Source organism: Centroberyx affinis, unplaced genomic scaffold (genome assembly GCF_046629955.1).
Source record: "Centroberyx affinis isolate AG114_WGS23_722 - 3 ecotype Tasmania unplaced genomic scaffold, CSIRO-AGI_Caff_v1 ptg005159l_1, whole genome shotgun sequence".
In the NCBI taxonomy this organism is placed as follows: Eukaryota; Metazoa; Chordata; class Actinopteri; order Beryciformes; family Berycidae; genus Centroberyx; species Centroberyx affinis.
The window spans coordinates 1-60,700 of record NW_027282560.1 but is presented as its reverse complement, the minus strand read 5'-3'; the positions used below and the strand labels follow the sequence as shown (position 1 = coordinate 60,700).

Here is a 60,700-nt window from a genome sequence, read left to right as displayed (position 1 = left end):
CAAAACTATGATCTAACCAAGTGTGTGTGTGTGAGTGAAAGAGAATGTACTTGTGTTTGCATTTATATACCCACTCTGGTTAAACTATAAACTATAGACACACACACACACACACACACACACACACACACAGGGCTCTTGGCTGCCTCTCAGTACTAAACATGGATGAAGGTGTGACATAGGAAGGATGAGTATTATTATACAAGATGTAAGCCATTCTTTCTATTCTCCCTTCTCCCCCGCAGGCCCTTCCTTTATTCCCCCGCCACCTTTCCTTTCTCTCGCCCCCCCCCCAACCCCTTTTTTCACAACAACCCCCCACCGGCATGCTGCACCCCCCTGCCATCTCCCCCTCCTCCATCACCTCCCCCCTTCTTCCCCATCCTCCTCCCCTCCTCCTTGTTCCTTCCTCCCTCCCTCTTTCCTTCCTCCAATCATACCCCCAAGGTGACCCTGTAGATGCGCGCTATCTGCTAGCATGCTGGCGCTGCAACACAGAGGCTAGCCCAACCTCTATGACAATGGGAGGTTGCTAATTCAATCTTAAGGGTCCTATAGAGAGGCATCACTAAGTATATGCAAAGGTACACCGTCTATTTTCATCATCTGGTAGGAGAAAGGGTGCTCTTGAGTACTTACTGTGAAGCAAATAAGATGCTCCGGGTCAATGTTTAGCGAAGCCTGCAAAGGTTAGACACAGCTTCATTGTTTTTCATTACCCTCGGCGTAAATGCTGTGGCTTAAAAAACACTCTCCCATGTATTCTCCAAATATTGTTTTACTCCCTTACTTTATTTTCAGCATGTAGATGCTAATTCTTTTTGGCGAATAGCTTCCATGCCTTTTGAAATGTTCAACCATTTGGGCTGAATATAGTTTTGACATTTCTCCGCCTCTACATCGACGCTCGTCACCTCAGGGGTCAAGATACAGGAGATAGGGCGCTCACTCGTGTCTGTCACACTCTGTCTTTTAGAGGAGAGAAGAAAAGGGTAGGAGGAGCAGAAAGGAAAGGCGAGGGAGAGGAGTGGAGGCAGAGGCAGAAAGGAGATGATGGGAAATGTAGGAGAGAGAAAGAGTGTATGGAGCAAAGGAGGAGAGAGAGAGAGAGAGAGAGAGAGAGAGAGAGAGAGAGAGAGAGGCAGAAGGAAGATGTACTGTTGAAAAACTAAAGATTTATATAAGTAATAAAAGAGGAGGAGGTAGCGCAGTCTTCCTCAGTTGTTTGAGCATGGCTGCATATTAAGAGACACTGAGCTACATGCTTAGAAGATCAGAAAACTGCTCTTCACGCTGCAGTGGGCCAAGCTGATTGGAAAACATTCATCTTCATTTAACTGGCAAAGAGTCCACCCCCCCAAGCCCCCCCCCCACACACACACACACATACACACACACACACACACACACACACACACACACACACACACACACACACACACGCACATGCACACACACGCACCACCACACATGAACAGGTGCAAACACACCTGACCAGACTAACAAACACGCATGCATGCACACACATAAACACACCCACGCATCTTGTTTCTCTGTGAGCGAGCGTGAATGGAGACATAAAACATTTAGATGTGTACGTATTGCTTTCTGGGATAAACCATAAACCAACAGTCTTCAGCATGACAAGCAAAACAGAGGAGAGAGGGAAATAACAGAAGCTGAGGCAGAAACTGTACTCATGAAATTTTAAATTGATAAAGTGCCCTGCTGATAATCAAGCAAAGACTTGTCTCTCTCTGAGTTATTCCTACTCTCTATTTCACTGTTTCTGGCTCACACCTTCTCCTGTATCTCATGCACACATTTATTCTCCACCCAAAACACCTCCCTCTCTCCCTCTCCCTCTCTCTTGCTCTTTCTCATTGTCCCTTTAAGTCACTCTTTCTCGCTCCCTTCCTCCTACTCATCCTTAGTCTCTCTTGTCATAGAGGCGGAGGAACACTGTGGGTTGGTGGTTCATCCTCAATAATTAATCCGAATTAAACATATAAGGCCTATTCTGCTCTCAATTATTCATAGCAAGCTGGGAGATACCAGGACACTTATCTTGCACCCTCCTCACTGGAGAGAGATAGATGGAGAGGGAGAGAGAGAGAGAGAGAGAGAGAGAAAGAGAAAGAGAAAGAGAAAGAGAGAGAGATGCGCTTGTCTTTTAATCGGACCGAGATTTGGATTCCCACACTTTTGCCCAAAAGAGAGCTACGTGACAAGGGCCCATGATAATATTTAAAGACACTATTACTTCTGAAAACTATAGTCTTTTCAGGGTGCTTGGTTGAAATTCACATGAGATTGCACAGCCCTTGCGTAGGAGGGATAAAACTAGACAAGCTATGTGATGTGCATAAATGGGAAAGATAATTACCCTTATCATCCATACAAATTGATACAAATGTGGCCTATGGATTCTTTTAGTATTCCTTTTTATAGCACATATACTGTAGCACACCATCTGCACATTTTTACATATGTTCGCTCACACTGTACAACTGAAGAGCCTGCACATTATCTGCCTATGATTAGCTTTGCAATTATTTTGCCTCCCTGCTCCCCTCTGATTCATAACCAACCAGTCTATCATCCACCAGAAGGGATTTTTCACCGGGAACTGAGCCAGAGCACTCCCAAATTAGACCAAATGAAAACATAAAGCAGATAATTGGGCTACTGTTTGTAACGGCAACTGGCACTTTTTATTTTTAGAATTTGCTCCCTAACTAACTTCACAGCAATATATGAGTGATAAAATCCACCATGTAGCGTCTTTAAACGGGGACGTTGAAGCAGCAGTAGCTATGAGGCTTGAGTACAGCTGACTGGTAAAGCAAAGACACAAACAGAACATGACAAGGACAGGAAAAGAGCAGGGCTGCTATATGCCAGGTGGGATTTATGCATGCAGGAATTATGCAGCACACAGACAGGTATGCTTACATACATGCACACACACACACACACAAACATTTATATTTACATAGCATGTACACACCGAGAGACCCAGAGAGACTGAGAGACAGAAACGAAGGACACGCACACATGTACACACACACATACAGTATATATGTATACATTTCAGTGTGTGCATTAAGCATTGCAAATTTATCGCTCCTTGATATAAAGCATAAACAGCCCACAGTCTGATAAACAAAACAGAGGCAACAGGGAAATAACTGAAGCGCAAAAAGTCTACATGAATAAACCAGCATGCTGAAAATAAGGTAAAAGCAAGACGAGGCCTTTCCTTACTCTTCCTCCTCCTCTCACTTGCTCTCTTAAACAGAAACACGCGCTCTCTCTCTCTCTCTCTCACACATTATGCTGGGCAGCCACCTTTAGTCTCTCTCTTCTCCTCCTACTCTTATTTTTTTTGGCTTTCTTGTTGCAGAGCCAGCGAAATGAAAGCAGGAATGCCCATACACAGACACGCTGGCATACACACAGACAGACACACACCCTCTCTCTTTTCTCTCTCGTTCACCCTCACATTTCCCTTGCTCTTTTGCAGTCCCCCCCCACCCAGTCACACACACACACACACACACACACACACACACACACACACACACACTCCAATCCCTGGGTTTCCGAGCGCGATCGAGAAGGAACCCCTGTGATGTCTGTCAGCTTGATGAATAGGAGGCTGCTTGTTGGCTGGTGAAACTGCCTCTGTGAGAGAGATAGAAAGGTCTCAGGCAGCAGAGAGTGGGATTATACAGGGAAACTCTCTCTCTCTCCCTCTCTATCTATGTCTCTCTCTCTCTCCCTCTCTATCTGTGTCTCTCATAATCAACTTTGGCTTCCCGAGACTCTCTGCATGGTGCATGGGCACTAATGACTGCAATGCGTGTACGTTGAGAAAAGCCTTTCCTTATATGGAAGCCGTATAGGGAAGAGGATTGCTTCCAATGAATACATTATCAACAGAGTGTCGCAGCGTGTACGCTAAATGTTTTATTACATCGTTAGACTATAAGCCATTAGATTGACTATGTTTTTCTACAGTATAAAGTACAGTGTGTACAGATATGAACAGCCTACCCCATTGTTAGCCTAATCTGTGCCTTAACTCTACTAACTGTGATCATACAGATGTAGCCAACATACATCTGTATGATTTCTACACACTAGCTACACTGCAGCTGCTACTACACTACTGCTACATGCAGGGTGGTGTAGTGATTAGGGAGGCCACGCTTGAACCGGAAGGCCCAGGTTAAATTCCCTGTTACAGCCAGCATTTGCCCTGAGTGTCTCTAAGGAAGACACTCAATACCTTCCCACTCCAGAGGGACTGTTCTGTGACCGACCCTGCACTTTGACCTCCGCTGTGGATGGACAGGCAAGCTAAAATGCAATCAATGGAGTATTATAAAACAAATTAATGGTTTGGAAAATCCTGCAGTGCAAAAGCAAGAGAGAAGCAGGGTTGGGGGGCTCCTATAATGGTGGCCAGCGTACACACCCTCGCTTTGTTGCCACTCAGGTTTAATATCGCAGTTTTGTAAGTTCAGAGAGAGGCTGCATCTCCTGTGCATCAGATTATCTGGGCTCTACAGCTGTTCCTGCTGAATGACTCACACCCCATTGTTCTGGTCTGGTGTGTTGTGCTCAGAAGAGGCATCAATGTGAGCATCAGTCAACCACCACTGGAACCCCACTGAGAACGCAATCAATCCACTTACACACTCCACAACCATGACCAACGCTGTGCTGGCTGCAAAACACTCCACTAAACCATGGTCTGTGTATGCATGTGTCTGTGTGTGTGTGGTTTGCGTGTGCACATGCTCTTGTTTTTTTTATGTGTGTGAGTCAGTGTATTACATAATTATGATAATGACTCAAACACATAATAAAATGCTTGATCTATTTTTACTACAAAGGAAGACTATCACATGATAAAATACCAGCTCAGGTCATCTTTAACATCTCATCCATTAGGTTCTGAAATGCAAACTAGATTCTAGCTCAGTACTTCTACTCTAAAAAGACAAGATAAAAAAAGGCCCGTGTGCATGTATGCTGCTACAAATTTATTAGCAAAATGCCACTGGCGGTACAATTGCCAACAGTCAGTGATCTGGTGAATATTCCCCTACCTTATAAAATATATTACATGTTATGTTCAAACGGAGTTGAGGCGAGAGCAACCAAGTGGTAAATAAGTTAATATTGCCGCAGAGCTAAGAGCTACAAGCTGTTTGTTTGGTGCATGCTGCCTAATAGAGGATATGTTATTCATCACATTAGAAACAGACGGTGGCTGGAGCTGCACTTAGAGGTACCTCAAAGTTGGTGGTGTTTGTGTGTGTATGCATGTGTTATGTGTACTGCTGTGTTTTAAACCTTCAATCACAATATGTCTGCCATACCATAATAACTGTCAAATGTACCATGACATGAAATGTAACACATGCACACATACACGCGCGTGGGCAGGTATGAATGAACACACACACACACACACACACACACACACACACACACACACACACACACACACACACACACACACACACACACACACACACACACACACAGCATGTAACAGCATTCATGAGAGGTCTGTTTCACATGACTGACAGCGCTCTGAAGGGACCCGGACTCCACCCCAGGGGAGAGGCATGTGTGTGACAGCCACTGCTGTGTCTTGCATTAAACACCGCCAATGGGGTATAGAGTCTCAAGGTGGAGGCCATTTGGTCCCGAATGTCATCTGAATACATTTACATCCACTTAATATAACATGTCATACATAAAACATGGAGTACTAATTGCATCGATAAAAGTTTCATAATGGGCAAGCTGAATTTGACAAATCCATTCTTGTCCCTCCTTTATAAGCTCTTGCATGGTATATATATATATTTTTTATTTCGACTGCTATATACAGTACAGGCATCAAGCCTTGAGTGAATGGTGAAGGTGGTGGTATTAGAAACGTATTAGAGGTGTGTTAGCGGTGTGATTGTGTGTGTGTCTGTGTGTGTCTCTCTATGTGAGTGTGTTTCGTGACCTGAGTACATGTTTGCTTCCCTGCATGTGCGAGCGTACTGGCGTGCATGTGTGCCAAGTGTGTGTGTGTGTGTGTGCACATGTGCTTGCATGCGAACATGTGTATTTGTATGTGCGTGTGTGTGCGTGCAAGCATGTGTGTGTGTGTGTGTGACAGTGACAGTGACACTCACCAGCTCCTTCTTCTTCATGCACTCCATGAGAATGATAAAGAGGTGCTGGGCCTGTGTGCGGCTGTAGGTGAAAGTCTTCTGGATGGTCACCAGCAACTGGTCTCTTAGAGACTCGTTAATTATCCTGCAGAGACAGAGTGGTGTGGACAGAGAGGAAGGGAGACGATAGAGGGAAGAAACAGTGAGCCAGAGAGGGACAGGAGGGAACAGGAGAGGGATTGCAGCCAAATTAGATTTGTATGTCAGTAAGTGAAACCAAGGTTGACTGGCGCTCTCAGCACAACTATCAATCACTCTGAGTCCTTGGTAAGATGATATTCTGCAAGTTTACCTTCATCTGTGCCTCACTATTAAGCTGTAAAAACAGTTTTGAATGATTCACATCTGTATCATGAGGAAAATAACAACATTTACCTGTGTAATTGAAGTAGTGGAGCACTATAATCAAAACATTTTAGAAAATTGATGTTTTTTTGCCAGGTTCGGTGTTGCTTTAAGTGGGGGAATACATTTTTCTAATAACATCTCCTTCTTCTCAAAAACGCATAACTGCCGAATTACGTGCCGCAAAATGAGTATACTGTATATTGAAATAAATTATGAAAACTCTTGCTCATTTAACTTTTACACAAAACCCATTTTACATCAGGAAAAGTTTGATCAAAAGGCACTTTTATGTTTCAGTAATTAATAATTCTAACTAATTTATTCACCAGTATTATGGAACAAAGCCTTAATTTCTGAATGCAAATGCCAATGAATCTATGGAAAACAGCAAAACAAAATACAACAATCTCTCACAGTGTGCCTGGTTTTCTATGTTGGATCACATACTGTATGTATTCATAAATGTTCGGCGAGTTTACAGCATAACACCGAGAGTGCGTACCCTCCCTCCTCTGAGTACTTGTGTCCGAAGGCCAAGATGTCTGAGGCTCTGCCGCTGCCGTCACACACCACCACAGGGACCGGAGGCGTGTCCCTGAGGTACTCCAGCACTATGGAGATCACATTAGGACCCCCCTCTACGATCAGAGCCACCACCGGCACACCCTGACCAATACCTGCAGACAGTGAGAGAGCGGGAGAGAGACACAGGAGGAGGAGGAGGACATGGGGAAGTCAAGAATAGGGAAAGAAAAAGTGACAAGTAAATCAAAAGCCCTCATTACATCAGCAATACTTGATCCAGACAAAGATAAACCCAATCCTGATTTTCTGGCAAAGAGGTGTGAATGACAGTGTGACACCTGAAATGTCGCCTGACTCTTCTGTCAAGACACCGTACATTTCCTAATTATGCTGGAGCAGTTTTAAAAAAAGCACATGTACCAAAAATAACCAGCCCACTTTGTGCTTTGTGCTTTGTTCCTGTGGCATGAGCCTGTCTGTGTGTGTGTATGTGTGTGTGTGTGTGTGTGTGTGTGTGTGTGTGTGTGTGTGTGTGTGTGTGAGAGAGAGCGTGTGTTTCAGCCACAGAGTGATAAATCCCCCGCTGTTCCATACAAAAATGGCTCCTTGCCTGCTAATCACAGGCTATTTGGAGTAATTACGCATAATTAGCAGGTGGGTTTTTCTGCACTCAGTTAGACTTCATACAAGGGGAGGCAGATCAGCACTTTACTGCCAAACTCTCACAGGAGTTTCTTCACCACTCCTTTATTTCGACTCTGCCCTTTGCTGTCCTTCTCTCTCTTGCTTCTGGTTTTCCCTCCATAGTCTATTTCTCATTATACCACTCAATATTCACTTTAAGACACTGTAAACCCTGTAAACCCCCGTCCCACTCTCTCTAACACCGTGGACATCATGTTCTTTCCCTCTTGCTCTCAATTGTCCTTCCTCCATTCCCCAAATCCTCAACTCTTAATCCTGCCCATTCATTCTCTCTCTCTCTCTCTCTCTCTCTCTCTCTCTCTCTTTCCATTTCTCCCCCCTCTTTCTTTGTCTTCCTTCCCGCAGTCTCTCCTCTCATCCTCTCCCTCTCATTCTCTTTCATGCAGTTGTGTTTTCTGCCGGGTGTTTTGACTCTTCTAATTCAAAAGCTGTGTAACTGCCGGATCCTCCCCGCCCCGCACCCTCATCTCGGTCTGCATAATTCACCGAGGGGAAAACGTGGATTCTCTCGCATACACGCAGGCAGGCGAGCACATCCAAACGCATGCTTACACACACGCACGCACACAACTACACGCACACACGCACTTAGAAACCCACCACCATTACGCTTTGCCTCACACAGCCTCGCAACAGGGACAGTTACATAAGGAGAATATTTTAGGGGCCTCGCCTACTTCAAAGAGGTAAAACGTCACCGTGCCACAACGCATCACATGACCATATATCAGCAGAGCAGAATACGAGAGAGAGGGAGACTAATGACTTGCGTTTTGTATCTGATTCTTCCTTATTTTCTGATTGGCTGTCTGTTTGTTCCAAATGTAAAAAAAACTGGTTTTACCTCAGTGTTTTTGCTGGTACCTGTGTGTGTGTGTGTGTGTGTGTGTGTGTGTGCATGCTTGTGGTTGTGTCGTATCAGGCATTGATATTGATGACTACTGAGCTTTGGAGGCAACACCACGGTATCTAAAGCAGATTACTGTTCAATTGAAACCCACCGAGGAGCAGATGAGGAGGGGAATGCACAGCTGTGGCATGGCTAATTGGTAGGAGAAAATTCTGCCAGCACACACACACACACACACACACACACACACACACACACACACACACACACACACACACACACACACACACACACACACACACACACACCGATAAACAAACCACAAACGAAGCAATGTTCTCTTTCGCCTGCCTATCCGAGAACAGTAAGTTTGTTTTATGGTGACATTTGACCTTACACTCAAGTTTGTTATTCTAATTAGCCTTAGCCTAAACTAAAAACTGTTCCAGTGGGAATTGAAGCCTTAACCTTAACATTGTTAGCGCTCCACCAACTGCTGCTTCTACTGACGTTTTACACTTTATTACAAGGGGATTTTGTGATCGCTAGAAAGCCCAGAGTTGTTTAAATTATTTCATCCTTGGAAGCAGGTTTTGTGGTCTGAACTCTCTCTTTTTATCTAATAAAACATGTATCACTTATATGTGTTAAAACACTAAGTACCATCTGAGTATATGTTGAGTAGTTAGGAGTCGGCACTTTGAAAAGACAATCTATTGCTCTAGTTGGAACATGCAAACCCATAGCTGGAGAGCTAATCTGTTGAGTATTTAGTGGAGATGGAATCCGTCCTGTTGGAGTTCACAGTGTGTTTACTCTGCCAAGTACAACACTGTTGTGCTTGTCCAGACAAGCTATTCATTTTGTCAGCGGGTACAAAATGAACAGTGGGCTTTCCATATACATCTGTCTTTCCCTCTCCCCGCTTCTCACTATACTTTATCTTCCATCTGTGTTCCTTTCTGTTCGCTGTGTTTTTTGCTCTCTCAGTATCAGTTGGTCTGTTTGTGCTTTTCTTTGCTGCGGCGCACTCACTGCAGGACTGTGGTCTTCAAAAGCAAAGTTCAGCCATGGTAACTGGACGTAAGACACTTCACAGCTCTGGGCGCTATGAAAACTTCATCATGGTGTGGTAAAAGTCATTTTGTACAAATCAACTCTGTACTTTCTTGAGGAGTATACAATTAATCAAGCAAAGAAAAACGTTGCATTAGGTTAAGTTGTATTAACTGTAACTTTAAATCTTCACATCTTAGCTTCGATGTAAATCTCCCATAATCCTCTTCGTAGGCAAATTAGTTACAACAATGTCACATGACGGGAGAACATGGAGATGGGGTTTTGTTGCTTAATTTGCATGGACTGCTGTGGTATAGTGATGAATAGATATATACATTCATATACTATATACTATATATACTATAATAATAACTATCATTATTATTACTATTAATTATTATTATTATTATCATTATTATTATATACAACAAGTGTGCTAGCGCTTTATAGGTAGTCAGTGGAGGAGTGGGCAGGTATGCATGACTTAATACAAAAGTGCTGTGGGCTCTTAGTGTTGTAACTAAGAGAATCGCTGAACAAAATATTTAATTCATACATCGACTTAGCTAGTTAGAAAATCACCTGGTGTGCAAGCGCACGCTGTATATCCCTTATGCAGGGTTCATGGGGTTCTGCACGGCCTAAACAGTGCATGCTGTAATTCCCCTAAGCAATGTGAATGGCAAAAAGTATTCACAAATGCACAAATGAACACAGAGCCTGGCTCTTAGAGAAGTGCTCCTTCTGCACCTAATAAAGCATGTGCTGTATTAGCAGTGCTTCTAAGTGTGTATGTAATATGGTATAAATGATGTTTCCTAACAGTTCAGTTGGTAACATCAAATGGCAAGCCAAGAGATGAAGGCAGCTGATCAACTAGGGAGCCAGAGAGCCAAGGGCCAACAGTCAGATAAACTGATAATGAACTAGGTCTGTGTGTTATCTCCACAAATACAATGTGGGCCTGTGCACAATCTGTACTTGTCTGTTTCTCCTTTCTTTCTTTTCTTCAAAAGCACATGAGTGATCCACTGACAGAGTCACAACACATCTCATGCTTCCTTTCCTTCATTATCTACCTCCTTCACTATTTCCTTCACCATCTATGATAGCAATCCCCTAGCAGCATAGCCATGTTGGAAGAGAAACAGGCATTTGACTGGCCTGCAGTCAAAATAATCACGTCTCTGAAGTCTCATTACGTGCCGGTACCAAACCTCCTCAACACAATAAGTTTGACAAGAAACCATAATATACAGATGGATTTTATCATTAGTGAACTGTTTGTGTGTGTGTGTGTATATGTGTGTGCGTGAGAGAGAGAGAAAGAGCGAGAGAGAGAGAGAGAGAGAGAGAGAGTAGCTATGGGAGACCTTATGGGGCCCATCAATCTCTCTCTCATCCTGTCTCACCCCATTTTGTTTACCCACACCCCTGTTCCTGCACTGACTGTATCCATGTACCACGCACAGCACACACTCCAACAAGTTCCCCACACCACACCTCTTGGGAGGGAAACTACTACTTCCTGCCTGGGAGGGCAGGAAGTAAAGAGGGACGGAGGGAGTTTGGGAGGGAGAGAGGAGCGTGCGAGCGGGACGCACGTAACATGCTTAAATGTTCCTCATGAGAGATCCACCGATGACTCACCCTCTGCGTGTGTGATTGCATTTGTATGTGCGTGTGTCTGTGTGTGTGTGTGGGTGTGCGCAAGTGTCGGCGAGTCTGTCCTTGTATGTGTCAAATTAGCATCAGCATGACCAGAGGAGGTGTGTTACAGTATGCGGGTCGTCTTCGCGCCCCCACTCCCCAACCCCCCACCCCCACCCCCACCCCCACCCCCTTGCACCATCATGCTAGACAGGCAGAGAACAAAAGGTCGGGGGGGGGGGGGGGGGTGGGTACATCAAACGGGCGATGTCGTGGCTACTCTCGAACTTTGCTTTTTCTGCCGTGTTTTGACATCATGATATCCTGCTCTTTTCTGACCCACTCGGAGGAATTCAGTTCGGATCGGATGCTCTGTGTCACGTATTTAATTTGAGCTGAGTTGTAGCGTTATCAAGGCCGGGTGAGCCTGAGAGAATCAATCATGAATGGTGTCGTTGACCAGGAAAAGACATTTTCTACTGGGAAATTGGGGTTAAAGGAATACCTCATTGATTTGTGTCTGTGTGTGTGTGAGAGAGAGACTGTGTGTGTATGTGTGCGTATGTTTCTGCGAGAGCATCTTCTTCTTCGGTGCATGGATGCTTCCCTCTGTATGTGCCGAAGAAAATGTAATTATGAGGTACTGTATGTGTTTGCGTGAATACCTGTGTGTCTGCATCTACTGTAGGCCAATTATTATCCTTTTTAGTCACATAAAACAACTAAATGGGTTAGAATGGTGTCCAGCACTCTAGATTGGTAGTTCATATTTATTTATCTGTCTCTTTCATGTTTGGATAAAAAAGAAGTTTGACTAGCTCCCGCCAAACATTTCTGGATCCAGCTCTGGTCTGTGGGTCACTGTGATGTAAAGTGTGTTGTCAGGCATAAGCGTGCCTCAGCAAGCAATGACACACATCATATACTTAAAATACTGCAGGGGTCGACTCTAGTTTCTCTCCCATTTCACCTGTCTCTCTCCTCTGCAGACTAGCAGAATACCATACAATAACACCACAATATACATGGCAACAGTCAACATGTCGTCACCAATGAATGACGCAGTTCCCCTCTGGGTAGTAACAAATATGTCGCCTTGTTTTGACCTGTAATTGTAGCGTCCCCCCCCTGAGCCAATCAGTATCAGAAAATGCTGGAAGGCCATGATGAGTCAAGTCAAGTCAAGTATATTTGTATCGCCCTTAATCACAGTTACAGTCTCAAAGGGCTTCACAACGCCCACATTATGAAACAATACATGCAAACGATAAATGAAAATGACTCCTCCCAACTTTAGACCTTCAATAAGACCAAGGGGGGGAAAAAAATGGAAGAAACCTCAGAAAGAGGGATCACCCTTCCTGGACGGTGCAGATGGGTGCACAGAGTGGACAAACAAAGATTACATATTGACAAAACGGGAAAATAAATAAAAAGTGAACGTGCCAGAGATCAGTCCATAGTCTCCCCATGATGAGATTAAAAAACAAAAAATGATCAAATGTCACCTTACTTTGACCTGTAATTGTAGCCCCCTCCTTGAGTCAACTGATGTAATTTGGAAAATGCTGGAATGCAGTGGTGAGATGCATCATTCACCCGGGGTTCTTCTACGATTCATCTCACACACCATATATACGTGTATGGTGTATATAAAACCTTGATGCATCATTCACCCAGGTTTTGTCAAAATCTGATTAGTGAATATATTGTATGGTGTGTGAGATGAATCGTAGAAGAAACAAACAAACAAACAAACAAACAGACAGAGACCAATCTATTGTCTCCCCATGATGAAAAGCCCCCCAAAAATGATGAAATAAAAAAAATTGCTGAAATGAAAAAAGTTGCTGTTTGTCTATATTAGTACAAGGACATCCCTGACCTCCTTACCACTTTCTTTTACCACTCCAACAGTAAAATCCTAAACAACAGAGTTACCACCGTTCACACTGCTGACCATACGCTCAGCTTCATTCCACACCACATAACATTTTCTCATCCATGCACATCCACAACCTGGAACCATACCTAGAGCTATTCTCCTATCCAACCATACCCACTAGTGACCGTTTTATCTCTCCGCCACAGGGTTGAATACTGTAGCAGTTCACATATTCATCATTTCCACATATATTCTCTGTGTCCATTCACACATGAACACACTTTACCCCTAATGACTCTTATTGTCTCCACACTATCTATGTATGCATATCCTCAAGTGCCCTGATACAGTATTATCTGCTGATCCACACCTACAGTATTAGTTCAGTCCATTCATTTAGCCAGCCATCCATGCAGCACCATCCCAGAAACCAAAACCCATGGGTCAAAGAATTTAATACAATGAATCGCAGATGAAATTTTAATACCCTTGACCACAGTGCTAATGCAAAAATAAGAATTTATGTGCCCACTGTACTGATTGTATTGTAGGAAGACCTGAATTAATTAAATGTATTTCAATAGTTTTCACATATTTGAACTGCTTGCAGAACGACATAATTCACACACTTTATTCTACATTATTTTCCAAGTATTGCTGCTTTATTAGATACAGTAGCATACAGTGGAGACTGACGTATGGGAGCCAGATACTTAGGAATCACTCTGGACAACAACTTCAGCTTCAACCACCATTGACATTCATAAACGCTGCCAGCAAAGACTTATCCATAGATTAAAAAACCCATTTGTTCAACCCATCTCAATCTGCACAACCTTACCTCCTCAGGCCTAACATGGAAAGCACGGACAATAATAAATAACTGTGAGCGCCCACTCCTCTGCTCCTTCACCCTCCTTCCCTCAGGTCACACATACAGGACACTCAGGTGCAGAAAGACTCACTTCGGCAAAAGCTTTGTCCCCTCTGCCATAGATGCATTAAATAACTCCCCCCCTGTTGTCTTATATTGTCTTATCTGTATGTATTCGCTGCACCTGACTGAGGAAAGAATTCCCTCTCAAGGACAATAAACTACCTATCCTAAGAGCCACTGCAAAACGCAATTGGTCACACAATTGGAAATCTAATGCGACATTATTAGCCAGATAAGGAAAATCAAGAGCCGGTCTGCTTTAGACAAGTTTGTATAGTGTGTAGTGTGTAGTGCTTGAAGGAACAACATTACGACCTCCTTGACTTTCTATGTACAGTAGCTTAACTATAATCTCCTGTGTATGGGCTGTTCCACAGTGGAGGTCAGAGTGCCGGAGCTAATCTGCGATGCAAGGCCTTATGGCTTCCGAATTCAATTACCTTCAGCTACTGTATATTTCACCCTTTACGTATTCTGTGATTAATGAAACCACTGCTATAGGAGGGTCAGTGAAGGTGACAGACACACAGACTCACACACACACACACGCACACACACACACATCCGCACCTATGTACACATTCAATATACAAAGTACTCATGCTCACAGTTAAATAGTGCTAGCGATCAGGGTCAAATGGAAGACTTGAGGGAACATTGGGAGACTCAATAGCCCCCTTTCCACTGAAGGCCAAAAGCCCAAGAACTTTGGCCCAGGAACTCTAGCCTGGAACTTAAGCACTGGGCTAAACTTGTTAAAGTGTTTCCACTGAGCAACCTGGTCCCTGCGTAACTATGACAACTAACTTACACAACTGCTTGTCATCAAACATGGAAGACAATGCTGCTGTCAAATGTACCATATAATCGTTAACATTTTTTTAATTACTTTGTGGGAAGTTTTAAAAAAGAAGAAGGTTGCAGGATGAGGCTAACATCATTCACATAAAAAAACAAAGAGTCATCGCTGGGCAGTGATTCAAACGCCTACTGAAGGCGTTAAAGTAAAGAAAAACTGCCTTGCCTGCGTAAGCAAAGGCAGGTTTTTTCCTTTAACATTAGTCCTTTGCTACTATGTGTGTCAAAATTGGAAAGTGAATGATAGTAAGCTAAATAAGGCCAATGTTGGTTTCAATATACGGTATCAGGCTAAAAAGTTGTTTCCAACTCGTAACAGTCTTATTTTTCTATGTGTAGCAAGATGTTTTGTTTTTTTTCTAAGATAGCAGCTGAAAGTAATACAGATTTAAGAATTAACATACCTAGTTTCTAACAGGCTCATTAATGTAGGAATGGCTGCACTCAGTTACAGACGTTACTAAGCAACACCCCCTATTTGAAAAATATAGAATGTGATGATGTATAAGCATCAGGGCTAACAGCTTTGGCCCTGAGGATTTGGTAGTGGGGCTTGAGTTCCTGGACTAGCCCTGTTTTGGCCTAAGCTAACCCAGTGGAAAGGGGTCAGGAACTCTGGAGCTAAGTTCAAGCACCAGGTTTGGCCCTCAGTGGAAAGGGGGCTAATGTCTTCTTTCTCTCGCTCGCTTTTCTCTTGTTTTCCTCATTCTGCTTATTCAATGGAGACACCTCAAGGTAATATCTTGCCTCACTCCCTGCCTCCTTCTCTCCGCAGCTACTTTATGCATCCTTCCCTCGTTATTTAATTCCCCCCCTTTCCGCTCACCCTCTTCTCTTTATTGTCTCTTCTCTCTCTCTTTCCTTCACTCTCCCTCTCTGCGAGGCAGGTATGTGATTAAAAAGCGTTGCAGCCATCGCTGGAGACTTGTTGAAAGGGCTGTGCAGTCGTTTAGTGAGCTATGCTGCTTGGTGCCTCTCTTTCATTGGCTTTCTACAACAAGTCTGACAATTTGTGCTAGCCGCAGGAGACACTGAAGAGTAGTGAGAGAAGAAAAAAAATCTGTTTTCTCCCTGTGTTTGAGTAGCAAAATCGCTGCACTTTGTTGCATAGCAACGATAAATCAACAGTCACATCTGTATATAATTATATAATATACGTTCATGGTCACTGCTTACAAGCTCTGTCCCTCTTTGTTTGCATGTGAAGCTCACATCTCATCCTGTGCTGCCTGAACTGAAACCGTCTCAGAGAAGTCCAGGTTCATTTGCATCTGCCTCTTTGTCCACGCTCTGCCAGGCTGGACCACGCCTGGTTAAGCTGGGTTGGACAAGTCACGAGAGAGTCGTGCATCTATGGCACGGCAAAGAGCTGTGCATCTACTCCAGCGTGTGAATATGCTGGCCGCAGCCACCATATTTACAGCCTTCCAACCCCAATTTCCTGTCTACAGGCATTTATTCTGTTTGCACCCAGCCAGAGCTGTCCTTTAGATATTCCAGTCCCCTTTCCACTAATGAGGTTACAACGCCACAGGAGGCGACACCTTCCACAACATCAAATATACAGTAGGGACTGGAGGAAGTATACAGAGGAAGTACACACGTCTAACTTGTCGCTAAGGGGGCGTTAAAAGGCTGAGGGATTGCATAACTGTGTTCCAGTGATGAGCTTTGACAGGTGCCAATGGTGCTGCCATGACTTGTAATGGATGGCAATGATTGCCTGCAATACGACCACAAACCAAAATATAGAAACAGTTCAGAAAATTCACAATGACCTGACAGGTACATTGAGATATTCTTTGCAATATTACAGACAATACGGACATAAAGTCCAATGTCTATTTTCTGGAATGTGGCCAGCAAAAAATACACATGAATTAATTACATAAAATCCATCCCCATATATAATAACTGTGCTAGCCAATTTGATTTCTACAGCATTTCCGGCAGTAACATAGTGATAGCCATTGCAAGGAAAATCACGCACAGGCACAGTAGGATTAGCTGCAGGATTGCCCAGACATCACAAAAAGACCACAGGGGAAGATTACGCCTATCTATCCACCACATTTCTTTCATCTTGTGGTTGTGTGTAGTTTGTGTAGTTTGTGTTAAGAGAGAGAGAAAAAAAAGGGGGGTGGTTACGTGTGGTCCACAAACCACATGTTAAACCATTCAAACTCAACTGCTCTCTCCCTCTTTATCTTTCTTTATTCTTCTCTCTCCCTGCAGGACCACAGACTACAGCTGGATCCCATGGGAGGCCTGCTGTGAAGAAAATTGATGCACTCCTGTATTGACCGTGGACAGGTAATCAAATCAAGCAATAGTCCTTGTCTGGCAACCCTAGAGGTGAATGAGAAAGTAAAGGATACACACACACGTCATACAGACACACAAACCTACAGACACACACACACACACACACACACGCACACACTCTCTCTTGCATAAACTTGCACACTAGGGCTGCAGAATTACCAGAACAAAAATATAGAATTTGCAATATTAACTCCAGCAACATTCAAATTGCAAGAGGTTGCAGTTTTCTTTGAAATTATTTAACATTTTTTAAGTGCTGAAAAAGACATTATGCAGAAAAAGCAGTGTCCCCATGTACTACATTTCACAGCATAATTACAATATTCTGCCCTAACGTACGCACACACACACACACACACACACACACACGCACAGGTCTGCAGTGGCAGGCGCTGCCTTGGCCCTTGTGCCTGCAAACTCTCCCAAGACTGACAAGAACAGAGGAAAATAAGAATTTAAATTAAAGTGATCAAAATACAGGGGACGGGAGAGCGATGTTGAAAAAGTCTACAGAGACAAATGAGAAAGTGACAGGCTCTCCTTCTCCACGAGGATTATGTCTGCTGTAAAATAAGATATAGTGGCTTTATGCAGGAAGGGTTGACACTGGAGACCAAATTAAATATTAAAAGAGCTTTTCTACAGAAATGACATTTCTCTACTGGATATAAAATAATTACTTTTGTTGATGGTGCTACTGTGGTTTGTTTAAGTGCTTGTTATTTGTTAGTCTACCAATCGCAAATTTCTTAAATTCTTAAACAGGACAACCAGAATGGCTTCATGCATCATATGTCCTCAATCTAATCCACCCAGCGAAAAGTTAACTTGCTTTCATGGTAGAAATATAACTCAAGAGTGTGTTTGAATGATGCTGATCAGGGCTGCGGACAGCCGTCAGCTGGCTCATACAGGACTTGTAGCCTCGAGACTGGGAGGAAATTCACCTCAAGAGGAAGCTTATGCCAACCTGAACGACATCTGTAACACTGATATATCAAACCAGATCACACAGCTGAGGCCAGTTATCACACATGGAGACAATAATGTCAAGGGTTAGGTTCAGGAGCAATGTCTGGGGTTAAGGTTAATGTGACAGAGGCTGTGGTTTGATGGCTCTGGTCAGTCATACAGATTGTCCCTTATTTAAATAGTGGATCCCAGGCAGTAGTAGCGCTCACTTTGTCTGAGGATCCAAATACAGGTTAAAGAGTAGCTAATCAGCTGATCAGATGATGGATTTGTGTGAGGGTTAGGGATGGTCCTTTACCATCATATGGATGGTCAGATGCTCGTGTGACGACTGGGCGTCCCTTTGCCTCCCCAGCCCCTTTTGTATGAGCCCAGGCATAGGATGACAAAGGGAAGTCCATAGGTCACATGACTGGATGACGGACAGGAGGGAAGTACGTTCCTGTCTCCTGTCAACCTCAGGGTTGTTGCTGTTAGGTGGTAGCCATTTTTTAAAACCCTGAAGCCGGGGGGGGGTCAAGGAGTTGGGAGAAAGGTGGTAGTGATATATGGAACTCCAGTGAATCTGGATCAATAGGGCTTTTGGTCTTACAATGTACGCTGTGTCAGATGTCGGGGGGGCACAGTTCCAGTCTGGGCGTTAACATTTAACAACATTGAACATTGCCCATCAATGACCATACATTTGTTGACAAAGGTAAGGTCAGAATGAAGTGCAGTAAAGTCTTTGGAAGGGGTGCGGCAGGGTATGTAAAAATCAGCAAGTCGTGAAAGGTAAGAATGAGGCAATAAAGGAGCTGTGATGTCTGACTCATGATGTTGCTCACGACAGTGCACTGATGTACCCATTTTGGTGACACCCATTTGGTGTCACTCTCAGCTTTTAAATGAGAGACGCTGCTGGTTCATGTTTAAATCTGTGCATTCATGTCAACAGAACCCTTGGGAAATTATTACAGAGTGGCTTTTTGTTGACAACAAAACAACAGGTAGCTACAATAAATCACGGCTGAAACAGCAAACAACATTTCTCTGATTCAGGGTCGTTCCCCGCTCTGGCACATTACAAATAATGCTAGTGAGAGGGTATGAGAAATGTATTTAAAGGGTGTCAGGGAGGTTCGTGTGTGCTTGTGTCTGTGCGTGTGAGAGAGAGAGAGAGAGAGAGAGAGAGAGAGAGAGAGAGAGAGAGAGGAATGTATTTTGTATTCATGCAAATCCATTTCATTCCTAGCTAAGTTATAAGCTGGAAATTGAAGTAGGAGAAATGCAATGTGACAAGAGCTAGACGGCAGACAAACTCTCCACACGCAGGCACGCACACACACACACACACACACACACATACATGCACACACAATGCATACAAATACACTCTTGCTGTCTTTTTATGAGCATAATGTACCTTAGTTGTACCTTTTTCAAATGAAGACATGGAGAGCTATTCTTGTGTCTGTCAATATAAAAAAAAAACATCTGACCCACTTATTGTTCCGTGTGTGTGTGTGTGTGCATGTCTCTGCCTGTGTGTTTCTATTTGTGTGTGTGTGTGTGTGTGTGTGTGTGTGTGTGTGTGTGTGTGTGTGTGTGTGTGTCTGTGTGTGTGTGTGAGTGCTTGTTTGTCTGTGTGTGTTTGTTAGCTGGTTTGGTACATAGCTTCCTCCGGGCCTCAGCTCCACAGCACAGGAAGACAAGGATTAGCTGGCAGAGTTCATTTGAGGAAAAGAGTGATCTGAGCTGTCAGGTGATTTCTGAAGACTTTGAAAAAAAAAAAAAAAAACCCTCCTGGAGAGAAGGCTAGTTTCAAAGGCTGAAAGACTTGTATCACAGCTGGCTAAAAATACATTATCTGACAGCACGTGCTCGGTATGAGCTGATAATGATAATGTTGGTCTCGTTGGGGCCGTAAAATAGAGTTTGAACCCAATTAACCCGCAGTAGAGTTGGTGACAAAACAAGGATTACGCTATCACTCAATGTGTCTTTGTCATTTAAAAACACATCCTCTAATTCTTGAGCAACGCTACTGATTTCAGGACGAGCATTTAGGGTAAATAAGGTCAGTCATGAATTTTGATTGACAGGCATATTCTCCACTCACGTGTGTTGATCTTCTGCAGGGAGATGTGTTTCTCCAGCTGCCGTCGCAGCTTGACCTCGGCGCCGTACTTTCCTGTGGTGCCGTTGTCTGCCAGAATGAAGTGGGAGTGGAGACTGTTGAGGACGGTCAACTTGCTGAGAGGGTTGGACATGGTCTGGTATGGACGCACCACCTAGCCAGTGGAAAACAACATTCAAGTTACAATCAGGGAGACATAAGAAAAGCACAGCCAGACTAGTGGGAGGAGTAGCTGACAACTTGACAAAGGAAAAATGTACGGTCAAAGGATTACACGGTTTAATTTTTGTGTTTTCCTATCACCATTAATACCCATGATAAGTCTAAGCTCACCAGAAGCTACTACTGTCTGTTGTACTGCAGGTTTGCCTTCTGGAAGTCATAGGCTCCTGTTGCTATAATATATTAAAAACAGCTCACAGAGACATAATGCTGCCCTGACTAATGTAATCCATCATTTTAGACAACATGTGCATCGTATTTTTTACTAAAATTACACTAAAATTACACCGGTGTGATCCTTTAATGTTCAGCATAGCATTCAGATTATAATTGGGTGGATATTTATGAGACATTAATGTCACTTTTCTGCACATGTCAATCTGAGGTGAATTCATCTGGCCATTAGGCAGGCATGAAACACTTGTCAGCTGGGCCAATATTATTTAGCTCAGACCATGAAGCATAAAGGGAGAATTTCACCACCTAATCATCTCATTTCAGCCACCAACATTAATCGGCTTTGCATGACTTGTTCACTATGACAGGGTGTTGCACATTGTGATGAATTTCTAACTATAAATTAACATTGATTCCCCAGATTTAGATGAGTCAGCATGTGCTCCAGTTTCGTGTGGTTCCGCCAGCTGTCCGACTCATTTTGAAGGAGTGTTTATCTCATATCGGAATCGCTGACTCAGCATCTTAGCTAATAAGCTGTCAACAGCAATCTACCGGGTCTGGTCAACTGTGGACAGCATGTGGCATTTTTAACATACACACACGCAAGCAAGCAATACACACTCCCACTCAATGACTGTTTCACTTTGTTCTGTTGGTTTTTTTCTCACAGAGACTTACATCTTTGCCCACTAGATCCTCCTGGTTTTCTACAATGCCCCATGGGGCAATGCCAATGGTGCAGATCTTCCCCCTTGACTTGGAGGCATGGTCTTTCAGCGCATCACCCACATGGCGGATCACCCCTGTGTGTGTGTTTGTGTGCGCATGTGTGTGTGTGTGTGTGTGTGTGTGAGGGTTTGAGAGAGGGATAGAGAGACAGATAACAAATCAGTTTTGTCATGATCAATACATAGCCTAAACTTTAGATAAGTGATACACTCTGCTCTGAAAGATACACAGATTCTATCAGGCACGGACGACAGGAGTGGGCCAGCCCATATGTACACACACACACACACGTACGTACGCACACACACACACACACACACACACACACACACACACACACACTCACACAAACACATACACACACACACACACACACACTCTCTCACACAAACACATACACACACACACACACACACACACACACACTCACACAAACACATACATACGCACACATACATACTGTAGGTTACAGAGCATAATGACAGCAGCTGATCCTTGGACACAGGCACGCACACACACCTACACACCTACACACACACCTACACACACACACACAGCGCTTCAACCACAGACAGGTCCTAGCCCCAGGCCGCTGTATGTTGTCCTCGGGGGAGCAGCCGTCAGGCCTGGAGGCCATCTCATCCCATCTCTCCTGCTGACACTCATTCTCTCCGCACCTCCACCCCCTACTGTCCCACCAATCCATCACTCCATCCATTATTCAGGCCTCTCTCTTCTTCCTTCTTCCCTTTGCACCCATTCTGTCACTAAATCTTACTTTCTACTCCTCTCTGTATTCAGTGTGTGCGCTCTGAAGCATCCCGCGTTGTATCATTCTTTCCATCTGTTGTAATTTTTCCTAATGTCTTAAACTGTGTATCCCATTTTTTTCTTAGCTCAAGCCATGCTCAGTTTCATCACTGGACTAAAAAACGCTCCCCTTTTCTCCAACTGAGAAACCTAGAACAAACACTAAGCTGCCATATTGAATGTAAATTGAATGAAATACTGGTTGATAATGCTTACTATCAAGAATTTTAACAAGACCTTAAACGTTACACTGTTTTGCCTAAATCAAATAAGCCTATCACAGAAAAAAATATATTAGAGTGTGAGACTCTCTCACTGATTCCCAGCCAAAAAAAGGCAGCAGTCTAGTCTGCCTAGTGGTGTTTTCAGTGAAGACGGAAGTAGTCAGAGGAGAGGACTATCACTTCGCCTGAACACTGTCTGGTCTGACAATGAGCACTGATCTGTAAGTATTGCATAACTGCTAATAATATACTTAACAAGACCTTTTGTCAGTAACATAGTGATTCAACATCCTCATCGCCTGAGAGGCTTAATGAACATGAGTTATTTCAAAGCTGATATAATGTATGAAGAAACCCTGAGCATAAACTGATAATAAAACATTCCCACTAAACATTCAGAACAGAAAGAAAATGTAACACTGGGAGGGAGTATTTCACTGACAATAAATACTCAATTGAAATATTAGTCATAATAAGCTCTCTGCTTCAACGTCACCTGTGTTGACCCCTCCGGTGAAGATCCAGGCTCCGGTGGTCATGGCAGCCTTGATGAGCCCCTTGCCAAAGACCTGTTTGAGTTTGGGCTGCAGCTCAAAGTTCTGCAGCCCACCGTGGACTGAGATGAGCAGCTTGGGCAGATCCAGCTGCCACTCCTTGGTCATCAGGTGGAGCAGCAGATCAGGCTTGGTGTCATAAGACACACGCACATACTGCAAACAGGAGGGGATGTGTGAGCGAAAGAGCATATGCAGCACCCATATACACACACATACATACACTCAAATACACAGGGACACACATACACACACATACACATATAAAAACATTATGTTGCATTTGATCTGCCTGAAACAAACTTGTGAAGGGAACACCTCTCCATACAACAAAACATCTTGCGCTAATTGTACCCTGAAATTATCCAGAAAAATGTTACGACAGCGTTGCAGACATTCACCTCAAGTGTACGGCTTTTATTCCTCAAGTTAACCTCTCCCTGAAGGTATTGAACAGATGTTTGCTATGATTTGAGAACCACATGCATTATAGAGCATCTGTTTATCTGTCTAATGCAGCCCCCGAGATCCAACCTGGAATGCTTCTGGATGAATAATTTAACAGTGGGAATAAATCACACATAATTCACCCTCAGTCATCTGAATTCACTGTTACCATGGCAATGGCAGTGATGTGATATTGTCACTATGGTTGTCAGAGACCGTGATAACCAATGGTGGGTACAGTGGGGTGTGAATGATGATGGACATGTGTATCGGGGTGCCTTTGAGATGGATTGATTCATCAATCAAAATCCCATTCCTATCTCAGACAGTAAACAGCCCCATATTTCTTTTAAATCTATTATCATATTGTAATAATAACACTCATTTGATTGATTTTGTTATTGTTTTCCTGAGAGACATTCTGATATGATGAATCTTAAGTCATTTGTATTGCATGTGTGCAATGCCTTTCATCAGATTTTGAGAGAAAGTCTGGTTCAGTTTGTTACAGTTTGCTCTTTGTCCACCAAACCCTGTGCTGCACTATAACAATCCCAGTGTAATATGAAGAGAAGCTGGAGTAAACGACTTTAACCTTTGCACTTGAAAAGCTCAGGAATTTATAGTCAGATAGAAGAGTCCTCATTACATGCCATGCAAAAACCTGTATCTCCATTTAGCCTTTTGATTTTTCCTGTGATACCTGTGTGCAGAGAATGTTTCACAAGTGTGGCACCAAGCCAAACCACTGACTATGCATGAAATGTCTTAAATGTCAAAAAGCATGGCAATCAATGGGATACTCAACCGTTTTTTCCCCACAGCGCTGTCACAACTGTATCAAGAGGCAAATTCAGATCAGTCAGCCAGGCGTTCCCACACTTCACTCCTCTATACTTGTGCGCTGTCAAACTACATCATGGTTTACAGCACTTGAGGAAATCATTTTCTTCAAATCATGTCTGCTGTTTATTTAGCAGTATCTAATTAATAAAAGGAAGAGTAAAAGTTCTGTTTCTATGGACGTTTAACCTTTACTAACATTCACGCCTTCACAAAACTCCCACGATCCTCTTCTCATGTGCAGAAAGAATGACTCCATCCATTCTATCTTTGACGACTCATGTCAACATATCAACATCTGGGGAAAAAATCTCAATTGTTTTTTGTCCCCCTCTTGATTACAACGGATTGGTCTCCATTCATTTGTTTGTACATCTGTCACACACAATATCTCCGACACCACTAATCAGATTTTGATGAAACTTGGGGGAAAGATGCATCTGACCGCTGTGTTCTGTCATTTTCAAAATTACACTTATTGGCCCAAGGGGGGCACTTCAATTACAGTTCTAAACAAAGGTGCCATATTTGTTCAATTCACAATTCCATTTACATTTCACAATCCTGTCTGATATGGATTACGGGTAATATAAATTGTTTTTAAGTTTTGTGACTGTACACAATCTGTACATGTTTTTCTTGAGATGTTGACTTTCTGGAGATGCAAGGATTCTGCAGGACCCTGATGATATGCAACACTGTAGATTCACTAAAGGAGTCACCATGGCTTTGTTGGAGTGTCCTCCTCCCTGGAACTCAATGGTGCCAAAGGCATCGGTGGGGCTGAGCTGTGTGTGCTTGCTGATTGACCACTTCTCCGACAGGCTATCATTCTTGGCCAAGCGCTCTGCCTTATCATTCTGACTGGATGAGATGCCCGGGGGCAGACCCACATGCTGACCTATCAGACGGCCACAACAGCACCTGGATGGGAGGAGAGAGTCAAAGTAAAAGTAGGATCAGCATTTTACACAGTCCTTTACACATAGTAATTGAAATCCTGAGAAGTCAGAGCCCCGGGAGAAAGGAGCGCACAGAGGGTGAGAGGAGAAGGAGAGAGAGAGCGTGTGTGTGTGTGTATGAGTGAGAGAGAGAGAGAGAGAGAGAGAGAGAAGGGAGAGAGATGCCACAGTCGTGTTTGCCTGGCAGTAGGAGGTGGGCAAGGCAGAAGTGACAGCTTGACATCTGACTTTCATCCCCTGATTGGGAGGAGAGGAGGAGAGGGATCCAAAGGCCCCCGCAGTTTTGTCTTTTACTCTCTCTGTCTCTGTCTCTTTTTGTTTTCCGCTCTTCAAAAATATCTGCCTGTCTCTCTGTCTCCCCGTCTTTTTTCTCTCTACCTTTCCCCCTCACCAGAGTGACAGTTCTATGGATTGTAGTGTTCCTACACAACTACACGCTCATTCACATGAGTTGAATACAACTTTCATAATATTGCGCTGTGTGTTTTAACCTTACAGGATGAAGTGGGAGCCTTCGGGGGAAAAGGGAGTCCGGAGGCTTTGATTATCAATTGAAGCTTCCATCATCTCATCAGCAAAGGTGTGCCTCCCTCTCCCTTGCAAGTCAACACACGTTTATTTGAATAAATAGAGAAAAGATGATTTGATCCTGAGGAGCCCCTCTTTCCCCTCCTGCTCGCAGCTTCCACCCGCTTCCCTCCAGTTATGCTAATTCTGTTTATCCAAACAAACAGTGGCATTTCCTGTGTGTGTGTTTGTGTGTGTGTGTGTGTATGTGTGTCCATGTGTTTACACATGGGTGCATGCCTGACTGTGTGTACACATTGGCAAGTGCATGAATGTGCCTAGTTGCATTTGTATGTGTGTGTGTGTGTGTGTGTGTGTGTGTGTGTGTGCCAGGGCCGGTACTGCAGGAATTAGACTTGCTCCTCTGAATCTGTCACCCCAAGCAACAACATCAGCAGTAGTAAAGATTTCCATAACATCAGTGTGGCAGTGACTTTGCAGAGCCGAAGAAGAGGAACATCAAGAGGGGATGAAATGAGCGGAAAGGTGTCCACCTTTCTCAAAACTCACTGTTTCATTTTCCTTAAGTGTTTTTATCATTACCCATACAGTGTTATAGCGTTGGTGTAATAGAGAGGATGCCACGTTCACAGATGCACTTTGCTAAACTGAAAGTGGATATCCAGCGTGCTCCTGTGGGCAGTTTATCTTGTATATTGCTTAAATGAATAACCTTTTAAAATGATACGCTGTGGAATATTTTTTTGTCTTTATGTGGTGGCCTGTTCTTGAATGCCACAAATGTCACTATAGCAGCTATCAACTGGCTATTTGTGGTCTTTAAATGTATAATGTCAGTCGGTGGTACTTAAAATTTCTGCTCATTAGTGTAGACTACCTACCTGTGATGCAAATAGAGGCCAACGTGATATTACTTTGAGGCAAATTTTAAAAGGTCAACTGTGAAACAGTGCTCTTAGTCTATGTGAGGTACGATATCACATTAGCTGACTCACCCATTAGGTCCAGTAACTTTTAGAACGAATAAACAAGCAGCTGAACCCTAAATGTAAGGACTTCCAACATTATATTTTTCATTAATTTTATTTCTAGGGACATATCTTGATGGTGAAAGCCCATATAGGCAAGGCAAGGCAAGGTAAACTTTATTTATATAGCACATTTCATACACAAGGCAAATACGATGTGCAAATATAGTAAAAAATCTGTGTACAAATATTCTTCATTTTGCTAACCAACATGTTTTATACTGTATTTACTGATATAGAATTGCTATTCACCCTCACACATGCTTTCAAATAGATATTTTATTTATTAATTTATTCTGTAATATATATATCCTATGTTCTTCACGCTGCACTTGAGCTGATGATGATTCTCTTGATTTAGTAGAGCTGTCCCAAATTTTCTCCAAATTCTCATACTTGCAACCTCTTCAACTGACAAACTTAGGGCTTAGTTCAAGAGTCCAGATACCAATTAATGAGATTTAGTGAATTGGTGCATTCCCTCCCTCCCAGCATTAGACATCATTAGCCCACACACTTACAATACCTACCAATACCAGTACCTTCTTACTCACCTATGGGGGTCTTTGGCGCTCACTATGATATGAACACATTCTCTCTTGCTGAACGCTCTTTCTATCCACGATTTCTGTGCCTGCAGGAATAAAAACAGGAGAAATCAGTCAGTCTTTGTCAGACATCGGGGCTCTGACCTGTGCGAGGCCACAGTGACGGCAAACAGCAGAAATAGGTTTCATATCAAGAACAGGTTGACACATCAGGCTATCTGAGCTCTTCAAGCAGTTCACATGTAAAAAGAAAACAGAGAGGTGACAATATTTTCTCGCCCTTCAAGAAATAAGAAGGGTTTTCTCATATCAAGGTTCATGGCTCTTTTTAATGGCAACAGATTTCTGTTGAAACGTGGATGGAATAGAATCATGTGCCTGCACCATACTGTAGATAAGAGAGTGCAACATCTATTGCTCTGACTTTGGTGCTGACATTCAAAATTTAAGGTTTATCAGCTCAGTGCAAACACAGGCTGTTTTTTGATTGAAATCAGATGGGATCAGTGGTCTTAGCTTTGTTATACAGGGATTTGTCTGCCTCAGTCTATTTCTCAAGGAACACTCTGGTTTCTGGGGATTTCTAACAGAGTAGAGATGTTGGACCTTACGTCTCCATAGGCATTTTTGGAAAAAAATAAAATAAAATAAAAATAAAAACACCCCGCAATTCCAATTTAAGAATGAAAAGCATAGCACTTTGGGTGCCGTCTGCAAACGCACATATACACACACCACACATACACAAAAGTACACTTTCCCTCACAAACTAATTCATACGCTGAAGACTTTCTGACAGAAATGTTTTATGTTATTCAGTGACTCTAGCCCAAACCGGATGAGATGAAGAGCTGCGAGAGAAAAAGCGGATGTTAAATGCACTGAGGCAGTAAATTCTGTCAGAATTTCAATCCGTAGATACTGTCTGTATGTGCAGCTAGTTGCCTCTGTGTGTGTGCATATTTATGTGTGCATATTTATGTGTGTGTGCATTTGTGTGTGTGTGTGTGTGTGTGCATTTGTGTGTGCGCATGTGAGTAGATTTCTCTGTATGTGTGTTTCTGCACATAGATATGGAAGACTTCCTCAATTCATGAGGATAATCCAGCCAATGGAGTGAGGCATGTGTGTTAGGTCTTGATGCTGTGCTGTCACATCTGCTGCAGGACTGAGTGACAGACTGATTGACTGGAGCCAATTACCCTGCTGCAGACGCAACCAGAGGCGCACTGGAGCCACACATATGCATGCGGCACAGCCACAGATACAGGTCGATACACAGCTGTATAGGGTCTATACGGGGTCGACACAGATATGCATGAGTCCTTGTTACACACAGACCAGGATCCAAATAAGACAAGAAGCGATCTAGGTAGGAAACCTTTCTTTGAGCTAATAAGGCAGGACAATGTATCCGGCTCTAACCGGAGTGTGAGTTATTCTCATGCAGCTCCCTCAGAAAGGACACTAATAAGGGGAACTGTAAGGGAATGAAGATAAATATGAAGCAAACTCAGCCAGGTCTGCTTGTTGTTTTGCTTTATATAACGGGGCATTATATATAATCTATGATTGAACATTGAAAGGTCTATGGCACAGCGTATAATAGGTAAGAGTAAGCTAGCTAATTAGAGTAGAGATCCAACAGAAACGTCTATTGAAGAGGTACAGTAATATATCACAGTGCAAATACAATAATAATAATAATACTGTTTTGTCATTTGCTTTTTATGTCCCGCCATCATGGTACACTGTATGCAGGAAATTATGTCATCATGGTGGCGTCTGTGTCTTCTTATGAACAAGAACAATACATGATAGAAACTTACACCACAGGTTCCACCTATATAGTAGATGATGTGATTAGATTTTAAAGCACCTTGCTGCATAAATTTGCATAATAACGAGGAAAAACAGATTTTCTCTGAAGCTACTATAACCCCTTAATGCCTTAAGATACATAGTTCATACTAATACCGCCATGTGTTACGTTAAGTATGTTGGCATTGAAGTATTTGCTAATAAATTCATAAGGAAGCTTAATTGATGGCCTCATTAGCATAACTGATTATGTTTAATATATCATGGTGTTTATGGCGGGACATTAGTCAGCTCAAGTGCCTCGTTTGATGAAATGTGTTGTGATGCTGGTCGCTTGCTCAGCGTCCTCCATTACCTCCTCCGAACTGTTGAAAGTGTGAGTGAATTGGGGGGTGGGAATGGGCGGGCAGCTTTTGTTCCAAAACAAGAGTACCAGCTGGAAACTGAGTTTTAAAAGCCAGATATCTCAGCACCTGGCAAAGTAATCCTTCAGTCATTGGAATTGATCAACAAATCTATCAAGCCCCTGCAGATGTATTATAGTCATTTTGTGCTATAGGAGAGTAAAACTCAAAACAAACCACTCCCTTGCAATGGAGTTCCTACTACAAAATTTATATGAAGGGAAGCACAAGCATTCCAGTTAATATGGATGGGGTACAGCAGTAACTTTTCCTAGCTGTGTTGCTTTAATGTTTGTTGTGTTTGCTGTAAAAAAAACCAAAACAACCATTCATCCAAAACATAGGCAATCCAAATATCACCTAAAAATTCTGTGTCACAGACTATTGTGATAGTGTTATCCTATGGCAATTGGATGTAAAACCATTTAGCGCTTCCTGGTTCAAAGGTTGCATTTCCTGGACTGACACTGCCAATCCAGGAAGTGGAGTTTGTGTGTATGAGGTTTTGCGGTGACAGAGCACAACACTGGGACGTCCAGAACAGGACAGAACGTCACAGCGGGACACAACGGGACAGTTAAAGACACAGCAGAGGCCTGAGGGGGACACACAGACCAGATTCCCAAACCCACAGCAGAGGGAAACACAGCAGCCATGAAAACAAAAGGCCAGTTTTTTTTTTCTTTTTTTTTTTTCCTGCTTTTCATTCTGGGAGAGTTGCCCCGGCTCTTCTCCCAGCCAGCCGGGCTGAGAGCTGCTTGTACAGGGCTTTCCCCATCACCACGGCTACAACAACACGCTGCCCATCCGCCTGACTGGCCCTGTCACCCCACGGCACGCCAAAACCCACCGCAACCCGGCCACAAACACAGGCACACTTACCCTAACACCAGACTTCCCACGATTAACCATTACTCTGGGGGGCTCAGGCCTCGGGCACAGGGGGAGGGGTAGGGACAGGGGGGCTACTTTCACAGGCCGCCCTGGCCACGATGACTCAGCGGGGCCGCATCACGCCCCCCCAGCCCCCCTTCCCTTCCCTCTCTGACAGGCCCAAACTGCGTATTCATCCGCCGCCTCATCCTGACACAAACTAGATCCGTTCTACAGTAATAGTGGCAGAGGTTTTTTTGATCCGATTAGTATTGACATGGCTGATGTGAACCTCACAAACAGCCACGCAAAAACACACAAAAAAAACACACAAAAAGCCCATTGTGTTTAGGGAGAAAACCACTGAAAGGTGAGGTCGCATCAGAGAGAGGCAAAGTAGCTCTATCCCTGACTGAGTTTATCTTCCTTCCCTCTATTCCCCCTCTCTTGCTCTCTCATTTTTAATTCGCTATTCTGTTACATCGTTCCCCTTTTCACACCTTCACCCTCTCATTTTTTTTGCATCTCTCTCTCTCTCTCTTGCTCTTCCTCTCCCACTCTCCAGTGTCACTTATGAGATTTGACATGGTGTGATGAGATGGCACATGGCCTGCACCCCATTGTGTAATTAAGATTTATCACTGAGGCACACACACGCACACACACACCAGCCGTCTGGCAAAACATATGAGAGGAGAAGGAGTGTTGTGCGTTGTGTGTTTGTGTGTGTGTGCAGAGTGCCTTTGCTGCAAGTGAGCAGCGTCTGACAGCCTGTTAGGGGTCTTGACTCCATTACACTCAACCTCAGCCACCTCCACCCTCTTCTCTCTTCCCCCTCCTTTGCTATTGTCTCTCCTCTTCATTATTGGCACTGGCAGAGAGCTGAATTGAGAACCAAATGAAATCAACAGCTTAATTTCTCTGCTCTCTCCTCTTCCTTTTTAACAAACTCGAATGACTCAGCTTTCAAATGGGCATATGCTTAGCTTGTAGCCCAGTGTAATAGAGCGTGTTTTGACAAGAGTCTGCTAAAAAAAAAACTGAGAACACAAGAGACAGACACCCAAACAAGAATACCATGCCCCAATTCTAAAATAACTAAATCACACCAACTTTGTTTTCCAGATGCATCCATTCCAAAAAGTGATTAACGCTGTATCTACACCTCTCGTTTCACACTGCATTAAGGCTTTCTCTTCTCCTCTTTGTGCAACTTTTCAACTCCTTCACAGTGAATTTGGTTTTACTGCCAGCTCCGCCGTGAAGTAAAGAACAGGAATAGCTGCTTCCTTTTTTCTCGAGCATCTTGATGTCTCTCAACACACAGTGAGCTAAATGACATTATTATACACAGACATGACGAGCAGAGAGAAAGCCAGAGAAGTGTTTACTATCTGTGCTTTGGCTTCACTTTGATTTCTTTTCTTTCTTTGATTTCTTGATGCATCAAGGATGACATCATAATTCAAACAGTTATTACATTTTTAAACAGCGATTTCAGTAGGCAATGATTAAAAGAACGACATCCATTATGAATCAGGATGGTCCAAAGATGAGTATCATAAGAGATACAACCATCTTATGGCACATATACTGGTATAAAAAGTTATAACATAAAAATCCTGTAAGCTAGAGCTAAAGTCAGATCATACCGTAAACTTCAAATTAAAGCCAAGTCCCAATTAAACGCTGAGTCCCTTTTACTGGCCGGGTGTGTCTACATGTTTTGACAAATAAAGGCCGGTCTCAATTAGAAGCCGGTTGCCATTGACGCTTATTTTTTTTTTACTTGCATTCAAACATCAGTCACATTTGCTGATCGCCATGGTCACTGATCGTCACCTTTTATCAATAACACAAATGAAATGTACAACCTCTTGCTGCCATACATTTTTTTCAGCTTTCATCCTTTCTAAGGTAGGTATTTTGATACGGCTCTCTCTCTCTCTCCCTCTCTCTCTCTCAGTGTCTCTCGGAGCGAGATCAAATGAATGATTCGTAATTGATATGTTATTCGATAGCCTAATTTTTATCCAAGTAATATTCATACTGGTTTAATAAACAATTTTGAAAGAGTTTTGTGCGAAAGGAATTAAAGGCCTGTCCCATATAGACGCCTATCCCAAATATAGGCCGGTTGAGTTCAGTGTTTGAAGCAAATAAAAGCCTGGGCTATTAATTGAAGTTTTACGGTACATGAGATAATGCATGTTTAGTTATTTTTATTACTACTTAGATTTCCTACAAATACTCAACTTCATTTGTGAGCACTGTGAGCTTGTTGTATTCTTTTGTTGCCACACTCAATTATTTGTCATATAATATATAATACATTTGATGAAATCAGAATGTACTTCAAAGACTTAACAGAAGCATCAGAAACAGATATCTTCTCTTCTCTGATGGAGCATCCATCCATATGCATGTGACTCTAATTGCATTGTGACTCCATTGAAACAAGAAGATAGTTCAATATCTTAGACACAGCGCTATTGACTGCAGTAAAAATACTTTACTCCCATTTTTTCCCTTTCCATGAATTACTATAGTAGTAAATACAATATAGTAAACCAAGAGATGTATTTCTACAAATGCAGAGTTTGTAGTGTTTCATGAATAAGTTTTGGTAAAAATCCTCAGGGCATTAAAATAGTTTGTGCAAAAAAAGCGCAAAAACGGTGAATCACACGCGCCTGCTTTTCATGACTCACCTGTTTTTGTTGGTGGGCTGCATTGTTGTGGCCTTCCTTTCATAAACAAGGTAATAGGTCTTGTTAGAGGCATGATCCTGGCTAAAAACTAAAATGCACTGAACGAACCTGATCAGAGCAAACCAGACCAGACCACCGCTCAGTCTAGAGCCGTGAGGTCTAATCCACAGCCACTCTGGCACTATCAGCACTGCTGGAATGTATGTATGTGTTTGTGTGTGTGTGTGTGTGTGTGTGTGTGTGTGCTGGAGTAGAGATTAAGCCAGAGCTGAAACACCACTAGCTTTTACCCACCTCGCACAGTGTCCGCTGTGCTCTATTTCATCTCCAAACAGCCATCTATAGCTACCGAACTAGCTGCGCGCATCAACCAAGAAATTAAAAAGTCACACACAAAGTCACACCTAATTAGCAATCTATCTGTAATCCCACAGTAATGTCTTAACCACCCACACAATTCAAAAGTCCATAGCCTTTTTCAGAAACAGTGCTTGGGGAATTAACCGCTCTACTCCGATTCTCACCAGCAGCACACCTGTTTTGGATTCAAATTAAAGTTAGACTGCCAGGCTGTCTTGGATACCGTCCGTGTGTGTGTGTGTGTGTGTGTGTGTGTGTGTGTGTGTGTCATCTGCTTCAGCAGGATTTCTGTCGGAGATCAAGACCACGAGGGAAGACTGAATGGCAAGAGACCCTATTAGGCTGAGCAACATGTCATTCGTCAACCCTGCTCACCATCCTTATTTAGTGCTATCACAACACACACACACATTAATGGAGACAGAAAGACACACTTGCACACTGAAGCATGAGTATATGCATGAGTGTGTGTGTGTGTGTGTGTGTGCGTATGTGTGTGTGTTTGCATAAGCTGTGGGTGCTGTACATGCAGTTGAGGTGACCCCGTCCCTGCTGGTTTATTATAGTTCAAGGGTTTAGCCCCCCTCCGTTCCTTGTGTTTTCATCTCGGAGATTAACAGACCTGAAGATAATGTGGAGCAGGTTTAATTAGCAGGAGCAGTGGGGAAACTGGGGCACATAAGACTGTAATCTGAACTAAATTAAGTCTAACAAATGCACAGGTAGAAAAAACACACAAGGTAACACGGAAGGAAAATTTACTTTCCATTAACTGTAATCCTACTTACTATAAAAAAAACACACACACACACACAAAACCCTAAATCAAATATGATGAGATAACAAAACACCCATGCACAAAACCAATCATGCGTGCAGCGCCAAACAAATGTACACACACATAATGGACACGCACACACATACACCATCCCTAAACACACAAAACCTCTCCAAGCTAATTGTTCAGCAGAAACAAATGCTCCCCCAAATCTGGTGTAAATGAAATCCCTGAAGAATGTTTCCATATTTTCTCAGCAACAGCACAGCTTTCCAGAGTCACGACAGCCTCAGCATGCTTAGAGGAATGCACCTGAGTCCAGACACTACAAGGCACTGGAGGCAGAGTGTGTGTGTGTGTGTGTATGTGTGTGTGTCCATGTACACATACGCGCACACACAAACTCACACACACACTAACACACGGTGTTACCTGTATGCATGGCTGCATAAAGACAGTTCGAAGACAAATTAGCACACGCAAACAAGCACACAAACAAACTCTACTTGCCCTCTAAGGTGCTTTCCTGTCTGCCAAAATGAACACAAAATTAATGTTCCTATTAACAAGTAGCCTAAGTGAATTCAGACCAATTCAAAAAGCAAGGCTATTTTGCTACAGGCTTGAACCTTGAACCAATTATGTATGCTTTCAATGTAAACACCACTGGGTTAAACTGCAGTGCTGTTAAAGAACAGCACAGTCTCACAAAAGTTTGTGGGATTGCGGAGACAAATTACATGAACATTACAGTCCTCCACCATGAAAGGATTATGTGATGATAGCACAAATTGGACCCGCCATATTCATGTGTTCGTCACGTGAAAAGGTTAGGTAATGGTTACGTTTAGGCAACTAAAATAATTTGATTAAGGTTAGGGTGCTGGTCATGGTAAATAAGAAACACTTTCAGTGAAAATGAAAACTCAACTAACAGTGGACTTATTCACATGAGGTGGGAGTTGAACCCGGGTCACCAGAGTTGTAGTCACGTGCATACAAACCTGCCTGACCTCCACACCCATACTTTCCACTGCTTTATTTCACTGTCAAACAACTGCCTATTTCTAGTCGTGTCTCCTCCTTGCAATCCTTTCATAGGGAAACATATTTCTCTCACTTTTCATGCATGGAGCACTTATCTGCATTGTATAACATCATGCTCATTTAAAAAAATGTCATGAGCCCAGGCTGCTTAAAAGAAACATAGCCCATTATTCAAATTTCCTCGTTCATATGTATGAACACAGAATCTGATATGACACATCATTTAAACTCGCATCCCCTGAGTTAGATCCAATAGCCAATAAAACATACCACACAGGGTGACAAACCTGACAGCTAATCAGTATCACCCTTCTCCTGCTCTTGTGAAAATGAATGTTCGTGGTTGAAGACATTTAAAAAATGGATGACAGTTGTTTTTAGTGATTGTAAATAGTGAATCACTGAAGCAAATAAAGCATTACACTGGGATTGCCTCCTAATGAGCCTGTAATGGACTTGATGGGTCCTCACCATTCACATTCACCACCTAATGAGATGAGCTTCTCAGCGGAGGTCACTTGGTCTGTCCCCTTCCATCCCACTGAGCCAACTGGATGTGATCTAGATGCTTTATGCAGTGAGGAGACCCAGGTGGAAGAGTTTAGGATATTAATGTGTGAGCTGGTAAAACTTGGAAATGCAAATAGATATGAGCAAATGGAGAAAATTATGTGGTTTCAGGTGGCAGACACATTATGCGAAAGAGCAATTTGGCTATGTGTTTCTGTGATTAGTGTGCAGAAAATGACCCTGATCTATTTTTCACTTGGCCTCAGCAGACTTCAACTGAACTGCCAAATACATTCAAATACACTGTCCTTTCACCCTCCATCTCTCCCACACTCATCTCTTAATGCCACTCTCAGTGCCTCTGTCTCTATCTCTGTTCATCTCCCCCCTCTCTTCTCTCTCTTTCTCCCCATCAAGTCTCTATGTGACCCCATGCGACGGCCTCCTGGGAGCTCTATCAGCCGCAGCAATGCTGGAGACATAACTTATCTATAAGTGTGTGTGTGAGAGGAAGGGTTACTGGGGGGTGAACCATGCATACGTAACCTCAGACGTAGGCATATTATATGCAGTGACCTTCACAAGATTACCAGCTATTCTAGGGCAAGTCGCTGCACTGGTAAACATCCCAGATTGTGACTCAACACTTGATTCAGCCCCACAAAGACCAACCCCAGCTCCATGTAGTTACTGCATGCATTAAGGATGAGGTCAGTGCCTTTAAAATGCAATCTTGTCAACAGGAGGAACTGTTTTAGCAAGTGAAATAGCCTCCACTGACCTGAACACACACACTAACTCTGGCTTTTTCTTCCTGGAGCGTAGCCAGCACGCACAGGTATGGGCAAGCTTGCACGCATTCACACATTCACACACACACATACACAAACACACACACACTCACACACACACACACACACACACACACACACACACACACACACACACACACACACACACACACACACACACACACACACAGACCAAACACAAAGGGAGTTTTCCACTTGTTTCAGCATTTTACAGCTTAGGAGAGATTTATAAACCTAAAAAAATTACTGCAGAACAGCAGAGCTGATATACTGGACCTACTGCAGTCTACAGTCTCTGTGTGTGCCTTTGTGTGTGTGTGTGTGTGTGTGTGTGTGTGTGGTATGACTTAAGTCACTTTCAGGGACACAAACCAGACTTAAGACCAGTTGATTGGGGACGGCTTGTGCAATTGGGGACAAAAGCCATGTCCCCAATTGGTAAAAAGCGAATTTTTGGGTCAGTGGTTAAGGTTAGGGTTAGGGTAAGGGTTAGGTTTAGGCAAGTAGTGGTTATGGTTATGGTTAGGGTAAGTCTCCAGGAAATGAATGAATGAATGTAAGTCTATGTAAATACCCCAAAAGTGACACAAGTAAGACTGTGTGTGTGTGTGTGTGTGTGTGTGTGTGTGTGTGTGTGTGTGTGTCTGTGCACATCAGTACCAAGGTCAAGATGGTCAAATAGTTTTAACGGTTCAGTAGCTGAGGTGCTTACAACTCTGCTCCAGTCTACCAGAAGAGTCTTTAATCCTCAGTCCAAACCAACATTTTCCACCATTCTACTCAGAAAGAATCTACTACTGTGTAGAAATTAAGGCAAGCAGCACCTGTGATCCTCACTCATAATATTCACTCACAATATTCACAATATATAATACCGTTGGCAGAAACACTTCTCCGAGAACATATTTTAGAGTGAAGTTTGACTTTAGCCTCTTGACGCATTGCCCACAATTTCATCATGCTTGCTATGTCACCCAATTAGAACCATGTAACAACCAAAAGTAAAAAAACAAATAGCTTAACTTCCTAACAATAACAAGCACTGAAGGTACACATGGCACATATACAAAAGGCTGACATGCTGAGAGCTTGTAATTTGTTAAGGGCCACTGGGTTCTCTGTGTTAAACACACACACACAATGCACAAATTCACCCATTTTAAATCAGCAAGATGAAGCTGTTGAATAACAAGCCTGTAAATGTTTTTCTCCAGTGCTTAACTGCATGTATTGTATCATCCGCTTGCGGGCTGGCAAGCAGAGCACCTTAAACGTAGAACAATGTCTCTTATTTTCTCTTCAGTGGTTACTTTCAAAGACATTCATACATCAGATTTAAAGAGACGCCGCTTATAATAAGTCTTAGATTTAATGGATGGAGATTTGTTTTCGATTTGAGATGAATAGATGAAGAGAACAGATGAAGAATGGGTGATATCTCAATCTGCAATAGCCATTGCAGGCTGGTGAATACTTTGATGTCTGCTTCAGTGGTTTGTTGAGTGACGCTAATGTTGGGCAGCAGGTAATCCATGGCTTTGCCTCCCTGTGTGGAGCTGAGGTAGGGGTCCTTCACTACAGTGACCCCTGACATCTGTGACTGACTGTCATCTGTCGTCTGACCTTTGAACGCAATGGCCTTGGCGCGACCTTCACTGAAAGTCTCTGTAATGTGATTGGCCGTTACCCTGATGGCAGACTTTATGACAGGTCACACAGAGGTTTATGCGGTAACCAATGTGTAATTTATGGATGTCATTGCAGTTATATGGCGTTCTATAAAATACATTGTAGGCGGACTGAAACCCTTTCTATGCAATTCGGCACAGGATATACTGTGTTTGATTTATATAAAACTTAATAGAAATCGTAAATGCCTTTCAAAACAACAACTCATCCCCTTCAACATTTCATATATTAGTGGGTGTCTATAAAACAGACCTCTGTTCCCATTGCCACAGTGAAGACCTGTCCCCTACTAGTAATGGTAAGACAGAGAGTAATATAAAAAGGATAAATAGAGATTGTAGGAGGTATTGTGGTGGAGGTGTGTGAGAATGCTGAGGGAGAGGAATGTACGAGAGAAAGGGAGAGGAGAAAAAGTGATGAGAGGAGAAGCAAAGCAAGAGGGTGGTTGTGTGTGGGGGAGAATACCCAAGGGGATAGGAAAGTGAAAAAGCAGGGACATGGATAGAGATACTGTATATGTTAGGCAAAAAAGAAATGAAAGAAAAGCAGGAGCGAAAAAGGCGAAGTGAAAAGGTTTGTAGTGTACTTGTAATCTAGCTAGCGCTCCTCTCAGCCTATCAGCCCCTAAGTGAATTCTGCATTTCAATGAGAGACTTTGGCTTGATATTGTGTAAAATGTATTGTTGCATTTATCATCTGTGCTCTACTGAAACCTTGCATCTCCCATTCTACTTTTTTTACTATAACGTACAGCACACATCTTGCATGTACACAAAACGTTTCATGAGTCTGAGACTAAGCCAAACCATTGAGAAAGGATGGTAAAATGTCAAAAAATAAAATAGAAATGCATGGACATTGATGAAAAATCAACAAATTTTTCTCAATTCCTGACTGTACATTGAGGATATTTATGCATGCATACTGCACACCGTTCTCCAGAGAAGAGACATTAATCCTTAGCAACAACGGGTGATTACACCGCCAGCTGAATCACCTTATAATGCAGCATACCATATCGAATGGAAAATGCAGGGGGAAAAGAATTATTTAAGTGTGCATGTTTGTGGTCTGCCTTTGCATGCGTGCATCCGTTTGTTCCTGTGTGTGTGTGTGTGTGTGTGTGTGTGTGTGTGTGTGTGTGTGTGTGTGTGTGTGTGTGTGTGTGCGTGTTGAATGTGTGAGCGTAATGAGAGAATGCTTGCTTGTTTTAGCCCCCGTCGTTTCCAATCCATCTCCTGAGGCTAGAATAAGCAGCTCTCTTTCCCACAGGCCTCCACTAAGCCGAGCTGAGCGTCTGGCCATGCAGGCTCTAATCAACACTGGCATGGCCATTCTGTCTGTGACAGGGGGGGAAAGGGGGGAGACAGGTTCACACTGAGGGAGGAGGGTGGGTTAGGTGGGGGGGTCGGGCTTGAGCCAGGGCGAGAGGAGACGATGGGGGAGGAGGAGAGGGTGGAGAGAGAGGAGAAGAGGAGACAGTCAGCGGAGAAAGTGGGAAGATATATGGGGAGGAAAAAAGAAAAAGTGAGACCGCAGTTTGTGTCCGAGACATGAGAGGGGGGAGACAGGCTCAAAATGTGTGTGGGTATGAGAGAGAGGGAGAGAGCGAGAGAGAGAGAGAGTGAGAGAGAGAGAGAGAGAGAGAGAGAGAGTGAGTATAGGGAGGAGACAGCAATTCTGTTTGAGACAGGTGGAGTGGACAATGACTGAAGAGAAGCAAAGAGTATAGAGAAGGAATAGGAGAAGAGTTTCGAGGTAGATTATCTGTGGGACATCAGGGTCCAAACAGAGTAGAAACGAGAAGACAGTAATAGAAAAGGAAGAGTAAATTGAATGAGAGAGGAGAGAAAGGGAGCGAAAGACAGAGGGAGAGATAAGCTAGATCTGTTGTGTCGGGGGGGGGGGGGCAGAAAAGTGAGAAACCTTACATCAGAAAGAGAGAAGACAGACAGGATGATGAACAATCTCCCCTTTCACTGCGAGGTTCAGCCCTTGTCACTCCATGTGGGGAGAATCTGAGCCACTTCTTTCAGAGCGTACGTTTAGGAAACCAGAGGATAAATCAAACGGATTGAACTTTTCATTCATCCCTCTGCCCCCTAACTCTCCTGGTAACTCAATCTGCATCATTTTACATTGTTTGTTGTTTCATGTGTCTGTCTATGTATCGTTCTGCATTGATTTCTTCAGTCACACTGAAATGAAAAATGACTTGACTTGATGAATGAATGACTTGTTTGCCTTTTTAGCTCATTCTAACTACCATACCATACACCTATTTGACAATTTACGCAAAAAAAAAAGAGAGAGAGAGAGAGAGAGTGAATGAAAACAGCAGTGATAGGTCGCAGAGTCTGGAGACGTTGGGAGCCACCTGACCCTTCAATCTCAGAGAGGGAGAGAGAGAGAGAGAGAGAGAGATGGAGAGAGAGAGAGAGAGGGAGCGAGGACTAGCCTGAGTGAATGACAGGGAGAGCGACAAGGCCGTGAGCTGCAGTCATTCCTATGATCACATGACGTTTCATTTAACAGCCATTTGATTGACACCTGCCGGCCAGTCTGTAAGAAGTGGTACAGTTCATTATAATAGTCAGGGCAGGAAGAAGGAAAGAAATAGCAAGAAATAGTGAGGCACGGAGCATTGCTGTGTTACGTTGTGTTGTGTCGTATCGTATGGTGTTGTATATTATTTGTTGCGTTGCATTGTGTTGTGTCATGTTGTGTTGTGTTGTGTCATGTTGTTGTTCTGTTGAGATGTTATGTGTCGTGTTGTGTCATGTTGTGTTGTATTGCGTTGTGTTGCGTCATGTTGTGTTGTGTTATGCTGTGATGTGATGTGTCTTGTCTTTCCTTGTCGTGTTTTATTGTGTTGTGTGGGGTTGTGCTTTGTTTTTGTACACAAACACTGGCACATTGTGCTATGTTTCAACGTGCTGGTTCTATTTCAAGGTAGGCTTACTTGTGTACTTGTCTCTCTCTCTATGCTTTATATCTTCATATCTTTGCCTGTCCAGTACTATTGTACTACCGATTACTGTATGGCTTTTGCTGTTCCACAGGAGTGACTTTGCTGTTAACCAGACCACTGGCAATATGACTTTGACACTCTGCATGTTATAGCGCCATTATTATGAAGTGCCACTTTCAAGGCCACAGCAAGAGTTGTATTGCACCATGCTGAGATGTGTGTGTGTGATGTGTGTGTGTAGCACAGCAGACCAGTGCCAGTGTAATGAAGTTGCAGGTGTTGAGGTGGCTCAGGCCAAGGGCTGTGAAATTGCTTCTCATGCGACCGCTATACTCTAGTCGATAGGGAGTTTGTGTGTGCGCGTGTATGTGTGAAAGAGAGAGAAGAAAGGCCACATTCTGGAAAAAGCAGTAATAAAATGATCCATGCCATAAAGGCTCATATCGACTGACTTTTTCCCTGTCCCTTCTCTTCTTGCCCGTCTCTGTCTCTAACTCATTTTCTGTCCCTTTCCTCTCCTTCTCCGTCCAATTCCTCATCCGCTCTTGTCTCTCTCATCCATTTATGATGGATGTATTTCGCAGGTCAAGTGTACATGGCCGATGATTCATTTTTAATATCACATCCACCATGGCGGACACACAGTGATTCAGATGTGGTTCCATTAGCGCGAGTCGCAGTCTGGCTGCGAGGAAGTCTAGGCAGCTGTCAGATACGTCAAATGGCTTTGCAATATTCTCACGGATGATCAAATGCTAAGCCTTTTTAGAATCTCTAAAAACAGCCAGTGACGTTGTGAAAGCACAGATGCTATTTTTCTATTTTTGAGATCAGAATACTCATAGCTGTGTGAGATCTAATGGTGCATAGGACTGTGGATCAATAGCTGAAATAGTTCTAATGAAAAATGGGAATGTAATTGGAAGAGAACCAAGGCACTAAGAAGAAAGGAAAGCTGTTCTGTTCTTAAATAGATGGAAGAGAAATAAGTTCTTTTGATGATGAGTGTTTCTGTGCCCATCCATCCAAGAAAAGACAAATTATTTCCTCTGTCCAAGTCTCATTTTGGCAACGTAAGTGTAATATGGATCTCAATTTTTGTCAACATAATAGAACTTGTATTTAGGGTTACTGAGCCAAAGCAGAAATGAACAGCTGAATCCATTTGTCACAATCACAGTCACAAACAGACAGACACACACAATGTGTTTACACTAATATACAAGACTGCAGGCACATGACTTTGCACCCACACACACACACACACACACACACCATACACACACCATACACACACAATATCTCTGTCTTTCTTTCTCTCTATATGTCTCTCTCCCTGTTGTTTCCTGCACAGCGGGAACAGCTGACAAGTTTCCTCTTCTGGCACACCATCAGTATCAACACACACACAAACACACACACACACACACACACACACACACCCCAGTTCCAACCCCTCAAAACCCTCTAGATCTAACAGTCTCCCAAAACACACTCCACTCAAAACTACTTATTACATCCACACAAATCCAAACCTCTGCTGTTTTATAATCACATAATCGAATCATTTGGCATGTATTGAATTGTAGATCTCCCCCCTCGCTCGCCTCTCTATGGAAGCCCGAACCGATCGATAAGCAGTTTGGCTGGTTTGTAAACTCAATCTGCCTCGTGGAATTGATCAAACTACCACTTTACTCAAGCAAGACAAAAGACAAATTCTCACTGGTCTGAAGTGTGTGTGTGTGTGTGTGTGAGAGAGAGAGAGAGAGAGAGAGAGAGAGAGAGAGAGAGAGAGAGAGAGAGAGAGAGAGAGAGAGAGCGAGAGAGAGCGAGAGAGAGGCAGGACAGGTAGGACGGAAGAGTGGTAGGGAGAGGACGGAAGGAAGTCACAGCTCCTCCCCTCCTGCCAAAGTAAATAGTGGCAGTGCCAAGGTTAGCCCTTCTGTCCGAGAGAGAGAGGGGGTTTGTGCGTGTATATTGTGTGTGGGAGTTGTGGGGGGGGTGGGGGGTGGGGGTGCTAGAGCCATGACATAATTCAGTTCGATTTACGTCAATGCAATGGCCTTTATTGATGTGACAGTCGACATGTTACCAAAACACTGTCCTAAAATAACAGTAATGATTATGAAGGAAAATAAGGGATTAACAATACCAAAAACAATATGTGATAATTATACAAGTACAAGTCATCCACTTATTTCTCTATTTCTCCAATAACAAGAACAACGAAAACAATTTACATTTACATTTCTGTGTTGAATGAATGAATATTCAACACACAGCATTATTAATCAATAAACCTAGTGCAATAAGGATAACTGTGGAGCCCCCCAGGGGTCACCACGGTTTACTAATCCGTGCACACGGAATAATAAACCGTGCGCATGGAGCCGTGCGCAGTTTACCAATCGGTGCCCGTATGGATTTCCACATAAATTTTTTTTTTTTTACCAGGTGACCCCTGGGGAGCTCTGTAGAGAACAGCCAAAGCAATGCCACATTTTTATGCTGAATGACGATTGGAAATTGTGAAAGACAGATACCGTTCAGGTCTGTCATTGCTGCTGGAGCGGCAGCTGTAACTGTCGCTCCCGGTGTGGTCAGATATCGGAGTGCGCGCAAAGAGGCGTTGTGTCTGGGATTGACCTCATGTGGAAAGAGCACTTTCTTTCTGCTGGTTGAGCACACAGTGCAGAACAAACACCTGGTTCCCTTAATTTGTCGCACAAAGTGGCAAATGGTTTCCCGTCTCCACCCGTTTATTCAATCCATGCCTATCGCCGTTTGTTTTTTACTCCTGTCTCAGTGACGCGTGTATCTTCACCAGCTTTCATAAACTTTGTTTCCATATTTCAGCTGTGTTACACCACGGAATCGGTGCTACATAGCTTGCTGTTCATTGGATAAAAAATAAACTTGCTCGCATTCCATTGGTAAATGTCAAATATTGCTTTGCTTCGCTGAATATGATTGGAAAACGCATCAAAAACAAAAACCCACATGGAGTGAGTTTTTTTTTTTTGTCCAAAATAGTTTGTGAATCTAAAACGTCCATATGCCAGAAATCCGGCACCTGGCCGTAGGTCTTTAAGCCTGGAGATAGTACTGGTAAGTAAAATAATAAAAATCCTCCAGTATATTTAGGTATGCCTGGCCTATCTTGTATCATCTTTGGTTTATTGGATGTTGATGTCCCGCTGGCCGTCCCTGTTGTTGTGGCAGGAAGTGACATATTTCGCAGCCAACACTGCACATCCAACCTTTTCCCCCCAGAGTGAAGGGTAATTTCTCCCTGTTTGTCAGACATTGGAATTCAGGGTAGATTTTTTCTCAAAATATTGGAAAGGATGTGTCTCTAATGTTGTAGTTTGGACATTCTTCTGTCTGTGCTGCTCCCTCATGACAATGAGAGCAGAGCCGATCCTTTCTTGGCAGCCACAGTCTGTGTGTCTGCCCTTCGTGAGCTTAGAATTAAGGTTCTATCTGCCTTCAGGATAGTTCTGAGTATTGAGCTTCAAAGTTTTCAGCATCTACTGAGTTAAATGGAGATGGGTCCTTTTGTTTCAGAAATTACAGACTCAAAAATCATTATTTTCAACACCACACGTCAACAGGCACTCATAGAATAGGTTCATGCGACTAACTGTGTTTTGACAAAAAGGTTAGATAGAACCTTATAATAACAAGGTCACACCTTCTTTAGACTACGCTCACTCAGTCTGTACATTATCAAGGTCTTTCTCAGTGTTTTTTATCAGTTACTGTGGTCAGATCATCTGCCACATTGCACTGTCTATTTACAGCCATGAATATGTCCAATTTGTGTTGGGAGTTTGTCATTTCATTCCAATAAGTGATGTGTTTTTATTTTTCTTGACTTAGAATTTGGTCGAGAGATAGTGTTATATGCCCTGTGGTTTATAATGGTAAGAGATAGGGACATTATTTTTGATATGGCTGAAGAATTTGATAGATCTTTTATGAATGTAAAGGATATTGGCCTAATTCTACTCTGCACACAGAGTTTGGGGCTTTTCTTTGGACCTGGAGAACACTTTTACAGAAGTATGTATGGCTTCAATTGGATTTGTATCCAATTTTGAGAAGTCATTTTGTTGGAAAGTAGCCCGCATATCTCACTGTAATAGATTCTATGACTGATATACAGTACTCTTAACCAAGTCCTAATTGAATTGATTTGAACTGAGCACTTGATTTTATAGAAAGCCCTTTTTGCTTCAGCTTTGAGTTCCTTCACAGCAGAGCAGAAATTTCCTCTACAACTGACTTGTAAACCTAGGTAAGTATACAGCAGGTATATATAGGTATATATTTGGGTCCCACTTATACTGAATTATCCATTATTATCCTTTGGACAAATAGGTACTAAACTTCCACTCAACTTTCATACAACCGTATCTCTCCTCTCCACTTTATCCTCTTCTATATCCCTCGGTCACTTCCACCTCTCATTCCTCTCCCCATCTTTCCCATCCGGCATCATGCTGTCCATTCTTCTACTCCGTCCATTCATCCACTTACTTCAACTCCTTTTACTCCATACCCCCCCTTCCCTCCCTTTCTCTCTCTCACTCCCTTTTCATCCTTCCATCCCCGATAGATAGATAGATAGATAGATAGATAGATAGATAGATAGATAGATACTTTTTCCTTCCTCAGTCATTCTCATTACATTCTCCATCCCTTCTTTTCTCTCTCCCTCTTCTCTCTCTTTCCCTCCCTCCACCCCTCCGTCTGTCTCTCTGCATCCCGTCTCAGCACCACTGACACAGCTCCTGGCAGGGCAGGATGGTGTTACCATGGATACTGAAAACTAGGAGGAACCCCCTCCCCTCCCTTGCTGGGCCTCTTCCCAAAGCCCCTCGGGCATAGCTGGGAATTGGGGCAGTGATCTCTGGAGCATGCCCACGTGCATCAGCACACTGATATGACAGCGGGCGCGGGCGCGCGCGCGCGCGCGCGCACACACACACACACACACACACATACACACACACACACATGCGTACACACAGAATAGAATAACATAGAAAGAATAATTACATATTTGCTTTATGTATTTTGCTGAGGGGCTTATGGACACAAACACTGTGTGTCTAAGTGATGAAATGGGGGGCGGGACATTGATTGATTTTGACATTGTGTTCCTAAATCATTACCCTGATTGGCCTAATGGGGACGCTATATAATCAATATTTTTTAGCTCAAATGTGATATCTCAGACACCACTGGTCTGATTTTGACAAAACATGGAGGGATGACACATCTTCACACTGTGCTCTGGCATTTAGAAGCATTACACTGATTGGCCTGATGGGGACGCTATATATTTCAAACGTCGAAAGGCCATAACTGCTACATCGCCGGTCCGATTTTGATGAAACCTGGAGTGATTATGCATCTTGATCCTGATTGACCCAACGGGTGCCTGCATCATTCATGGGGGAAGACATTTTACTTGTTTATCTATGAGTGATGTGCAATGCACCTATTATGCTAATGGCAGTATTGTATTGCACATTTTAACAGATTATTGTATGTTGACATTTTTGATAAATGCTCTTTGCTTGAAATGTGACATGGCATCATGCGATGTGTTTGTTATCAGCCTGTCAGTTGAGCTGTCTGACCAGTAATGATGCTGTCAGTCAGCGGTGTGGGCAGAACAGCGTAAATACAGCTGTATCAACGCTTCATCAACAACCTGACACAATTGTGCTTTTGCCAAATAATCTATAACAAATGCAAATGTGCTATGTGAGTGTTGAATATCTCAGATTTTAGGGGAGATGATCTTTAGAAAGATCCTCATACTGTCAAAGCAGTGAACAAGGTCTGTCATGTGTCCATGTTTATGGGCTACATGCTGCTGTTCCACAACATTGTTTTATTTATTTATAATGGTAACAATAACACTAATATATCATTATTATGAGCACATTAATAAGAAATAATAAAAACTATTTACAATTACAATTTACAATTCCCTACATATCCCTGACACATGATTTATACAGTCGATATCCAAATCAGATCTCTGTGTATGCCCAATGATTAGATTCATGGTAGGTTGAAGGGAATACAGCAGGACAGTAAAACATGTCTGATTTCCCGGCGGAAGACCTGTGGGCAAACTCATTGATGTGAATCAGATCTCTACTTTGTCTGTGTTTGTACGGAGACCCGGTAATATATCTGTGGTCAAAGCTATTCTGACGCACAGCTCTTTTACTAAGACCTGGACCTTCATCTTATCCTCCCTCTCCCACTCTCTCTTTATGTCTCTCTGTGTACACGTCACTTTATCTAACCTTGTGTGTGTGTGTGTGTGGGTGTGTGTGTGTGAAAGTGAAAGTGAAAGATGATGGGTGTAGGCAGATTGAAATCGTGGTTGAGAATGCTACTACAATCATGGTGCAGTTCAGTTCAATTCAGAAGGCTCCGGTTCATCAAAATTAAGCTTATTTACTTAGGCACGCAGAATGAGGAAGCAATAAATAGCAGAGTTTGTGTTCTTTGCTCCACCTGCAAGGCAAAACCACCCCAAGGTTGACAATACAGGGAAAAGTTGTTGAAAATAATTGAAAGCTACTGCTGGGAGGCTCGGCTTCTCATTCAAGGACAATGAAGACATGGTTTCTCTTGATATCTCGACATCTGTGGAATGGAGAGGTCAGCACACTCAACACAGAGCTTAAATAAGTTAGTGAGAGAGAGGAGAGATACAACAGGAGAGTGTGTTCACGTGTGTGTGAGTGTGTGTGTGTGTATGTACTTCAAAAAAATAGAGTGTTCACGTAAGGACTTGGCAGAGAAGTTGATGGAGCCAATATGTGATGAAAGCCACCCTACTGAGTAAAAGGCATTTCAGGGTCCGGCAACAAAAGATTCCATCAAGACACACACACACACACACACACACACACACACACACATACTCTCACTATTGGTTGTGTGACTGGGCTGCACACACACATACACATACTGTTCACTCAGTCTCTGTCAACCTCTGTGTCTGACTCTGTCTGTCTCTCTTCCAACCAGACAGTTGGCAGCGTGCCATAGAAAGTCTGCTAAAGGAAGTCTACTGTGTTTCTGGCACCCTACTGGCTTTGATATTCTAGGAACTTTGCTTCAAAACTTTATGAAATGTAACTTTTTTTTGTCACAGCAAGGGGGAATCTGCCAAGGGGGAAGACGTAAAACTCCTATTGGATAATATCATCTCTCTCTCTCTCTTGCAGGTCCACTCTGCTGGTGAGAGGTATTAGCGGACGGCCTGTGCTTTATCAACTTTCTTAGCTACTTTTCTCCTATTTCTCTTCCACTCCTTTGCATAGTGAGGTGTAGAGTTAGATTTCATTCGTATAAGATGGTTAGTTGATTTAGTTTAGGCTAGGAGTGTGTGTGTTTGTGTGTGTGTGTGTGTGTGTGTGTGTGTGTGTGTGTGTGCAGGGGAGGGGTTGTTCTGAGGTGGCAGGACAGGGGGAATGGAGGAGGTGTCGCTTCACTATGAGCTGCGCCGTTTACCGGACAGCAGCTCTACAGTGGAAGATGGTTTGATGTTTTGCAAGCAGCCTGCAAACAGTTCACAGGCTGTGAAAATCTTGGCTATGCTTCCAGGATGAATAAGGCAGTGGTGGTGTTAATAAAGGAGAGTCTGGTCAACAAGGTTACTGCTAGTGGTATCTGGCTGAAGGGGGTTTTAGTACCAGTTTCACCTTCAGTTGCATTGCATGGCTGTGTCGTTGGCACATAAGTTCATGAAAGATGAGGCTTTGGCTGAGGAACTCTTGTGTTTCGGGATGTTTGCCAGCAGCTTCTGACTGAGCTCTCTGCAAAGACCCAGAGTTAAAGCATGTTTGTCACCCTGTAGACAGGCATTTATGTATTTTGCAGAGTTTCAGTGTGAAGTTTGGTGACAGCTCCTATACTGTGTATGCCAGCACGGATAGCTTGCACTTTTTGCAGTGTGGGAATACTAGAAGTGAGGTTTGCCTGTCCACATTCGAAATAGGCAGAGTGAGGGAAATATCACGGCCTGGCCAGCCTATAGCAGAGGAGAGTGGGGTCGATGGGGCAAATCAACAGGCAGGGGAAAGGACAGCAGAAAGGAGAAGTGAGAGAGGATGAAGAAGGAAGGCAGGAAGATTAGGGCACTGCAGGAATGGAGATGGGGGTCAAGGATAGGTAGTAGTAGCTGATGGGAAGGCTGTGGGAGCATGTTGGAGTGAGGGGGTTGTGAAGGTAGGAGTAGAACCAGGCCCAGTGCTAGAAGTGGAAGGGTAAGGGGCTGACCCAGAGCCTTCCTTGACAGGGGATGATATGAGTGCAGGCAGTAGTGAAGGTGTAGGGGCAGATGAGTTATGTGGATGGATGGAAGAAAGGGAAAATTGAGAACACTCTGAGGCTAGAGGTCAGAAGGAGAAGGGCTCTTCTTGAGTTTAGGTAGGGAGTTAAGCTGGTGCAGAATGGTGCAGGAGGTGAGGCAACAGGACAGAGATGGAGGAAAAGGGTTTGGATGGGCCAGTGTCTGTCATCGTCTGAGTCTGACAGTGTGGAGCAAGAGGAAGAGGAGTTGTATATGAATGAATGTGTCTCTGTCTGGTTTTTACCAGATCCAGAAAAAATCTGGAAGTCAGGCTAGTAGATCAACAGATGCTAAAACCTTAATACGTAAGAGGAGATATAAGCTGAATAAATGGGTCACTTCTGTGAGAAAGTGTCTGGCTCCACTGAAAGTTTAAAATTGGGCAGGGTTCACAGCACACAGCTGTTCTCTGTCTTTTTTTTCTTCTCTGTCATGGAGGTCATACGTTTAGGCACTCTTAATATAGATGTTGCCAAAGATGGGGTGAAAAGAGGTTATGTTTTGAATATATAAAGCAGAAGAAGTTAATGTCATACAGCCTTACATGGGCAGCTGAAACATGAGTATAATTAGGAGAAGTGATCTAGTAAATACATGACAACTAATGCATCCACAGGGTAAATAATTTACATGGGTTAAACTAGTGGGGAACAATGTGAGGGCAGCCTGAGTTGATATAAGATATGCTGCATCTATGGATATCATAGTAATAGCTTTTAAATAGCTGAGATCTCTCGTATTAGTTTTTCTGACCATCATATGGCTGCGTCTGCACCTTCTGTCAGCAGTACACAGCTTTTTCACCTGCTGGGTCCAGGAGGGCTCTTGCTGCTCTGGAGAAGAGCATTAGAGCTGAGCTAGTGGGAATACACAGTGGTGGGCAACAGGAGAATTTATCAGAGCTGCACAGGGACCTGGACCTGACACAGTAAAAAGGTCACTTGTGAGGGCTAGATTCTACATGCTCACAGAAATAGATACTCTTAAAGCTCCTTTTTCTTCGGGCTGGAGAAAAAGATTCATGTAAATAAACAAAAATAAACTGTCTCCATTTACTAAATAGACATACCACATCTGTTATTGGAGAGATGCGTGAGGAAGCTGTGCGTGATTTTGAGGGATCTCCCTACAGTTTTCTCACCCTAAGGACCGAAATGAGGGATTGATGGTCTGCCAGTGGACTTCTACAAGGCTTTCTGGGATTCTGTTGGTCAAGATTTATATGGTGTTTTGTGTGAATGTGTTGAGACCTGCTGTGGAGCTACTGCTGAGCTCCCAGCAGGGAGTGCTGGCCCTCCTGCCCAAGACGGGAAACCAGAGTGACTTAAAACACTGGAGGCCTGTAGCACTGCTCTCGGTGGATTCTAAATTTGCTACCAAGTGCCTTTCAAATAAACTTAATAAGCACACTGACTCTGTAGTCTATCAGAACCAGTCCTATGGGGTGCCTGGTCACTGTTTGTTCCTGATGTGAGACATTCTAAACCTGTATGAGGAATGTAACCTGGACTTTGGCACTCCCTGGATCAGGAAAGGGCTTTGATAGCTTTGACCATATCTATTTTTTCAAAGTGTTTTCAGGTTTTGGATTTGAGCAGTATTTTATTTAATTTCCAGGGCTGCCCAATTTCAGGCCAGCTTTACACATTGGAGGGGCTATGTGCAGCTGAGCCAGGGCTTAGTTTGCTAGGGGTATACCTGAGTTCAGAGCGATGGGTCACTGGGAACTTAAATGGTGTATCTCAGGCAATCGAGGCTAGGCTGTCTAAGTAGAAGTGGCTGTTCTTTCAGCTCTTGTACAGGGGCGAAGTGCTGAATGCTAATAGTTAACAATCTGGTCGCTTTGTCCCTGTGCCATTGCCTGGCGGTGCAAACCCCCCCTGGCAGCTTTCTGGCAGAGATCCAGAAGCTGGTGGACTTCTTCTGATCAGGACATCATTGGCTAGGGGCTGCTGTCCCCTACTTTCCTGTCCAGGAGGGCAGTTAGGGCCTAGTTCACCTGGAGAGTAGGGTGGCAGCTTCTGTTTGCTCATGAAGCTAGAGGAGCTGAACACCCCAGATCTTCCACGGATCTTTAAATCCTGAGAGCCTGTGGCCTACTGAGGCACTCTTGACTGAGTGTGTAATGCTGCTGGGACAGTGGGTATCGGAGGAGCCTCTCTTCTATAACTCAGTATTTCCACTAGAGCCGGTATGTGAGCCGCTGCGACTTATGAGACGTGGCATCACCAAGTTGGAACATCTGCTGTCTTTTGTCAGGGGAGGGTGGGAACTGCTGGTGTTACTGCCAGATGAGGCACTGGTGATGCCACAGAGGTTGGACTTCTCTGAGTTCCCTGTGCTGAGTGTATCAGCTGAAACTGGGGGCTGGCAGGAGGAAGGGAGGCTGTTGTCCTTTGCTACTTCCAGCCTGAGTCAGCTTGGACAGACAGGGGGTAAGGCCTTGTATGTAGTCTGTGTTAAGGTCAGGAACCTCAGGGTATTGGAAAAACAGCAGTGAGATACTGAGTGAAAAGAGCACAGCAGGGTTCAGGTGGAGAGTGATTTATGAGCTGCCACTCCCTAAGAGTTCAGGAGACGTGCAGTGGAGGATAGCGTGTGGGATCCTGTCGAGATGGCTGTCCCTTTTGAAGTTTATCTGAAACGGTTATCCATGTGTTTTTTCATTGCCTGTGGTTTACATGTTTTATGAACTTGAGTGTTCTGTGTGACAGGCTTCTGTGTATAGAGCTTCATTCTTGGGTCTGTGTATTCTGTTTATAAAATGGCAGTATGTGTATTGTTTAATTTTCTGTTGGTCATTTGCATGCAAATGACGTGCAGAAGCAAGGTGAAGGGACTGGGTCCAACTGATCCAGTGGCAACGCTGAAATGGATGCACCTTAGGGTGAAGTACAGGTATTTTTCTTTGAGAAATGACATTGGCTCTTTTATGAATATTTGGGGGAATGCAATACAGTAGGAGAAGAAGGTTTGACAGTAGGTAAGGGTGTGTGTGTGTGTGTGTGTGTGTGTGTGGGGGGGGGGGGGGGGGGGGGGAGTTTTTAAAGTGATTTTAGTTCCTAGTTCCTCCTGTTTTGCTGTGAAATGTTTTATTAAACAACATCAACAGTCAAAGTCCCTATTAGCAGGTTCACAAGCTCTGTCTATAGTGCATATAAACTGTAGGTGGTTTTCCTCTCTGTGTGTGAATCAGTGCACACATAGTCCGTGTTCAGCTTTTCCCACACACTCACGACAAGCTGCTGTCGGCTAAATCAAGATGAACCCTGGCCTTTAAGACAGGCTTAGAAGTGGGAGGAGGAAGAGCAGCAAGGCTCATTAAAATGATCTGTCCCTCCTACACTTTTAGCACAATGCCATTCAAGGACAGAGAGATGCAATAGGGTGGGAAGTGAGATACATGAAAGAAGAAAGTAGAAGTAGAATGGAGAAAGGGAGAGATTTTTTCCCCCCTCATCTCTATCAAGAGGCACATTAAGACTAAGTCACCCTACCTCTAGGTAAAAGTCAGCTCAGGGTGTGATATCCAACACCAAAGTCAAATCTTAAATTAAAAACTCAAAGCTCCATTCAAGTCTCAAGTTTCTCATATGCCAACAAGAAAAAAACCTTTTCAGATGCAGTTTGCATGGCAGTCAGGCAGAAATGTTTTTCGACTTTCACTTTCTCTAGTTAAGGTCGAGGCTCAAGTCTGAGTCAAGTCACCACGTTATATTCCCCTCAGCCACATCAAGAATAGTTGTGGCATTAGACTTCATTGTGGCACATGACGTGAGTCCCCAAGTCTGTCCCCAATGCAAAGTCACATGACCTTCCATTAATCGCAAGATCCCATTCGATTTGAAACTCCTATCGACAGACACTCTTGTCAGTCCAAACCCATGAACTGCATAATCCATCATTGCGTACTCAGTGATGTCCTTGTAATACTGCACTGTATTGTTTTCTAGTTCCTGTCAAGAAATAACACTGACAATTCACAGTGAAGCTCCCCAGCAATGAGAGAATCAATGCGCTCAGCAGCTTCCTATAGTTTTCCTGCAAAATGGGTAAAAAACAACCTGAAGCCAGTGGCCACATAACAGACACACCACCTGGGTTGTGAAGCAAAGAGTGATACAGCAAATCACCTCAAATTGCAGTCATATTTTACTTTGGGGAAAGAGAAAATGAGGAACACCTCAACTCCAACTCATCAGATCCATAATCGGCCATCCACACCAATAAGCCATCAATTTTAAAGCTTTTGTCTTGCGGGTATCTATGAAGGTGAGTGTGCATGATGATATAATATATCACATTTTCATGTTTATTGGACTCTTTTTAATAGGTGGAAAATTCTAAATGGTATGCACCCAAAATTAGGATTCAGTGTGTTGAACCTTGCAAACAGACTTGTTACAACAGCTTTGGTATCAGTGCGAATCAGAGTATATGGCAGAATTATAATTGCACAGCAAATGGAATTCATTAGTTCTATTATGAATCATTATAGAATGTGTTTGTGTGTGTGTGAGTGCGCGTTTGTGTACTGATATTACTTTGCAGTTCCTGTAGGCTAGTTATTATTAGCAAACATGAAAAGCAATCAAGTGAAACTTGAAACATTATGTAAAACGAGGTGCAGGCCTTGGCCATATCCTTGTGGCAATGTTCAGATCCCTGCTCCACTTCCCAGGCTCCATCAGTGGATTCACGACTTGATCAACTCTTTGTCTGCTAATGATGCCTTGAAAGGCAGCTCTTTTTGAAATTAGACAAAGCTAGAGGAAAGACAAGCATCCCTCCCTTCTCCTATCGCTGCATCCTCCCTCCATCTATATTACGCTAAATGGTGTGTCTGTTCATGTGTCACTGGCAGTGTGCTGTGGGAATCTGAGGCTCTAATTGGATGGGCAGAGGCGATGGTTTGCTTAACTATGAACATGACAGGATAATGAGGACAAAAACTGTGGCACAAATTGACCTTAAACCTTCTCTGTGATACATATGTACTTGATGATGCACATGCATGCATATGTGCACACACACACTCACGCACGCATACACACACGCATACACACACGATCGTTGTTCTTTTTCTTTCTGTCAGTGTCTATTCCTCGCCTCCTTATTTTCCATCTCTTTCTGATCAGAGGACTAAAGGCAGTGCTTAATTTGTGCCGGATCCTGCTGGAACAGGATCCGGCACCTCGTGGTTTTGGACTACCTGCATTCCGGTACCTATTTGCGTGGACCCGGCACCTGGTGGCATGAAAGTTTTGGGGTTTTTTTGTCTGCCATGTAATACTCATAATAGTTGACGATAGTGATTACCCTATTAGAACGTAACAACAAGCGCATAGTAATCACGTCACATGAGTGAGTGTGTTATGGTAAACTTCAGACAGCGTCATGGCTAAAAGTTGAATTTGCTGTCCATATGCCCGCTGTGTGGACTATTTTGGAAAATTAGACAAGGTAAGCATGATTTTTTTGCTTGTAAACGTATTAGCATATTCTGTAATCTATTAGGTCTCTGCTGGGACAATCAAAATTCATATTTGCATAGATGACTGCGAAACAGAATTTTTTTGGAGTGCGGACCTGTAAGTCCCACAGTTAAATATGAGGGCAATTGCACTTATGTTGGGTGTCCAGAAATGATTGGTAATAACATGAGAATTGGTTGACGTGAAGGGCTGTAAGCCACATCACTGTGGGCATTTCAAAACCAGCGCGGTCCAGCTGAGTGTCGCATTTAGGCCGACTTCTAGCTGCACCACAACACGTTTTATTGCATTATTCGCTGACATTGTTTCCTACATTCAAAATCAATATCCTATGAAAGTATTTGTATTGAATATTGGTACGTAACTACTCGAACCAGAATTTCTCTGGTAAATGGTTGAAGCCATTGCAGTTTCCTTTATGTATGATTAGGATGTCTCATAGTAGCCTATGCGGGCATTTTTATGTTGTGCACAGTGCAGTTATATCTTTAGTCTACTACTTGAAGGGCAGGTTTGTAAAAATGAGCATCATGTAGCCTATGCAATAATCAAATATTGTTATAGGTCCCCAGTAGTCGGAGCTCTAAGGTCATATAGTCGGTCATTTAGTAATGTTTAGGCTGTGAGGTCTACAGTAAGCTATATGGCTGCACTGAGCAGCACCATGCCTCCAATGCGCTTGTTGTCTTGATATGTTTCGGAACCTTTTCCCTCCACACGGACTCGCGGGAACACCGACCCCTTGGTGTTCAGGGACCTCATCATTTACAAATTAAGCACTGACTAAAGGCCTTTCTCTTTGAGTCTCATCATCCATGGTTACTGACTCTATTTATCTCGCTCACACACACACAACAATGCACACTAGGAAATCAGATCATCAGACACACACATGCACATACAAACTCTTTCTCATTTGCTGTGTTTACTTGGTTGGTTGAAACTAAAAAGCCCCACATTTTTCTTTCACTGACCATATTGATGTTTACGACTCTGCCAGATGTTCAGCTGAAATCAGCATTACACACACAGAAAGACTCTGTATCTCTCCGTCTTGCCCTCTCTGCACCTCGCGTTCTTTCTCTGCATCTCTCTGTATCTTGCTCTGATTCAAGCATAGCATCAGTCCACCAAGGTGTGAACAGGCATCTTTGCAGAGGTGGAAAGGATGATGTTATTTGCAACATCTGCACATGTATATGTCACTGTGGGAGTGTGGGCGGGGGAGGGGATGCATGGCTTTGAAATCTGTCGTCCATGCTCATCTCCATCTTCATCAAACAACCTGTGATTACTCACAACCAGAAGCATCTTGCCTATTTCAGCTGATGAATACCAGTTTGTGCTCTATAGGCCCTTGCTCAGCGGGGATCTGTTTCATGCCCTCTAATTGGACAAAGAGGAAGTGAATGGTACAGTAAGTGGCTTGTATTTACACATCACGACTTCCGCAAGAATAATCCCCTGCAGTGAGAACATACAAATCCCTTTTAATTAGCGAGATAGAGAGAGAGAGAAAGAAAAGGTGAAAGAGAAAAAGAGAGAGAAAAATAAGTTATGATAGAGACAGCACCACAATCAATATGACTCAGAAACAGATACTGACTGCATTTTGTAGTTTAACATATCCTGTCTCTCACACACACACACACACACACACACACACACACACACACACACACACACACACATAAATAAACAGATTTTAATCTGGAGTTGCAACATTAGTGATCTCAGGGAGCTCAAATGAGTATTGGAGCCGTCCAGTGGATGAAGTGTTGAATAGAGAATTAGCAGTGTAATGATAAAGGATTATAAGATTGCATTATGAAATCGGTTATATAATACCTGGGGGAGTTCAGACAGTGTAGGGGTGCAACATTAACATGAATGAATGCTTTCCAGTGACAAATAAAGTAAGCCTAGTCATCTTAGTTTCAGTGACTACAGGCCCATTTTCACAGAGCAGGGTTAATTAACAGGGTCGATTATACAGCCCAGGTAGACTAATTCATATTCTCAGTGCTCAATGCCAGCTGTAATGAATGGATTAGCAGGCCAGCGCAGTACAGTATTCAGTTTTGCCTGGTTTAACCTCATGAAGTGAGAATTGTTATTGCTACCCTAACACTTCACAAGCAATCCGTTGAAATGCTTTGAAATGTAGACATAAATTGCAAATGAAGAGCGAATATGAATATATATATAATATTTGTGAGGAAAAATATTCATTTTAAGTATGGAACCTGTTAAATGGAGGTCCTGAAGACTGATAAGGTGAAACAAGTTTGCCAGCCTGGGTGAGTTTGGGAATTATGTCCTCACTGGATAAAGGCCAGCTCAGTGCAGCATGGGTTGGCTCAGGTTTGTTTAAGATAAGTTAAGGATGGAAAAGAGATATTCATTTATTGGCATCTTGTCTCTTGTGTATGCATGTGTGTGTACATGTGTGTGTGTGTGTGTGTGTGTGTGAGTGTGTGTGTGTGTGTGTGTGTGTGCATGTACGTGTGTGCATTGATCTGTTGAGATTAGTGGTGTCAAGCTAACACTATGTCCGGTGAAATGAACTGTCAGGCCAGACGGGTCTGGGAGGACAGCACCATTACCTACATAATCAGACAATCAGGACTGCCCCAATCACACACACACGCACACACACGCACACACACACACATACACATACACACACACACACACAATCACAGTGCAGTGTGTGCATTGTATACACATTGAATTCTTTCTCTTTTGCTCACTCATTTTCTTTCTCTCCCTCTCTTTCCAATAGATCTCACATAGTGTGTATCACAAAGCAGATGTGTGCCATAGTCTGTTTTCACAGTAAATAACTTGCCTTTACATTTTAGGTCAGCAAATCCATAGGTTTTAAAGTGTCGGCGCTCGCAGCGGGATTTACAGTAAACATGAGTGGAGTTTAGCCTGTGCTCCACCAGCTGTGCTCCCCAGGACCGCTGACCCTGAACACATACACATAAACAGACACACCCACAACCATTCTTACATGCATACATTTATCTAGCTATCCTCTGCTGACACCAGATACCTTTTTAGATAAAGCATCTCATTTTCAAGCAAGACCCGCAGCTAAACCTTCTCACCCACTTGCAGCTTCCCACGCAGCTACCCACATTAATGCAGAAAGTGATCGCTCTTCACATTCTGCACCCTGTAACCCAGCACAATAAATAAAAAAAAGTTTGCCATGCTTTTGCTAACAACTAACTGTATTTTAATACAAAACAAGACAAATAATTAGAATATAGAAAAGATATTTAGTAGATGATGGTGAAATGCTCTTCTCACTGATAAGATACCAGTAAGACAGTGAGTACAGATATTACTGACCTGATAGTTCTCAAGTACAGTGCAATAAAGTGAGAGTTCAAGTGGGCCTTGAGATTTTGCTCAAATGTTAAGAACAGGAATGCCAAACAAATTTCCATATTAACTTCATTAAATCTGTATGAAATTTGTATCTCAAAAGTTATTGTAATTTCCTCCTTGCCCAGAAATCTTTGCCATTTTGCCATCTTGTTTTGTAAGATTAAAGCAGGCTTTTTGGCATTTCAAACAAGTCCATCAAGTGTACCTGGGCATTTCTGGAGTTCAGGTGGATTTGACCATTATAAAACAACATGTCTGGTACAAACTCCACCAAATAGGGTCAATCTATTGCTCCTCCAACTTCATAAATGATAACATTACACCTCTCCAAACATGAAGATCAATAAGCATCTCAGTTTCTACTTTCACCTGGTCATTTTTCGATGAAGGTATTAAACCAATGAATCAGTATTTTTTGGGAAAGTTTACAGATACCTGAAGCGCTGCCTTTGGGACAGCTTCCTGCAAAATCACCAATCAACCGCCAGAAAGTCATAGCCATCGAATGAATACCAACTTATGTTTTCTTTTTCCATGAGTTAACCTTTGCTAATCTAGGTCAGATGAAATCTATTTGTCATGTAGAGTGTATATCAAACAGGTGCGCTTGGGTCAACACCGTGGGAACACACCAGTTGGCTTGAGTGAGAGACGCAGGTTAATCTGCAACAGATGGACAGAGACCACGGGACGGAGCAAATCACCCACACCGATTCACCACAAATATACGCAATGTCACCCTGCAAACATTTGTGTTGTCCTCCTCTGTGCACCCTGAAGTCATCTATCCTGACAGGTAAATATTGTTAATGACATGATGGGATATGCCCGGGAAAGCAAAAGATGTGCATAATGACGGCTAGTGGGAATGACGGAGCGAAGACTCACATCCCTCCTCCTGCTGTCTCTTCGCATGAGATTTTTCGCTTTTGCATAACAATTTTTTTTACGTGCTGCGGATGGAGAATCTCATCTCATCTCGCTGTAATTTCCACGGGGAGTTTTAACACAGTGCATTCACACCCGTGCGCACACAATGCACAAGTCACTTTATCCCTCCCTCCCTCCCTCCCTCTCTCTCTGTCCGTTTCTCCCTCTCTCTCTCTCAAACCGTGCACAATATCTAATTTCAAATGGAAGAGGAATGATTCGAAAGGCTTTTATGTTGATTTTTCACGCCTGTGTCAAGTTGAAATGACATCACACAGTCCGCTGGCTTTTACCCTTCAGCTGAGGAAATGGCCTCGCAAACTCATCAACCAACTCATCAATGTGTATCAGCGATAGGGTCACACTTACTAAGCCCTACCTTGATCCCACACAAAGATAAGGTTTGTGCGCACATGGGAGAAAACACACACACACACCGAGTGGCCTTCACAAGTGACCTAACTGTTTGCCTAAACTGGAGCTGCACGTTTGAATGGTCTCTAAATGCACATTGGTATTTAAGGTCAGTTCATCGTAAAGGACACGTCGCTAAGCAAGCTCTGTGATAAATGTAGTGGCACTAAGTAATGTGTGCATGTAGAGAGCATACTTATCAGCTTCCCTTAACTATTGCCTGTGGTTGTGACTGACTCAGTGCAGCTGAGGTCTATTTCTGAATGATTGGTGCACATGCATACTCGTGTGTGTGTGTGTGTGTGTGTGTGTGTGTGTGTGTGTGTGTGTGTGTGTGTGTGTGTGTGTGTGTGTGTGTGTGTGTGTGTGTGTGTGTGTGTGTGTGTGTGTGTGTGTGTGTGTGTGTGTGTGTGTGTGTGTGTGTGTGTGTGTGTGTGTGTGTGTGTGTGTGTGTGTGTGTGTGTGTGTGTGTGCTCGCAAGTGTGCATGTTCTAAGAGAGAAAGACAGGAAGAGGGGAAGAGGGCTGGTGTT

The 60,700-nt window shown here is 43.2% G+C and overlaps 1 protein-coding gene across 1 annotated transcript; it reads right to left on the bottom strand.

Annotated features, from left to right (window-relative positions):
- Window positions 1–6,209: 6,209 nt before the first annotated feature.
- LOC139666840 (transient receptor potential cation channel subfamily M member 3-like) lies at window positions 6,210–38,571 on the bottom strand (the record flags this gene model as incomplete). The annotated part of the gene is made up of 8 exons (XM_071546176.1): window positions 6,210–6,333; window positions 7,099–7,273; window positions 20,464–20,635; window positions 21,562–21,686; window positions 23,143–23,356; window positions 25,213–25,414; window positions 27,563–27,642; window positions 38,347–38,571. Coding segments are annotated over 8 exons (1,317 nt in total), but the record flags the coding sequence as incomplete, so codon positions are not given.
- Between the last annotated feature and the right edge of the window lie 22,129 nt (window positions 38,572–60,700).